Source organism: Hakea prostrata, chromosome 7 (genome assembly GCF_041222555.1).
Source record: "Hakea prostrata isolate BN-2017 chromosome 7, UWA_Hpros_2, whole genome shotgun sequence".
NCBI classification, from domain to species: domain Eukaryota; kingdom Viridiplantae; phylum Streptophyta; class Magnoliopsida; order Proteales; family Proteaceae; genus Hakea; species Hakea prostrata.
The window spans coordinates 57,759,013-57,831,101 of NC_142606.1; the positions used below are offsets into that span (position 1 = coordinate 57,759,013).

At 39.4% G+C, this 72,089-nt stretch overlaps 1 long non-coding RNA gene across 2 annotated transcripts; it reads right to left on the reverse strand.

The window, feature by feature from the left end:
• Nucleotides 1-30,448: 30,448 nt before the first annotated feature.
• Nucleotides 30,449-56,378, reverse strand: LOC149011472 (uncharacterized). 2 transcript variants are annotated; one of them, XR_016174536.1, is made up of 6 exons: nucleotides 56,033-56,378; nucleotides 35,854-36,024; nucleotides 32,208-32,288; nucleotides 31,955-32,115; nucleotides 31,799-31,852; nucleotides 30,449-30,857 (listed from the first exon to the last, which is right to left on the reverse strand). It is a non-coding gene; the product is annotated as an uncharacterized LOC149011472 (long non-coding RNA). The 2 variants fall into 2 exon arrangements; XR_016174535.1 differs by lacking the exon at nucleotides 31,799-31,852.
• Nucleotides 56,379-72,089: the final 15,711 nt, after the last annotated feature.

Genomic DNA, 72,089 nt, shown 5'->3' on the forward strand with positions numbered 1-72,089 from the left:
CTGATGCACCAACTCTCCTCCTATACTTGGACTTGAGACCGGTAGCAAAACACTGGTGGAGTTTTAGAAAATAAAAAACATTGAATATAATATAAAGAAATTGCAGCAAATGAAAGATAAATAGCCTTCCACTTGCTATTCAAGACTTTATCTCATTTAGTAAACACTTTCGGATGGAAATTTCTTGGCCCAAAAGCCGTGCAAGCCGAATGGCTAAGTTGAACGAAAAAGCACATAAAAGAGGGATTTTGCTTGGGTCATGTGCCATTAATGCGTAGGACCGTCAAGCCAGCCGTCCGATCTTGATCGGACGGCTAGAGTGATTTTAATATTAAAAAAATTCAAATCCGCTGGTTAAGCTCTGTTTTTGCTATTTCGGTTTAATGGGTTTTGTTGTTCGGTTCAGTCCAGCGCAGACCGTTTGGAGAACTAGCAGTTCGTAGCAATACCAATTATACGTTTATATGTTAAATCAAACGTAACTAAAAAATACACACGTTTACAAAAACCTGAATCGTGTGATACATATAAACGTTTTCAAAACTCTTCACTTCGATCAAAAAGTCACGAAAGCTGCTGCAAGCTACTTCTCTCTTCTTTGTTCTCTCTCTCTCTCTTCTTCGTTCTCTTGTTCAAGCTCTAGTTTTTCGTTATCTCTCTCTGTTCAAGCTCTGGTTTTTCGTTCTCTCACTTTCTTTTTCTTCGTTCAAGCAAAACGATTTGGTTTCAACACTTTTTAGTTTGGTATCGATTTGGATGAAACTTCGATGCAAATAAGTCTTTAATTTCTTATCTTTTTTGTGCTTCGACGTTTCTCCCTCACGATTCTTCAAGTACCCCTCCAATCGAATCATTATTCCATTTGAGCTTCAGATTTGAAGCAGCGCAGGAGTGCAACAATGGTCGATCAGTTGAGCTCCAATCAAGTGGTGCATTTGGTGAGTCTGATCCTTTATTTTCTGTTTTTTCCTCTAAGGAGTAGCTGCGTTGTGAAAACAGTAATTTTTTATTTTATTGAATCGATTTTATGTATGTGTGTATCAGTTTATCAAAGTTTGTTTTCCTGATTTGTTCCCTCTTTGCTTTGTTTGTGTTTATTATTTGGTATTTTTTTGTATTGTAATTGTTTTGAATCAATTCCATATAAATCTGCTCATTGATGTTGAAAACACATACGTTTGCAGATTCTATTTTTCACTAGATTATTTTTGGACCGTGTTAAATTATATTATTGTTTCCTGCAAATCCCCTTATCAACTACATTTTAAATCTAATTTGGAGAACACAAGTTCCATTTGCTTTGAATTATTTGTATGACTGTAATAACTATCAGTAGGAAGGTTTAAACATCTATTAGACTAAGAATGCTCATTATGATTTTCTTATATATTCCCAATTTCAAGAATGCTTATTGGAACTACTTTTTATGTTTTCAATTCCATGGGAAGGAAATTCTTCTTCAACAGAAAATTAATTCGTTCATCCAGGTATATCTTAAGAGAGCTTTTTCTCTTTCTCCATTGATTTTGTCTACTAATACAACTTGCTTGAATGGTTATCTTGCAGGTGAGCTACCATGCTAAAGAAAATCACTCTGAGGCTTTATTTCCTTGCATGCAATTGCCAGATTCAATCCATTTGATTTGAGCAACTACAATCCTTTTTATATATGTTAGTGAATACAAATATGTAGTTGAAATTTTAGAACTACTCACTATTATCTCTTTATATGGAAATTTGTCACCTTACATTATTTACTTTAGTTATACTTTGACAATTGATATTCTCATTCATTTCCATATGTATTATATATAATTTGATATCAAAGCAAATGACTTCTATGGTTTTGGGGTCCTTCTAACCAGGCCTAAATCCAATTTAACCCTACTTAACATGTCCTAGGTCTATCTAAGAGTAAATTGGACTTGATGCATGAGTGTGTGGATTTACACGTGTACATGGTGTCCCAAGTGCACTTGGTCCTCTTGATCTTGGTTTATTCTTGTTCTTGATTTTTAATGATTCATAATGTCTTCAAGCTTCAAGTCCACATGCTAATCTTGGGTTACACATTCTTCATCCGATTCATTCATTTGTTAATCCATTTTGCCTTGTTTCAATTTTCTTGAGTTGATTCACTAGGCTTGATCTAATTAACATAGGTTAAATTAGAACCTAGTGTTTGTTATTATGGGCTGATGTGGTAGTCCCCAACAAGAAATACAAGACTGTTCAAATGGGTTGATGTGCTTAATTCATTCATAAAGTATGTTAATTCATGTCCTAAGAAAGTATTACAATGTATGTTAATTCATGTCCTAAGAAAGTATTACAATGTATGTTAATTCATGTCCTAAGAAAGTATTACAATGTAATATATTGTTGCTTTCAGCTTCATGAAGAAAACTGAATTTACTTCTAAGATATACCGGGTAAACTTAGCTTCTTTTATGTCGAGATCATTCCGAACTACCTCGAATTAAAAAAAAGAATAATTGGGTTCCAAAGGCACTTAAGGTCTCCTCTGGGTCTCTTATCTAAGTTCTACTTAGAACTTAGCTTCTTTTATGTCGAGATCATGTCATGTTGATCTGTTTTTGATGATTCTCTTGTTTTTTGATAAGCACCCAATAAAGAGTCTGCCAATAAATTGTTCTCACTTGTGACTGCACATGGATTGCTGCACTCTATAGTCTCTCAAATAGATCATTCCTTCTAGAGATTTCAAGGTTATTCAATTTTCTATACAATCAAAGAGGCCTATTTGAGCCTGCTTCACTTTTTATATCTTGTTCCATTGAATCAGTTTTCCTCAGTTCCTCCAAATCTTCATCCAATTTAAAGCCCTTATTTGTTCCAGTGGATAAGAAAAATGTAGAGATTGGCACCAAGTTGGAGTTATAGGGGATTTGGAACAAATATGCTTTTAATGAGAAGTTTAGAGGTGCCACAAAGAAGTTTAGAGGAATTTAAAGTATTGAACAATTTGGTTAAGAATTTGTATTTAAGGGGATTTGGAAAAAAATATGCTTTTTATGCTTGACAATTTGTAGGTGATCTATTTGGTTGAATGACGAATCCGATGTCCTTTTCTCATACGACTGTACTTAAGTACTTGTAAAGTAGTACATTTGTTTTGTATTAATTGGATTTTATATGTTTCTAACGCATATTGTAGTAGTTGTCATTGGGTTTCATGCATTCTATAACTAAACTATGTGAAGTTTGAAAAGTATAGTACCACCCTTGGAAATGAAATCAAACTAATCTTTAGTTTGTTTTCATAATTTAAAGGTTCAACTGTAGTCAGAAATGATAAATTAGGTTGCTTAAGTTTTGTGCCAAAATATGGGCATTTGACCACTGAAGAAAGAAAAAGAAAAAAAAGGACAACGAAAACAACCAGGGTTTAGGACAGAGGGTGGATGAGAACAAATCAAGGGGGGGGCTCAAGAGACAAGGAGAGAGAGAAGGGCAAATAGAGAAGAAGGGTTGGAAAGACTAGGCTGAGAGGGGTGTGGGGAGAGATGATGGGTTGGCCTAAGATGAATGAAGGGGAAGTGACGTTGGTGGACTGGAGAGAAGGGCGGCCCAAAAAAGAAGGGCCAAGGGATGGATTTAGAGGAAGGGTAAATTGAGGTCCTTAAAAACTATAACCAAGGAGTTATAGTACTAGATCTCAAAGTATGTTAATTCATGTCCTAAGAAAGTATTACAATGTAATACATTGCTGCTTTCAACTTCATGAAGAAAACTGAATTTGCTTCCAAGATATACCTGGTAAACTTAGCTTCTTTTATGCCGGGATTGTTCCGAACTGCCTCGAATTAAAAAAAGAATAATTGGGTTCGAAAGGCACTTAAGCTCTCATCTGGGTCTCTTATGTGGGAGGCCAAAATGGTTAAACTAGTTAAACTTTGTGTTAAAGTGTTTGTCATCTCAATTAGCTTCACCCCCTTAGACATCCAACTCCCCTCTAGTAGTACCACACTTGGAAATGAAATCAAACTAATCTTTAGTTTGTTTTCATAATTTAATGGTTCAATTATAGTGAGAAATGATTAATTATGTTGCTTAAAGTTTTGTACCAAAATATCGCCATTTGACGACTGGAAAAAAAAAAAAAAAAAAAAAGGACAACCAAAACAACCAGGTATAGGACAGAGGGTGGATGAGAACAAATCCCCAAAATGCCGAGATCATTCCAAACTGCCTAGAATTAAAAACAGAATAATTGGGTTCCAAAGGCACTTAAGGTCTCCTCTGGGTCTCTTATGTGGGAGGCCAATATGGTTGAACTAGTTAAAGTGTTGTCATCTCATAATGTTTGTTCGCTTCATCTTTTTTGTTGAATAATCTTTACTGTTTTTCATACCTAACTTTATAAATGTGTCTTTGTAGTGAACTCTCAAAGTTGGTGGACATGGATGACAATGTGACACCTCGAACTAGCATGGAATTTAAATCATTTAAAGAAGCTTATGACTGTTATAACAAGTATGGGCGTATGTCTGGGTTCAGCATTAAGAAAAATTATTTGCATAGGAGCACGATAGATAAGAGTATCATCATGCAATGGTGTTACCTTTGTAGTAAAGAAGGACATCGAAGAGAAAAAGAAGTAGATGTCAAAGTACAATGTCCTGAGACTAGAACTGGTTGTTTAGCAAGGATGATTGTAAAAAGAGATAATGATGGATGATTAGAAGTTGATAAATTTTGTGATGAACACAACCATGATCTTCAGACTGAAGAAGTTGTACATTTGTTGCGCTCCCAGTGTGCAATATCAACTACCCAAGCCACAGAAATAAAAATGGCAGACAGAACTAGAATGGGGACAAGATTAACATATAATTTGATGGGTTTGCAAGCAGGGGGCAATGAAAATCTAGATTTCACAAAGAAAGATTTGCAGAATTATTTGAATAGCAAACGACAACGTGATTTGGCATATGGGGATGTCGGGAGCTTGATGTTTTATTTAGACAATCAACAGAACTTAAACCCTACTTTTGTGTATTTTGTACAGATGGACAGTGAGGATAAGTTGACAAATATATTTTGGGCTGATCCACAGATGCAATGTGATTATCAATTATTCGGTGATGTAGTAGTGTTTGATACTACTTTCTGCACAAACAAGGAAAATAGACCATTGGCTGTGTTTGTGGGATTTAAACATCATAGGAATGTAGTTATCTTTGGAGTTGTTTTGCTTTATGATGAGACAATTGAGTCATTTGAATGGTTATTTCGAACTTCCTTTTGAGTTAATGGTGAAAAGAAGCCAAAGACAATTTTTACTAACCAGGACGTTGCAATGGCAAGGGCACTAACTGAGGTTGCACCTAATACATGCCATGCATTGTGCACTTGGCATCTCTGGCAAAATGCAAAGAAACAACATGGATATTTGATGAGTGAGAAGTCACAATTCTCCAGAATTTTGTACAAATGCATTTACGATTATAAAAAAGTTGAGGAATTTGAATATGCATGGAGGAATTTAAGAGAAAATTATGGAGTTGTAAACAATGGTTTGCTAGATAGAACATATGAAATAAGGAAAAAATGGGCCTATTATTATATGAAGGACTGTTTCACAATAGGTGCAAGGAGCACACAATTGGCTAAAAGTTTGAATGCTGATTTGAAAGAATGTCTTGGACGCAAACTTGATCTTCTAAGGTTTATGAGATATTTCAAGGATGTTGTGGAGGCAAAACGTGCAAATGAATTGAAAAAGAATTTGATGCACGAAATGAGGTTCTTGGGCATTCACATTCAATGAAACCTATGTTGATTCAAGCTTACCAGTTATATACTCCAACTATATTCAAAGGATCTATGAAGAAGTTTGAGTTGGTGGATGGTTACGGTATCAATAGCCAGAATGTCTCAAATATTTATGTTGAATATATGATCTTGAAGGCAGATGTGAATGGTTTCTTTACAGGGAAGGCATATAGAGTATTGCGTAATACTGTAGAAGAAAGCCTAACATGTAGTTGTAATAAATTTGAGAGTTTTGGGGTCCTTTGTGTCCATATCTTAAGAGTGTTAAATTATCTCCAAATCATGTGCATTTCGATAAAATATGTTTTGATGAGATGGAGAAAATCAGTCCGAGAATTGTCAGTAGCTGACAGGACAGGAGAAGGGGATGCAAGGATTGAAGTTGATGGACAATTAAGTTGCTTACAGCGAAGTAGGATGATTACTCCAACATTTTTGAAAGTCATTAACCAAGAGTATAAAACGGGAGTTGGTTATAACATATTATGTAAGCATGTAAATGGGATTCTCAAAGAGCTCGAAAATGTACATGCTGTGCAACCTACTGAGCATCCCTCGGAAGAAAATGGTGAAACCTACCGAGATTTACAGTTAAAACTGAAAGAGTATCAGAAAAGGGGATCATGAAAAAGACAGAAGCCCTGGCAAAAACTAAAAAGAAGAGGTTTGTCAAGCTAGTGGAAGGACAGGGCTCCATTGAAGTAACCTTGCTAGAGTCTGATTATTTGTCAATGTTCGAGGGTTTTAATACATGGTCAAGTCAGGTAAATGCATTTATTATCCTTTTGTATTGTACATATATTTTACCTCATTTCACGATTAATCTTACCTGTGAAACCCAGCCCTAACCTTGACCCGGAAACCTTGTTGTTTGTAGGTCCGATGACCCGAAGTAAAGTAAGAAGTCAGCTTTGGGCCATCCCAGTAGAGGACTTGGTGTCTGGCTTTGAATCCATGAAAGTTGATGATGAGGTTCTATTTATGGAAACTGAATCCTGATGAAGATCTAATTAGTTGTTGGACTTGGAGTGCTCTCTATCTTGGTTTGAAGGCATTTCTACCTATTAGGTAAGTCACTTGACTTGTGTGCAAAACCCCTTTAGGTTTGGATTTGATCTGGACCTTCAATTCCCTGTTTTGGCCTTGTTGTCGCATATTGGTCGACTGATTGGTCGATCGGGCCAGTCGACCAATCCACTCGACCAATGAGTGCTGTCTTTAGCAATTAGGTTGATTCTTGCTCTATTTAAGTCCAACCTCGAGTCCACTTCGTATTTGCTGCCACCAAACCCTCTGGAACGAACCAAAGCCCTCTGCAAGTCATCTCTCTTGCATCCTTGGTGTTTTCTTGATGGATCTTCGTCGGAACTCTTCTTTTTGCATCAAAAGGTATGTCTACTCTCTCTTCTTCTCCTCCATCTTTGTTTTCTTTCCTTTTTGAGTTGAGACAGTAGAAGAGATGCTGCATCCTCTGTTGCAAACATCTCTGAACATGTTCTCATGATCATCCTAAGGATTTAAGGCTAGAACAATGATCTTAACCATGATCATTGCAAGCTTTTGAAGGATTCATGATCAAACCATGATTTAATCTCTGTTAATCTTCTAATCTGAATTCTGATCTCTTTGGATCTTCTTTCATTGATCATGTTAGTGGTTAATGGTTGTGTTTTCTTTCCATGATCCATAATCCATAGAATTCTAGTTGTTCTCTTCTACCCTACTATGTGTTCTTCATGATGCATGATAGTTACATATATGGTAGGTTTTATTTCCTTATTTAGATTTATGCTTCTAAGCCTTATTCCATGAAGACCTATGCATGTTTTCATGTTTTCATTACCGAAAGCAATGATCCATCCTCCTATAGTTCTTGTCCTTGTTTTCTATTTCAAATTCATCAAGATCCATGTTTGAGTTAATTATGGTAACTTTTTGTTTCCTAATTTGGATCTTGATACCTTGATTTGATTAGTGTTTTGAGGTCCCCTATATGCTAGAATACTACTGATGTAGTCTACCCCTTGATTAGTACCCTTTTGAACCACCAAATTCGGATTTCATATCTTAAAACTCTGATTTTATAGGCTACTGTCTGCATTGGTCGACTCGATTGGTCGACTAGACCACTCGACCAATCCACTCGACCAATGAGTACAAAGCAACTCCGCAATTGGTCTGTTTCGGATGTTTTGATATATTTTCTGTTAGGGATCTTTCCTAATATGTTGTATATACTTGTTTAGGACCTTCTTCTCAAGTTGCCAAGATCTTACTTGATTTCTTAGGATTTCTTGCGAGTTATAAAAGGTAAGGATGGTTATTTCCTTAATTACATAGATAGCATGAATCTAGTTTCTATATTTGAATATCACGAATATGTTTCCTAAATTAAATTCTTACAATGATATACTACTGTTGCATAACTTTGATTACAGTAGCATTACTTATTCATATTGAATTGATTCATGTATGATTTACTTACCAAAGTTATACAAGTGATTGTAATACTGATTTCTTTCCATATATGTAGTTACCATATATGTGATGATATGAATTGATGCATGTGTATGCTTACGTATGGTTTGGAAAGGAGAGGTGTCCTTTCGACACTTCTGTCCTTGGACTACTACGGGAATATTATGGGATGTTTCCGGAGATGCCCTCTGGACACCTTCCTAAACTGTTGGATGACATATCTAGGATTGTCTAGTAGTGTTTGGCTAGGATGTCCTGTTATGTCGACCCTAATCGGAGGGGTATTGAGACCGAACGACCCGTGGTAGCAATGGGGATTCATGGGCGCTCAAGACCGGTAACCAACCCGTGAGAGGACAGGAATCACATTGTGGGGGCCATTTATTGGTAGGGTTGCATATGGTTAGACTTGGGCTCACGGGCGCTTAAGACCGGTAACCAACCCGTGAGAGGACGTGAGAGCTTCCCGTTTACCATATGTGGATGATCAATAGGGTTGATGAGTCCGTAGTCCGAGTTGGTCGGTGCCATAGGATACGCCGACTCTAGTGTGAAGGATACCGGAAAGGATCGTCGGGACGAGGAATGGAAGTATCTCGGATCCGACTTGATGTAACCAAGTAGAAGACTTGCATTTGGCTAGGTTTTACCCCCGACATGCGCCAAGACTTTATACCAAATGGTTGTGAGAGAGTGTGTTGACTTAACCCCCCGCCAAGGTTTGTCCTGAGGGATGAAGGACCCATTACCAAACGGCTGCTCAAGACCGGTGAAATGATCCGTGAGAGAATCCAAGATATCTTAAATGGTTGAGGATGTGAGTGGACTTTCCTAAAGAAGTACGGTGCTATGACTTAAAGCATGTCTGCCAATAGAGACCAGCATCCATAGAGTTAGATTCATTCATTCATTGCTTGTCTCATATCATATTGCATTTATGTTTGTTCTGGAATCCTGCCATTTATGTTATTATGGATTTTAACTGCCTTACTGGGTTTCTTTGAAACTCATTCCTTTATTGTACAATGTTGTTAGACTATCCTGCAGGTACTGAGTATTATGACGGTCCCTATGAAGAAGCGCAAGGCGAAGAGACATATCTCCAGGAAGGTGATTGCGGTTACCACAATTACTCTGAAGATCCCGCGAGTGGTTATGCTCCGTACGATGCTTAGTCCGACCATTGAGTGGAAGCGTCCTTGTGCTATTTATGAGATCTATACATACAAGGATGTCGTCTATAAAGTGGAGAATAATTTAGTTACCCAATGTACTTGCTACTGGGATTAGATTTTGTCTAGTTTATTCCTTAGAGCTACTTTTCCGCTGGATGTAAAGTGGGATTTTTGCTTCACTTTACTTATCTCGTTGATACTCCGATTATATCTATTATTCCGATTCGTTTATGATTCATTCTTTCATTATTGGATCTATGATTTATCTTCCGCACTCTTGTTATGATTGTTCATGATTATGTTATTGTTTATGTGGGAGGTTGATCACTCGATACCCGATCTTCGGGCTGTGGATCACACTCTCGGGTATGCCGGATAGGGTACCGGCTGGGAGGGCGTGATGATTGGTATCGGAGCCCAAGGTTCGAGGAGATCCTAACCACAAAAGACAACAACTGAACATTCCCGAGTCATTGATCCGAAATGACTCTTCTACTCTTAGAAGTGAATAATAGAACACCGAATTAGAAACTTGACCTTTGAGGCATAACAGAACATTTCCGAATAACATACCATAATTATACTTGAACAAATGACACTAATGCAAGGAAAAGAAAAGTGCATAACATACAATAATTAAAGAGAAACAAAATGAACTTCATTAATTTCAAAAGTTTTTACAATGATTACATCTGAAATGCATAAATGGAAAATCCTAAAGTACAGTCTATCTAGGTGATCTACTCGATCTCTCGTATGCTCCGAACTCCTCTCGCTAGCCGAGTCACCCGATGCTCTATCCTATCCCGTCGTGACTCCATCCTCTCGTACATCTGCTCCCCGTCCGACCTCCATCCTCTCTAGCATGGAAGTCATCGATCTCATCTGTGCACCAAGATCCGAAGTCTCCGGAACCGCATGTGAAGGGCCGCCCGCCTCGAAGTGTGATGAAGGAAACTCGTGATGCACGGGCTCAGCCTCGCGCATATCTCAGATCATCTCCGGCCTGATCATCACTATCGGACCGATATCCTCTCCTCCATCCTCTGATCCCCGATCCTCATCCTCCGATTCATCATCATCCTCACCCTCTCGGACCAGGAGACCTCTCTAACCGATGTAGTCTCATCCGTCGAATGGTCCGAGTCCCAATGGGGTATCCCCGTGATCTAGTGTCCATCGGTGTATCCTCGAAACTCACCCCGAAATGCCCGAAGATCAAAGTCGAAGCCTCCCATAGCAAAGGTTCCGCATGCTAGGCCGCAGAACTAAGTCCAAGCATGACCCGCTGAATGATGTAGGAGAGATCGATCTCGAAGCCCATGTAGATGCGGTAGATGACCAAGGCCTCCATCACCGTGACCCGATGGTGATGTCCGGCTTTCGGCATGATGTTTCAGCCGACTATGCGACCGATAATACGTGCAGAGCCCGTCATCCGTCCGCTAGTCCACGGTGTGTAGCATCGACGGCTATCCCATAGCGTAGAGCATATCTCGCGAAGCTCGTACGGCATCGATGGCTGTCCGGATCTGCTCCCCGCAGTATCCACACACACCGCCGTGGATAGTAAGGGACCCGCAAGATCTCAGCCAGTGTCCGGTAGAGAAGCGAATCCGAGTCCGGAGGACCCCCGCTCCCGAGGACAAGTCCGAGTGGATGTCCCCGGCCTCGAGCCTCCTCCTCGTGTAAGTAAGGTTGCTGAAGAACAACCTCACTAGCTCCGGGTATACCGGCAAATCCTCGGTGAAGAGATGAGTCCACCGTAAAGTGTGTCGAACCTCCGCCGGATCCTAAAGGCTCCGAGCTGGCGTAAATGAAGTAGACGCCCCATCTCGATGTTACAATAGCTGAAGTAGGCCTCGGACGCAAACTCGGCCCCGAGGTGTGTCAAACATGTCCGGTCTCCCAACCTCCTCTCTAGGCTCGAAAGGAACCCGACCTCCGCCCCTAAGAGCACCTACGATGCGACCTCGACCTCGACCTCTACCTCCTCCTCCTCGTCCTCCCCTCTCGCATGGTGTATCCGTGGAAGAGACAAGAGACATTTCCAATTAGTGCTATTTTAAGATTTGAGCCAAAAGGGTATTTTCGTAATTTTTCGGAAAATTTCAAATTTGGGGGAAATTTGATTTGAACATACTAGCATGTGCGCAATACTTGGAATTTCATGTCTATGAAGTCGTTTTGATGAAAATCGATTGAAAACTTGGATTAAAGCGAAAAATTCAGCAAGAAGGAAATTTGGGGATTTTGCAATTTAGGTCAAAATTGGATTTTTGAAAAGTTGAAATTGGTTAAATCAAATTGTATGGACCTATCTACAATGTCATCTTGAGCATGTAGCATTTGATCTCGTGCGAAAATTTCAAGCGGTTTGAGAGAAAACGAAATTTTTCTAAAGATATCGATTTCGGTATAAAACTTTGCGAGATGAGCACCAAATGTGTTAAAACTTGTTGTCTATGCATGGTATTGTGTTTAAAACCTAGGGAATATGTTTCTAAGCATTCCTAAGCATGATTTCTAGCATTGGATACAAGTAAAGCATGGTTTTATTGAAATGCAAGCATGAGAAGATGATAATGGAAGGAAGAATGAGAGATTTACCTTGTTTGTGAAGATGGTGTGTTGTGGTGTTGTTGTTGAAGCACTAAATCACCTCAAGAACACTTGTGGGAACTCTTGGAGATTTTCCCTAGAGCTCTCTCACCTTTGGAAGAAGTTAGAATGAGGTTGGAATGTGGAAATGAGGCTTATAATGCGAATTTTCGCATTCTGTCTTCATTGGTCGACTGATTGGTCGACTGGGTCACTCGACCAACCACTCGACCAATGGTCACAAGTGACCTCATTTGCTGTTGAATTTTTGGAAAATGTGATTTTTGCCTTATGGAATATTGTTTGATGACTATATGGATATATTTGAGCATGATTTAAGTTTTCAAATCATTTGGACTTGTGGTTTATGTTGAATCTTCAAATTCGGTATTTTGATGTTCTCGGTTTTGCAGAATGGTTACTCCGAGAAGTGGGCGTGGTGAATCCAAGTGGTCATGGAGGTGGTGAAGTACCTCGGGGAGGTGGTGAAGTACCTCATGGAGGTGGTGAGATACCAAATGCTGATCGTGGTACTCATGAGATCCCCGGTGCCCCGAATGTTGGAAGTTTCAGAGATATTGCCAATATTATGGGCAATATGATGCAAAGCAACAAGCAGCTCGGTTCAACCAGATGTTGGTGGGTTTCATGACTCGCATAATGAGACCCGGGCTGGTGCTAATGTGAATCCTCATGCCGCAGTCCCGAATGCGGGAGGTTTAGCTGAACTCCTCATACTCGCCCGATGGAGAGTTTTCTCAAGATGCAAGTACCCACTTTTACCGGAGTTACCAAGGACCCCTTGTTTCCTAACAAGTGGCTTCGTGAGTTGGAGAAGGCTTTCCGACATCTGCAATGCTCGGAAGCTCGTAAGATTTTGTTTGCTTTGAGCGTGTTGCAACAAGAAGCCGATGCATGGTGGATTTCCACTCGTCCTGTTTTGGAAGGTTTGCATGCAGGAGTTGTAACTTGGGAGTTATTCAAAGAGGCTTTTTGTATGAACTACTTTCCCGAGGCGGTGAAGGATGCGAAGGAAGCTGAGTTCATGATTCCGACTCAAGGAACTTTGTCTCTGTTGGAGTACCAACAGAAGTTCGAGGAGCTTCATTTCTTTGCTCCAGCATTCTTTGAAGGAAGACCTCGCCAAAGCAAAGAAGTTCTTCAAAGGACTGCGCCCGCCATTAAAGCTTACCTCACAACCCAGCCTATAGTGAGCTATGCTCAAGTGGTGCAGAACTCGAAGAAGTTGGAAGAAACAGAGAAGGAAAGTGCTCGTGTGCAAAAGCCTTGGCAGTCAAGGAATTCTGGTTTGGTGGATCGCAATGACCGTCGTTATGTGGAGACCTACACCCTACCCCACTCCTACCTTTCGTGCTAAGAGTGTAGGTCGAACACGGGTTTTCAGCAGCCCGGCCAGCTTAAACAAGATGGCGGAAACCGACCACCAGCAAATGCAAGTGCAAGTGCAAGTGCAAGGCCTTTTGTTCGTAAGCCCTCTCGTTGCAGCCACCCCCGTTGGATCCAAAGCAATCCTGTTTGCTTCTACCGCAAGCAAGCTGGTCATTTCGCTCGTGCTCGTCCGGCGCGGCCGCCCAGCAAGAGCCGCCCAGCCCTGGTGAAGAGTGCTCCCGCTCCTCCCTCTCGTAGAGTTTTCAGTATTTCCAAGATCGAGCAGATCCAAGCCATGATGTGATTACAGGTACATTGTTAGTCGCTTCTATTTCGCATTTGTCTTATTTGATACGGGTGCATCTCATTCGTTCATGTCATCTCGCATTCATCAAGAAGACTAACCTAATCCCCGAGAAGTTGTCTAGTTGTTTATTGATTAGTACACCTACTGGTCCTCATGTGAAACTAGATAAGGGGTTATCTAAATGTCCCGTGTTGGTTGGTGAGAAGAACTTGGAAGCCAATTTTGTGATTCTTGACATGAAGGACTTCGATGTTATTTTGGGAATCGATTGGTTGACAGCCCACAAAGCCGTGTTCCTTTGTTCCTCAAAGAAGATTCAGTTCCATATTTGTGGAAGTCCGGTCTTTGAATTTCAGGGTGAAAAGAGAAGGGTTTGTAAGAAGGTGTCTCCAGACCGATGCAAGTCTATGCCCTAGTGGATGATGCTTCATCTCAAGGCAAGGGTATAGTGGAGAAAAGAGTCGATGAAGTCGAGTTGTCTCTGCGACTTTGTTGATGTCTTCCCGATGATCTATCAGAGTGCCCCCGGACAGAGATGTCGAATTCTCTATTGATCTCGTCCCCGGTGCTGCACCGGTATCTAAAGCTCCGTATAGGATGGCTCCTACCGAGTTGAAAGAGTTGCAAAATCAGTTGAAGGAGCTCATTGATAGAGGTTTCGTATAGCCTAGTGTGTCACCTTGGGGAGCTCCGGTCTTGTTTGTCAAGAAGAAAGACGGTAGTATGCGCTTGTGCATCGACTACCGTGAGTTGAATAAGTTGACTATCAAGAATAGATATCCGCTGCCCGTAATCGATGATCTCTTCGATCAGTTGAAGGGTGCAGTTGTGTTCTCAAAGATTGACTTAAGGTCCGGATATCACCAATTGAAAGTGAAGTCTAGTGATATCTTCAAGACAGCTTTCCGAACGCGGTATGGTCACTATGAGTTTAGAGTCATGCCCTTCGGATTGACCAATGCTCCTGCGGTGTTCATGGACCTCATGAACCGAGTATTTCATGATGTGCTTGATAAGTTTGTGATTGTTTTCATTGATGACATCTTGATCTATTCGAAGAGCGAAGAAGAGCATGTGAGTCATCTAAGTTTCACTTTGCAAAGGTTGCGGGAAAAGAAGTTGTTTGCTAAGTTTAGCAAGTGTGATTTCTGGCTTAAGAGAGTGGTTTTCCTTGGTCATGTAGTTTCAGCCGAAGGTATTCGTGTCGATCCCGAAAAAGTCCAAGTCGTGGCTGATTGGGAGAGACCGAAGTCAGAACGGAAATAAGAAGTTTTCTTGGATTGGCGGGTTACTACCGAAGGTTTATTGAGAACTTTTCTCGGTTGGCTGCTCCTATGACTAAGTTGACCAGGAAAGAAGAGAAGTTTGTTTGGTCCGACGCCCGTGAGAAGAATTTCCAAGAGTTGAAAGATAGATTGACAAGTGCCCCGGTTTTGACTATACCCGATAGTTCCGGTGGTATGACAGTTTATACCGATGCGCCAAAGATTGGTTTGGGTTGTGTACTGATGCAACATGGCAAGGTCGTAGCCTATGCTTCTCGGCAATTGAAGGATTATGAGCGGAATTACCCCACTCACGATCTAGAACTTGCCGCCGTTGTCTTTGCTTTGAAGATTTGGAGACATTATCTTTACGGTGAGAAGATTGCCATTTTCACGGATCATAAGAGTTTGAAATACTTCTTTACCCAAAAGGAGTTGAACATGAGACAAAGGAGATGGTTGGAACTAGTCTCCGATTATGATTGTGATATTCAAGATCATCCTGGGAAAGCAAATGTTGTTGCCGATGCTCTTAGTAGGAAGAACCAGAGAAGACTTTGGATTTGAATGCTTTGAGTTTACCATTGTGGTCTTCTATTGAGAGTTTTGGTTTGGAAATCGTCCCTGAGAATTCTGATTTTATTCTTTCTCGCCATGACGGCAAGATCTGGTCTTAGAGATAAGATTGTTGCTCGCAGAGTTCGATCAAGAGTTTTTGACCAAAGTTGAGAAGATTTCTTCGGATCCCGAGTCGGACCCCGACTTTGGTATATCCATGGATGGTGCTTTGTTGTTTAGAGGAAGACTGTGTGTGCCTCGCAAACGATGAAGTTAAGAAAGAAATATTGAAGGAAGCACACCAGTCGGTCTTTCTTATCAGACACCCGGAAGCACCAAGATGTACAAGGACTTGAAGGAACATTTTTGGTGGATTGGTCTAAAGGCGGATGTTGATGATTTTGTTGCCAAGTGTGAGACTTGCCAACGTGTGAAAGCCGTTCAACAACCTCCATCTGGATTACTTCAACCCCTTCCTATTCCTAGTTGGAAGTGGGAAGATATCTCCATGGACTTTGTGACTAGCTTGCCTCGGACAAGTAAAGGCAATGACACCGTGTGGGTGATTGTTGATAGGTTGACCAAATCAGCCCATTTCATTCCTATGAAGATCACTCATACTCCGGATAAGCTAGCCAGGCTTTATGTGGATAATGTGGTTCGTCCGCATGGTGTGCCATTGAGTATTGTTTCGGATCGTGATCCTAGGTTCACCTCAAGGTTTTGGAATAGTTTGCAGAAGGCCTTGGGAACCCAATTGAACTTGAGTACAGCTCATCATCCACAAGCCTGATGGACAATCCGAGCGGACAATCCAGACATTGGAAGACATGCTCAGATCTTGTGTGGTGGATATGGGTGGTAATTGGGATGAACACCTAGCTTTGGTTGAGTTTGCCTATAACAACAGTTATCAAGCAACAATAGGCATGGCCCCATTCAAGGCTTTGTATGGTAGTACTTGTAGGACACCTTTGTACTGGACTCGAGACAGGTGAAAGAAAAGTCTTAGGTCCCGAGATGATTGAAGCTACAAGTGCTATGGTTGATATGATAAGAGAAAGGATTAAGTCTCGCCTTCCGAGACAGTAAATCTTATGCCGATAAGAGAAGGACCGATTTGGAATTTCAAGTTGGAGAGAAAGTCTTTCTCAAGGTCTCACCAATGAAGGGTGTGATGAGATTCAATCTTAAGGGAAAGCTTAGCCCTCGTTACATTGGACCTTTCGAGATTTTGGAAAAGGTTGGACCTGTTGCGTATCGATTAGCATTACCTCCGTCTCTTGCTGGTGTGCACAATGTGTTTCATATTTCGATGCTCCGAAAATACATAGAGAATCCGGAACACATTTTGCAGCAAGCACCTGAAGGACTTAGTGCTGATTTGACCTATGATGAAGAACCGGCCGAAATCCTGGATAGGAAGGACAAGCAGCTGCGGAATCGCACCATTCCTTTGGTGAAGATTCGGTGGAAGAACCATACCCCTGAAGAAGCTTCTTGGGAGAAGGAAGAAGACATGAAGGAGAAGTTTCCTTACCTCTTTGGAAGCACAGTACGCTTTCAATTTCGGGGACGAAATTTCTTTAAGGGGGGAGAGAATGTGAAACCCAGCCCTAACCTTGACCCGGAAACCTTGTTGTTTGTAGGTCCGATGACCCGAAGTAAAGTAAGAAGTCAGCTTTGGGCCATCCCAAAGAGGACTTGGTGTCCGGCTTTGAATCCATGAAAGTTGATGATGAGGTTCTATTTATGGAAACCGAATCCCGATGAAGATCTAATTAGTTGATGGACTTGGAGTGCTCTCTATCTTGGTTTGAAGGCATTTCTACCTATTAGGTAAGTCACTTGACTTGTGTGCAAAACCCCTTTAGGTTTGGATTTGATCTCGACCTTCAATTCCCTCGTTTTGGCCTTGTTGCCAAAAGATTGGTCGACCGATTGGTCGATCGGGCTCCGACCAATCCACTCGACCAATGAGTGTCGTCTTTGGCAATTAGGTTGATTCTTGCTCTATTTAAGTCCAACCTCGAGTCCACTTCGTATTTGCTGCCTCCAAACCCTCCGGAACGAACCAAAGCCCTCTCGCAAGTCATCTCTCTTGCATCCTTGGTGTTTTCTTGACGGATCTTCGTCGAAACTCTTCTTTTTGCATCAAAAGGTATGTCTACTCTCTTCTTCTCCTCCATCTTTGTTTTTCTTTCCTTTTTGAGTTGAGACAGAGAAGAGATGCTGCATCCTCTCGTTGCAAACATCTCTCGAACATGTTCTCATGATCATCCTAAGGATTTAAGGCTAGAACAATGATCTTAACCATGATCATTGCAAGCTTTTGAAGGATTCATGATCAAACCATGATTTAATCTCTCGTTAATCTTCTAATCTGAATTCTGATCTCTTTGGATCTTCTTTCATTGATCATGTTAGTGGTTAATGGTTGTGTTTTCTTTCCATGATCCATAATCCATAGAATTCTAGTTGTTCTCTTCTACCCTACTATGTGTTCTTCATGATGCATGATAGTTACATATATGGTAGGTTTTATTTCCTTATTTAGATTTATGCTTCTAAGCCTTATTCCATGAAGACCTATGCATGTTTTCATGTTTTCATTACCGAAAGCAATGATCCATCCTCCTATAGTTCTTGTCCTTGTTTTCTATTTCAAATTCATCAAGATCCATGTTTGAGTTAATTATGGTAACTTTTTGTTTCCTAATTTGGATCTTGATACCTTGATTTGATTAGTGTTTTGAGGTCCCCTATATGCTAGAATACTACTGATGTAGTCTACCCCTTGATTAGTACCCTTTTGAACCACCAAATTCGGATTTCATATCTTAAAACTCTGATTTTATAGGCTATCGTCTCGCATTGGTCGACTGATTGGTCGATCGACCACTCGACCAATCCACTCGACCAATGAGTACAAAGCAACTCCTAATTGGTCTGCTTTCGGATGTTTTGATATATTTTCTGTTAGGGATCTTTCCTAATATGTTGTATATACTTGTTTAGGACCTTCTTCTCAAGTTGCCAAGATCTTACTTGATTTCTTAGGATCCTTCTTACGAGTTATAAAAGGTAAGGATGGTTATTTCCTTAATTACATAGATAGCATGAATCTAGTTTCTATATTTGAATATCACGAATATGTTTCCTAAATTAAATTCTTACAATGATATACTACTGTTGCATAACTTTGATTACAGTAGCATTACTTATTCATATTGAATTGATTCATGTATGATTTACTTACCAAAGTTATACAAGTGATTGTAATATCGATTTCTTTCCATATATGTAGTTACCATATATGTGATGATATGAATTGATGCATGTGTATGCTTACGTATGGTTTGGAAAGGAGAGGTGTCCTTTCGACACTTCTGTCCTTGGACTACTACGGGAATATTATGGGATGTTTCCGGAGATGCCCTCTGGACACCTTCCTAAACTGTTGGATGACATATCTAGGATTGTCTAGTAGTGTTTGGCTAGGATGTCCTGTTATGTCGACCCTAATCGGAGGGGTATTGAGACCGAACGACCCGTGGTAGCAATGGGGATTCATGGGCGCTCAAGACCGGTAACCAACCCGTGAGAGGACAGGAATCACATTGTGGGGGCCATTTATTGGTAGGGTTGCATATGGTTAGACTTGGGCTCACGGGCGCTTAAGACCGGTAACCAACCCGTGAGAGGACGTGAGAGCTTCCCGTTTACCATATGTGGATGATCAATAGGGTTGATGAGTCCGTAGTCCGAGTTGGTCGGTGCCATAGGATACGCCGACTCTAGTGTGAAGGATACCGGAAAGGATCGTCGTGGACGAGGAATGGAAGTATCTCGGATCCGACTTGATGTAACCAAGTAGAAGACTTGCATTTGGCTAGGTTTTACCCCGACATGCGCCAAGATTTATACCAAATGGTTGTGAGAGAGTGTGTTGACTTAACCCCCGCCAAGGTTTGTCCCGAGGGATGAAGGACCCATTACCAAACGGCTGCTCAAGACCGGTGAAATGATCCGTGAGAGAATCCAAGATATCTTAAATGGTTGAGGATGTGAGTGGACTTTCCTAAAGAAGTACGGTGCTATGACTTAAAGCATGTCCGCCAATAGAGACCAGCATCCATAGAGTTAGATTCATTCATTCATTGCTTGTCTCATATCATATTGCATTTATGTTTGTTCCGGAATCCCGCCATTTATGTTATTATGGATTTTAATCGCCTTACCGGGTTTCTTTGAAACTCATTCCTTTATTGTACAATGTTGTTAGACTATCCCGCAGTGCACCGAGTATTATGACGGTCCCTATGAAGAAGCGCAAGGCGAAGAGACATATCTCCAGGGAAGGTGATTGCGGTTACCACAATTACTCGAAGATCCCGCGAGTGGTTATGCTCCGTACGATGCTTAGTCCGACCATTGAGTGGAAGCGTCCTTGTGCTATTTATGAGATCTATACATACAAGGATGTCGTCTATAAAGTGGAGAATAATTTAGTTACCCAATGTACTTGCTACTGGGATTAGATTTTGTCTAGTTTATTCCTTAGAGCTACTTTTCCGCTGGATATAAAGTGGGATTTTTGCTTCACTTTACTTATCTGTTTGATACTCCGATTATATCTATTATTCTGATTCGTTTATGATTCATTTTTTTTTTTTTTTTTTTTTTTTTTTTTTTTTTTTTTTTTTTTTTTTTTTTTTTTTTTTTTTTTTTTTTTTTGGGGTGGGGGGGCGCCCCTCCCGCGCGGGGGGCGGGCGCCCCCCCCCCCCGGGGGGGCGGGGGGGCCGGCGGGGGGGGGGGGGGACTTTTTTTTTTTTTTTTTTGTTTAACCCACCCCCCCCCCCCCCCAAACTAAAGACATGGTTGGGGGGGTTTTTTTTTTTTTTTTATAAGGGAAGTAGGTGGGGGGGTTTTTTTTTTTTTTGCTTTTTTTTTTTTTTTTCAAAGTTATTTTTACATATTTGTTGTTGGATTATATAGGAAGTAGGTGGCTTACAAGGCTCACCGCTGTCTGGAATAGAATGTTGTCAGCGTTTTGAGCATGTGTACTTGTCACAGTCTTCAAGGGTGAACATTGAGGATGAGTAGATAATATGCACTGTTGCAGCTAGATGTCTCCACTTCCAACCATGTATTTTGCTCTATAGTGAATATCTTTTTTGCTTGATATCTTTGTTCAGCATTGTTTAAAAACTTTTTAAATTTTGTAAATAGTTTTGTTAAGTGTCTTTTATTGACAAGTGGGTTTTTAGTATAGTAGAGGTTATAAGATATGGGATATTTGGGATGTGTCATTCTGTCTTTGTACTAGTAGATTTGGTTGTTCTATTTAATGTCAATATTTATAAGAAAGTCTTAGTCTGAATAATAATGTAGGTTCATTATGTTTCATCAATTCTTCAGTTGGGGACTCATCAACTGTGTTAGGTGTAAGTATATGAAGAAAAGAAGGTATGAGAGCATTCATTGATGCGCTAACTTTCAAATCCATCTATTTCCCAAATCTGTCTCTTTTCGTGTCGTTTCATAGAAAGCTTGGTTACCTATTGCTGTCATCATGGTGGTGTTGCTGACAGAGAATTTAAAGTCTGAGGAGGCAGCACAAGTCTCTCAGTTTCAGTTTGCGGTCATACATGAGCTTCGTATTGAAACATTTTTTATTCCCCTTGAATTTGTATATGGATAGTGGTACTAGTTTGTATAAAATAATGAGGGACATATGTACCATTTCACAATTAATGTAACTCATTTTATAGTTTCAGTGAGCATAATAGTGGTTGGTTGCTCAAATTGACTGAGCATATCAGTGGATAGTTTTTTGTGGGACATATGTCTCATATATTGGTTAATTTATTACTTAATGGTCAATCTACATTTAAATGACATTACACCGAGTCATCTTGATTTGACTGTAGAACATATTTAAAGTTCTTTGTTAGTGTTCCTTAATTGGATGTAGGTAGAGCATGCTGACAACAAGGCATATTAGGTACTTTTGATTTCAATTATATTCAAAGGCTTATGATAAGCTCCACATGTTCGGGGTGGCTCACTTACTTTATCCAACAGGGACTGATATCCTGGTGACTAGGAATGTTGAGGTGGTAGTGTTGTACTGTTGTTAATTACCAGGGGAGATCATGTTTCCCTCTTTCACTTATATGGGCATTTTTTAGTAGGGATGGTTTTACTGGGTGGACATATGAACATTTAGATTTGCTTAGGGTGATGATAAGTTGACTAGCCTTTTGGATGATTTTTTGGTGGTTCATCTTTTAGTGTAGATGCCTCATCACCTTTGGCTTACTAACTTGTGACTGTATGTAAGAGGCTGAGTTGTTGGAATCCACGGTTTAGCATGGGTCGTCAGTGGGTAATCGAGTATAATATCAGCTGGAATAAGGGATGTTGTAGTCTGTTGCTCTATCTCCAAAAAGTTGCGAGCTTGCTTTATTATTGTTGTTATTATTTTCTTGTTTGGATAAAATTGACCTTATCTTGGATTGCTATTGTAAGTATGGCGTGAGCATGCATAAGAACATTTTTTTTCCTTCCTTATTAAGCTAATTCAAGCGTAACTGTAATTTCATTCATATTCATAAGGCCTATCCCTAATAGGATCTATTATAGAATCTTAGCCTAACCTTGCATTGTGTGACAACTTTGTGTTGTTCTAATTCCCATTTCAATGTGATCAATATGATGAAGTGGAACCATTCCATTTAAAGTACCTTCAGAAGGGAACCATTCCATTTTATCAGACTCAGCGATGAAACGGAATGGTTCCATTTTGCACATACTCAGAACGGAACCATTATGTTTCATCTTTGTGATAAGTCTGATGAAACGGAACCATTTCGTTTAAAGTAGCTCCAGAACGAAACTTTTGAAAAGGAACCATTCCATTTCATCACTGTGACAAGTCTGGTAAACCATTCTGTTTTGCTGGTACTTGAAAAGGAACCGTACTCGAAACGGAACCAATCCGTTTCATCGGAGTGGTCAAAAGGAACCATTCTGTTTCATCACTGTGACAAGTCTGATAAAACGGAATGGTTCCGTTCTAAATCTTATTTAAACGGAATAGTTCCGTTTCATCAGACTTATCAAATTGATGAAACGGAATGGTTCTATTTAAAAAGGAACCATTCTGTTTCATCAATGTGACCACTTTGATGAAACGGAGTGATTCCGTTCAGAAGCTACTTTAAACAGAGTGGTTCTGTTTCATCAGACTTATCACATTGATGAAACAGAATGGTTCTGTTTAAAAAGGAACCATTATGTTTCATCAATGTGACCACTCTGATGAAATGGAGTGGTTCCGTTCTTAAGCTACTTTAAACGGAAAGGTTCCGTTTCATCAGACTTATCACATTTCAGTCCAATTGCCCAACTCGAACCGATGGTTTGCGTAGGACCAAACCGGCATAAGGAACCAATGCTTTAACTTTGTTTTGACTATTTTATTAATATAATCAGCGCATATCATTTGGAAAACCAGCGGTTCAATTCAAAACCACAAAACAGTCTGATTGAAAAAACATAGGATACCATTCCATTTTCAAATATTAGGGCATACGATTTTGAATTCTCAAAACCTCTCTCTCTCTCTCTCTCTCTCTCTCTCTCTCTCTCTCTCTCTCTCTCTCTCTCTCTCTCTCTCTCTCTCTCTCTCTCTCTCTCTCTCTCTCTCTCTCTCTCTCTCTCTCTCGCATTTTGAGAAGCTCTGAACTTCAGAAGAACGATTGGAGAAGAAGCTTGAGGAATCGTGAACTGTTGTAGAAGAAGCTTGAAGAATCGTGATCGATTGAAGAAGAAGCTTGAAGAATCGTGATCGATTGAAGAAGAAGCTTGAAGAATCGTGATCGATTGAAGAAGACAAATCATTCAGGGACTGGTTGCTCTCATTTCGATTATTTCTTAACTAAAGCCAAATTGATTGTTGTGAAGAAGAAGCTCTGAGCAGCAGAAGAAAAAGAAGAATATCTAATATTGCACACGGAATAAGAAGAAGAAAAAGCCCGATTATTACGTTCAAGTAAGAGGCTGAGTTACTTTTTTGAGTTATCTGAGGGTAGCTGCTGCTCATCCATGATCATCTTCACTACTTTTAGTCCAGTATTAATTTCTATTGAATGCTTTTCTTCTGTGGTATGATATCATCTAGCTGAGTTTAAGATTCTTTTTACAATTACAGTGTGTATCAGTATATAATGTGATTGTTTCCTACATGACTGAAATTTTGTTGTTTCTTGTCCTTTGAAACTATCTTTTTGCTTCTGAGCCATGCAAGGTGTCTTGGCCACAAGATTTGATTTATATATCCCCTTAATTTCTCAAGATGTTGGTCTAATGACTAACTGAGATTAACTCGTCTATAAATTGTAGAGGCTGTTGAAAATGACCTAGAGCCAGCTTTATAAAGTTGATATAGACCTCCATTAATGATTTGCTAATAATTGTTGATATAAACGTGCAATTTTAGCTGAGATCAAATACATTGTTATATGGAGATGGTCGCACCATCGGTTTAATTGACCATACTCCAGCTCTCTGTTGTATTGGTTAAATCAGTTCTAAATGTATCTACTATGGAGATGATTCCGAATATAGCACACAAACAATTCATGTTTAAATTAAATGGTTTCATCTCCATTTGAGAGAATGTTCTTATAATCATTGGAGCTTTATGTTAAATCCAAAGTTGGTCAGGCCTAAGTGGTTGTAGGGGCCATTTCATATGATATATATAATCTGATTCTATGGTTTGTACAGACTTGTGGTGGGGAGTGATTTTTGAATTAAAAAGTACAAGTTCCTACTTAGTGTATGGATTAGTATTTTGTGACTTGTGGTGGGGAAGGGAGACATTATATTATCTGTATCATTTCACTGATTGAAGGATATTGGTTGAAGACTTTCAATGATTTTTGCTAGTTTGTATTGTTTGATCATATTTGTTTTGTTTTATTTTGACATACTTGATCATAAAACTTTGACTTAAGAAAGGGGTTAGAATTGTAGATTTCCCCATTTGACTCACTCTTGTGCTTGAGGAGTTGTGAATTTGGTGCAGTTGTGTTATCTTTTATCAATCATGGGCGGATGTTATTGTGAAGACCAGTCTTTCATATTAATGGAGCAACCCGCTCCAATATGCTACTGCGGGCAATGGAGGATGTTGCTACTAACTTCAAACACAACAAAAAATCCAGGTCGCAGATTTTATAGGTACCCAAATGGTGAAAAGCATCCACATTCTTTTATTTGGGTAGATAAGATGTGTGGCAGTGAAGCAGCAACGTACGTACATTCTAGAGCTTTAACTTCGTATGACAATTTGAATAGTAAGAAGGAGGTGAGATCGCCAAAAATATATGATGAACCACTAGGCAATAAGCTGAATTTGGGTGCTGCATGGCGAACCCCTACTCATCAAGTGCATAACCAATCAGTGTTGGACCGAATCACAATGTTGTATCATGTATTATTGTTCTTATATGTTTGGGTTTTTTTACTTTCTTGTTATGTACTTTATTCAAGAAACATGTAAAGGCCCTACTTTCAGTGTCAATATTGTAACCTAGACAAGAGGACAAGAGTAAAGTGGTTGGGTATTACATATTTATTGTTATGTACTGTATCTATGTCAAAGACTGATCACATTGTATTTCAAGGGTTGTTGTAAGTATTTTTCAAAACAATTTTACTTAATATATATGATATTCTAGACATTCAATTATTTAATTTGTCATATCAATCTTCCATATGACAATTACAGTCTGATGAAACAAATAATTGAAACATGAACTTCATATTGAAACATTTTTTACTCCCCTTAAATTTGTATATGGGTAGTGGTACTAATTTGTATAAAACAATGAGAGACATATGTACCATACACATTATTGTAACTCTTCATTTTAAAATTTCAGTGAGCATAATAGTGGTTGGTTGCTTAATTATGGGATAGTGTTTTGTAGGTTCCAATACAAAAGTACTTGACATAAAGAGTTGGTATGTATAGTGGTTATTCCAATTTACCAAAAAATTATGAAGATACGAAGATTTGGTATGTATGAATGCACTAACGTTTATGCAAACTTGGTAAAATGGAATGGTTCCATTCTGAAGCTACTTGAAACGGAATGGTTCCGTTTAAATAGGAACCATTTCGTTTCAACACTGTGATCACTCTGATAAAATGGAATGGTTCTGTTCTGAAGCTACTTGAAACGGAACTATTCCGTTTCATCACAGTGATGAAACAGAATAGTTCCGTTTCAAGAACCTATAAAAAGGAAGCATTCCGTTTTATCATAGTCATCAGTGTTGAAACGGAATGGTTCCATTCAAAAAAGACCCATTCCGTTTAAAAAGGAATCATTCCATTTTAGCATAGTCATGATAGTGTTGAAACGGAATGGTTCCGTTTCAAAAAGGAATCATTCCATATCATTCCATTTTAGCATAGTCATGATAGTGTTGAAACGGAATGGTTCCGTTTCTAAAAGGAACCATTCTCTTTTATCATAGTCATGACAGTGTTGAAACGAAATGGTTCTGTTTAAAAAAAGGATCCATTCCGTTTCATCAGACTGATCACAGTTATGAAACGGAATGGTTCCGTTTAAAAAGGAACCATTTCGTTTCATCAGCCTGAACACAGTGTTGAAATGGAAGGGTTCCGCATTCCGTTTCATCACTGTGATAGCTATGACAAAACGGAATGGTTCCTTTTAAAACGAAACCATTCCGTTTCATCACTGTGATCAGGCTGATGAAATGAAATGGCTCCATTTTACAAGTTCTTGAAACGGAACTATTCATCACTGTGATGACACTGATGAAACAGAATGGTTCCTTTTTAAACGGAACTATTCCGTTTCATCACTTTGATTAGGCTGATGAAATGGAATCATTTCGTTTCAAGTAACTTCAGAACGGAACCATTCTGTTTTACCAAGTTTCAAATTATTTCCATTTCCTCCAAAATGCGTTTGAAACAAAAAGACATCGTGTCACATCCCCCCACCCGGTACCCTAACTGGCATACTCGGGAGTGTGATCCACAGCCCTAAAGATCAAGTATCGAGGAAATCATCCTCCCACATAAGCAATAACATAATCATAAACAGGAATAATCAAGGTTTAAATATTATAAACAAAAGTTTAAAGTCAAAAAAATGAATAAACAATATAATCAGAGTGCGGAAAAATGATACCAGATATCCGAAGATATCAAAAGAAGTAGAGTGAGGCGGAAACTCACTCCACAGATACAACGGAACGTAGCATAAGTCTAAAAGAAATAACAACTGAAACAAAAGAAAAACAAGAAAGACAACTAAACTAAGAGTCTTTTATTCTATAAATAACATCTTCACAATAGTGGACTTCGTCAGTCCAACAGAGATGCTCCAACTCCACATTGCCTCTAATCGTAGTACGCAGCTTGATCACTTGAGGGATCATCAACATAATTTTGATTGTCACCAACACCTTGCGAGTAGTACGCTTCATCAGCTTGCGCTTCATAGAATTGTCCGTCATAGTAATCAATACCTGTAGAATAGTCTAACAAAAGATTGTACAAAAAGGAAAGAGTTTCGAAAGAAACTCAGTAAGGCAAGTTAACTCACAACAGCATAGATAACATATATCAGAACATAACAAAATGCAATGCAGTATGAAACAAATAATGTATGTATGCATCTAAACTCTATGTATGATGGTCTCTATTGGCAGACATGCTTTAAGTCATAGCACCATACTTCTTTGGGTAGGTCAGTCACTCGGCTCCGGTTGGTAGTGGGTCCTTCATCCCTCGGGACAATCCATGGCTGGGGGTTAAGTCACCACTCTCTCACATCACCATTTGGTCTAAGTACTGGCGCATGTCAGGGTAAAGCCTAGCCCAATGCAAGTCATCTACTCAATTACATCAACTCAGGTCCAGATACCTCCATTCTTCGCCCCGGGCGATCCTTTCCACTAGAGTCCTAATAGTCCCGGACTACGGACTCATCAACCCTATTGGTTATCCACATATGGTAAACGGGAAGCTCTCACGTCCCCTCACGGATCATTTCACCGGTCTTGAGCGCCCATGAACCCAAGTCTAGCCATATGCAACCCTCCAATAAATGGCCCCCACAATATGATTCCCGTCCTCTCACGGGTTGGTTACTGGTCTTGAGCGCCCGTGAATCACACTGCTACTATAGGTCGTTCGGTCTCAATACCCTTCCGATTTGGGTCTGATATAACGGGGACATCCTAGCCAAACACTGCTACACAGCCCTAGGTATGACAACCAATGATTCGGGAAAGCGTCAATGGGCATCTTCGGAGAACATCCCATACTATTCCCTCCGATGTCAAAGGACAGAAGCGTTAAAAGGACACTTCCCAATCCCGAACCAATACTTAATCAAACACATTCTCATATCAATCATGACATACACAACCAATAATTCATCGTACAAAAGAGAATGTAAAAGCATAATCCAATCAAGCAGTAATAAACATTTCATAATCTTGAATAATGAAAAAGAATACATAAACAAGTGCTACTGTACTTACAGTAGTATATCAGAAGTATAAAGTATAAGAACAGTAGTTAAACTCATATTTTCATAAAGTAGAAACCAGAGAGTATGCGATCTATATCATTATGAAATAATTGTCTTTACCTTGATTATCGTCGAAGATAATCCAAAAATCAAAGAGAGCAACTCCAAACTTAGCAAATAAACTCCTAACAATCATAGATACAACATTAGGAAAGATGCCTAAAAGATCAGAGAGCAAACGAATCAAATCGGGCGAAAAACGAAGCTACTGACTCCTATGGTCGAGTGCTTGGTCGAGTGATCCACTCGACCAATCAGTCGACCAAGCAAGTCGGTACAGAATTGTATAGACTGCTTTGGCCATAACTTCCTCGTTTGAAATCGGATTGATCCGAAATTCGAAGGGGAACTTCCTAGGATGTATTAGAATCATATGGGAAGATAAAATCCTCAAGTCATGGTAAAAATATGGGTTCTTGATTTAACCCAAGAATTTAGGGTTTCAACCTTTATGGCTCCCCAGGAAAAGTTATGATCACAGGATGAAAGGGAATGATTGCAATCAATAACATAATAAGAAAATCATAGCAAATCTAGTTTAGGTTAATAGAAACATTACCCATGAGGTTACCTTGCATGGGAGGTCACCAAAGTTTTCCAGAAATCAAGCAAGGGTTAGGGTTTTAAGAATTAATTCGGCTAAAGTTGAGATCATGACGATGATCATAGGTCTCAAGGAAACGAATGAGATCATGGAATAGATGGTTGCAAGAATGTAGCATCTTCTTCCTGATCTCAATCAAGAATAAGATCGAAGAAAAGAATTCGTAATGTTGAAGCGATTACTAACCTTGAATTGTCAGAACAGCGATGAGAGGCTTCAGATCTGTAGAGGAGTCTTCGAAATCACCAGAGAGAGTTTCGGAGAGGTGTTCTCACGTTCAAAAAGTATTTAGGAGGCAGCCGTAACAAAGAAACACGAAGTAGGGTTTAAATAAAAGTGAAAAACACTAAAATTACAAATTCTCGGATTTCACACTCCTTTGGTCGAGTGGTGCGCTCGACCAATCAGTCGACCAAGGCAGACAGTAAGGCCAAGAAAGGAAATTGAAGGATCAAATGGGCTTTAAACCTTATGGGCTTTTGCACACACATCAAGTGACATGTCAAGTGTATAGAAATACCTTCAAAACAAGTCAGATAATACTCCAAGTCCTTCAACCAATCTCATCTTCAGACAGCTGCAGCTTCCTTTCCAAATCTGTACAGACATCCAAGTATGGAACTCCATCATCAACATCCATGGGTTCAGAGGCAAACACCATGTCCTCTACTGAGATGGCCCATAGTTGGCTTCTTCCTTTTCTCCGGGTCTTCGGAAATAAAAACAACCGGGTCACCGGGTCAAGGTCAGGGTCAGGTTAGAGCTGGGTTTCACACATCGCTTCGTGAATTCCCTCTTGTACGCCCATCGACGGCTTTACTAACTTGGTTAAAAGACAGGTTAAATTTAAACTATATTTTCAAACCAAGTCTTTAAGATGTTCAAATATTTACGTGTGATTCACAAGTTTGGTGCTTTAACTGCCACCAAACAACATGGCCGTTCATAACCCAACTTTCTAATATTTTCTTTTAAGATTTATAGGATATGTGGATCACATAGAACATAGAAGGCATCTCTCACTTGGTACATTGTATTCTCATCCTCTAGACAACATCTTCCTCTACATCACCTTTCTCATGTACAACTGAGCCCAAACATCTGAAATGTTAGTTTTGTGGGATTTCATACTTGGTTATGTAAACTAAACCCAACCATATAAACCATTCTGTGTGGGGAACCTAGACCTAAGATTTTCATCCATATAAACCCCTCATGGAGATCATTAACTTCCATGTCATAGAGCAGCCAATGATGAGTAGCAGCAACTGAAATCAATATCGAACAAAAGTACATTAGCTAATGTGGGCATCCGTTTGTCATATCAAATATAATTTGTAATCTTAATGTGACAATTAAACTTGTCTTGAAGTTATCTGAACCTATATTTAAATAAAATTTGATTAAATTTGTAATGAAAATATGTGACCATTTACTTCCTTGATGGGAGGGCCATCTGAGTTACAATTAAAACCAAGTAAGTTGCATTGAAGTTATCTAAGCCTTTATTTAATGAATGTTTGATTAAACCCCCCCCCCCCCTTTGTCTCACTGAAAATACAAGATTGAGAGATAGAAAAAAGTAAAAGGAAAAAAAGTAAGAAGATTGAGTCAAACAAATGTTTAGATTATTCTCAGGTGACAACTAGGATCCAAATCGAATTAAGCATCTTACAAGATCAAGTTCTACCTTCACAGTGAAAAGGTAAACAAAGTGTATTTACACAAACATCAAATTTGAGGATCAAAGGAGAACAACCTTCTCTGATCATCTTTTGGATTCAATAACCATCGGCAAAATAGCCATGCTGCCCCAACCACTGATGATAAGGAGAGCATCGCTAGAAACCAAAAATGTGAAAAATCATTTGCAATTATTGCTACTCCCAACATTACAAACTCTGCAAGGCTTGCCACTGAAATCTCTATCGTCGCAATTAGGTTTGCCTTGGAAGTTTGGATTCCAGTTTGAAGAATTTGAGCTCCAACAACATCGTACGCCATATGACCCAATCTTGACAATGCCTGCACCAGGAAAAAGACAGGACAGTTACGATTGGAAATTAAATCCACTCATGCTGTACAAGAGAACGGTGTGACGCGCATGCAATTGTACTTGGTGACAACATCACCTTTCTCAACCATGACATAGAAAAACTCCTAAGGAACTATCCTCATATAGCTTCTTCTTAACCTTGCAATGAATGAAGAGATAACATACCTTTTTGAGCTAAACACATTAATTTATCATCTCTTGCATCCATTGGTGTCTCTGTTATATAAATATTTAGTATGCAACATTTCTACGTGTTCCCCTTCCCTAAAGAAAAAGGATGCCAAAGGTGTACTTCTTGAAATAATTTAAATATAATTCAAGTAGTTTACATATTATTACCCACTGGCATACTTCCCTTTACATACAATTATTAGTTATTCCAACTACCACATTTGAGAAGCCACAAAAATTTCAAGTTACAAAACAAACAAAGCATGTTAACCAAAAACATTCACTTCTGAGCACAAAGTGAATAACGAATGCAAGAAAAACGAATGCAAAGAATGGCTGCCAAAAGTACATAACGTATGTCAAGCGGGTGTACTACTAGGTATGTGAATGGGAAGTAAGAACTAACACCCCCCCCCCCCCTCACATGCAGAGGGGTTTTAAGCACTCTACATATGAACAAAGGGAGGGGACACACAGAGGCGAGCATTGTGACCCATTATTGGATAAGGACCTACTCCGAAATCATATTATATTTCCATTTCAAAAGATGAGACCACAAAGTGGAGGTACTACCAGGTATATGAAGGAAATGGGGGTCCCACTTACAGCCAATGTAGGACCTACATGTAACAGTATTCTTTAGGAAATAGAATGAAAGTCAAACTCACAGATCATGGAAGCAACCACCCATTCCTTACAATATTTGGAAATACAAATTTTAATTGGTTCTAGACATAACCTTTGAAGATAATTTTCCAAAAGCATTTCAATCTCTTCCTCTTCTTCTGCAAGTCTAGCGGGGAAAAGAACTATACCATTAAAAACTGGATTATTTAACCAATTGATCCTAACGGTCACAAACAAAGGACAGGGAAACCATAAGTTCTTGAGATACCTTCAGCAATCTCCTTGTCTATAGGAACAGAGCACTCAATATCACCATTTCCTTTCCTAAGAGAGCAGCTTCTTCCCATGATACAAACGTATTTCATCCGAATCTTCTAGAAAATCAAGCAACATCTGTCTCAAAGCTCCATCCTGTGAACCCAATTCAACCTTCGAAAAAAAAAAGAAACAAGATCCAATCTACTCAAAACTAAGAATTTTAAAAGCAAATAGGTCTTTCAAAAAGAATAAATATATCATACCAAGGTTTGTTTACTGAGATGAAGTTGCTCTAGTACATCAGCTGTCAAACGATTTGGTAAAACTTCTAGTAATGTGGCAACCTGAAATCCAGCAACTTCTAGTAAGAGACACCAGACTTGAGAAACAGACATTAGAAGTAGCTTTAATTTCCAATCCAATATCTAGATTCAATTCAAATATATCCATACAAGAAAAAACTGAGGTTATTGAAAAGGGCCTTTGTAAGAAGATGGATATAAATTAGCTCCTCCTCAATCCTCAGCTCCTGACAGTAGAGTTCCAAGTGAAACCCTCCCACTGCACGGCTATGAGAATGTCCTGTGTTGGAGTTCATATGGCTGAGGTACGTGATGCGTAAGCTCCACAAGGAGAAGATGAAGACAGGCCAAGGAAGGGATTACAATGGTTGTGGAGACACACTGGAGAAGAAATTCCATCTATGCAGTTTCCTTGGTGGGAGGAAGAAGGTTCACCCAAGCACCACTACTGCTTCGTCATCAGCTTTCTTTGGCAACAGAAGAGCTCCTTAGTTGCAATGTTTGTGTAGCTTCAAAATTTTTGTATGTTTGAGATCTTAGTTTCTTATTTTCCAGAAACGATAGTCACTTTCCATTTACTATATTTGGTTGGATGGGAAATTAAAAGCATACAAATTAAAGCATTCATACCATATATATTATACTAGGGTATGATTTGTATTTATTCCAATTTTGGTAAGAAACAAGAAACTACACAAGCAAAGATTATGCTACACAACAAGTGAGGGCTTTGAGCTTCTTCTGCCAATGGCCTGAGACTATCTACATAACTTAACTACATAACCTGCTCAGCTTCTCAGCGACCCATATGATCTAAGACACACGACAACCGCGAGTCTGTGATGAACTGTCGTCCTTAGCATTTTGAGTCAGAGGATTGAGCAGGAACATCTATTCTTCTTTGTGGAGTCAACCAGCTGTTTTTCTGTGCCAAAGGAGACACTATGTTAGTATAGAAGACTAACTAGCATTCTGCATCTAGCCTCGTACCATTTATTTGCACATCAATATAGATGTCTAACTACAATTTTTCTTTTTTGGGGTTCCTAGAAATTTTTCTAGGGAATGCAGTAGGGATGAGACATGCCCCAAGGAAATGTTGCAGCCTACATGGTTTGGATGATGAAGGATTTCCATATGATCAAGTGTTTTTCAGTTATTTGATATGGTGAAAGGATATTCATGCACTGGGAACCTTACACTATTATATGTGGCAGACAGTGGTGGAGGCCTAAGAGATACTCGTGTGGTAAAAATAAAATAACAGACCATCATCATTACGATCTTCGGATACTAACAGTTCAATACCATTCAAAAGGGAACCACGCTGCTTATCCTAATACCTCAAGCAGATTAAAACTACCTATATGTGGCAGAATACAGGGACATTAATGACAAATTCCGACAGACAGATAATGGCGAGGGGTTTCTATCTGATGAGCAGTAAAGATAGGGTTACTTAGTAGAGAACAACCATAAGCTATCAAGATTATCTTCAAGTGTACTAGATGTCAATGAAGGAGACACAAATTCAATTGAACTTTAATAAAAACTTGACCTGTAAGGATTCACAATGGGAATTACACCCCACCCCACCCCCAAAAAAAAATTATCATTACAATCTTTCATTCTTTCAACTCCCAAATGATAGGGATATGCCAGGAAGGAAGCATTCCAATTATACTCCTTAAAATCCTATTGACAAAAAGAAAACACTGTACAAGTTTATCGATTAGGGAGGAGAGTTAACCACATGAGCTTTCTTCACAACTGGAACACCATTCAGGTTGTTCACTAGTCCTATGACATTTACTTTGAACTCATCTCACAATGAAACACCTCCAAAAATAAATTATGAACCTTGTTCTTCAACTGGAGTATTTCTCCAAGTCTTATTGATACTATTTGTTGCGTCTAGAACTTCTTCGAGGGCCGGATATTGAGATGATCACCTTAAGAGCTCTCCAGCCAAGTTGGAATAACTGGGATGCCTGCACACACAAAGAAAGCAAGAACGGTCCGGCCTAGTTTTGGCTGGGGAACTGCCTCCGATGCTCAAGTCAACCTAGGCAACAATAATGGTTCTTGAGAGAGTTCTCAAGAACGTAATGAGTAAGTACTCAGATGAAAGTTCTCGTACCTTTCTCCATGTAGGAGGTGGGTTTATATAGAGGTTACCTGGAGGCGGCGATTCCTTAAGCTTCGGATCGATAGTTGAGGAGTGAGTGGAGTAGTGGAATAACGGCTCCTTCTTTGTCGCACCTGATAGTGCCGTTATGCTGACTCACCTCACCAATTCTTGGAATAGATATGCTGAGTGTTTATGTGTAACTAACTCTTCTTGACTTGGTCAAGAGAGTCTTCTGAGAAATGCTTGAGTTGGATATATACTCTTCCCGAGTGAGGCATTCGAGACCTTTCTCCAAAGAAGAGATCAGACAACCCAAATTGGCACATCTGTCCCGAATGAAGCACTCGGGACCCTTCTCCAAGGAAGAGATCAGACAACCCAAACTGGCACATCTGTCCCAAATGAGGCACTTGGGACCCTTCTCCAAGGAAGAGATCAGACAACCCAAAGGGGTGCATCTATCCCAAGTGAGGCACTCGGGACCCTTTATGAGGGAAGAAATGCACCAGCCCGACGGAGGTGTATCTCTCCCAAGGGGGGGGGGACTCGGGACCTTAGTTCCCCACAACACTATTATTTTTTATCCTGAATATTGTCTAGACCTAGGAAGCCCCAAAAAAACTTTATTAATTGAGAAAGGGGTAAGGAGAGAAAGACTAGAAGGATATGAACAGATATTGGAAAACAGGTACAGTATCAGATAATTCTGGAACAGGGAAATAAAAGTACTTATTGTCATAAGTGGCGCAAGGCTTGCAGGATTACAATGAATATCACAAGATCCTGCAACCCTTATTGTGCATGCCCTTAATCCCTTCTACTCATGAAACATTTCTTGTGTGACGACTAGGGTTACACCTAGCGAACCTGCACTAGAGTCTGATCATGGTAGGGACAGGAGAAAGGCTAGAATAGTATAATCAGATTTGGCAAGAACCGCACCTGAAAAATATTTAGGTCTCTTACCTCATCTGCAGGAGTCATCAGCAGATTTCGGTCGACTTTCTGAAAGCCTTATACAAGCACAGAAAATAGTTCATGTAGTAATTTACTTTACTTTCCCAATTTGTCCAGTATAAATAATTTTTCTTCGGTTGACCAGTTATCTCACTTTTAATGGCACAAAGATCAGTTGACCTAGCTTTCTTTGATCAACTGTCTTTGCCTGTACAGAAAATCATGTTAGTTTACTATCCACTTTCAGTTGCTAAAGAACTGTATTCATGAATTTATTTCAGTCACTATCAAAGCAAGAAGAGTTTCAGTTGGTATATATTTCAATCACCTATGGCTACCTGGAAATGAAAAAAAAATCAATTTAAGTCCAAAAGAAGTAATTATTAATGCACTTATTGAGATTAGTAGCTATGCTTATAGAATTCAATTCACAGAGACCTCACAGACCACAAGGTAGATCAGATGGCACTATAGATCACACTATGTCAAAATCAAAGATAATGTGTTTTGTGAAGTTACCACCATTCTTGTCAGCTAATGGAGGACGAACAACAACATGCATCGTGATTACTCCACCCGAAATTTCTCCAATTGGTACTCTGCACTATGAAAGGGTCCCGATGTTTTCCAGTATCTTACATGCATTTATGAGCTTCAGATCACTTATCGTCCTGGGTGAATTTTCTTTGTCTGCCAAACCAAAGACATATATAGATGTCAGAAAACTAAACAGCCACGGAGAGATTAGTGAAAGAGAAGTTGAAGATCATATATTTCAACAGCTATTCAATATCATCTTAGTTAATCCAATAAAACAGGGGGCAAAAAAAGAGAAAAGAAAAAGGGAGGGGGAGGGGGGTGTGAAGAACCCATTACTTGGAAAGCAAGCACAATATGACGATCACAGGGTGAAGTGAAATCAATTCTACTTTTGCTGCTTCAGTTACAGCATTCTGAAGCAGCATTCCTGAATATGTAATGAAATCCAACAAATTATCCAAGTAACTTGTCACATAGAAATTGTTCACCAAAGAAAACCAATTGCTGATATTCTAAATCTATTTCACACATACATAGTCAAATAAAAAAAGATTAAAAAAACATAGAAATTGTTCACCAAATTGTTCAAATCCCCTTAAATACACATTGTTCACCCAATTGTTCAAATCCCCTCTAGATAACATTCACATAACATTTAACAAATAACAACATCCTCAAGCTACTCAGAATTTGCTGCAGTTCTCTTAGAATCTGTTGAAGAGTTTGAGTGCTCCGAAAGCTCTGAAAGCTGCAACTTATCAGCAATTTGGTCTAACCGTTGACACATATACCGCACATCACTCCTGTTTCGTGCAATTTTTCCATCAATTTTTGACAATCTTTCACTGACCTGCTGTTGAAAACCCACAAATTGAGCTTGAGTAATGTATGAGTCAACATTTTCAGCAGCCTGTGCTCCTACATCTGCAGCCTCTGCTCCTACATCTGCCACTTCTTCTCCACAACGAAAATTAGTGCCAGAAATTTTAGCAACATTCTTCTTTTTCTTCTTCCCGGCTGAACAATCCTCCCCTATAAGATCAACTCCAAAAGAAGTAACGATGCGTGTTAGGAGTTTACCGTACAAGAGAACACGATTGTGTACCATTTTTGCATACTGCATCATTCTAAGAATGATGTAAGGTAGGTTCAGAGGCGTCCTTGTATGAACACAATAGGTCACGTAAGCTTCAAATGAAGTCAGGCTTTCACGGTGACCACTGCGAGGGACAATATTGCGTTGCACAATGTATGCAATGGCGCGGGGAACAGTTTCAGCTGCTTGAGCTTGATGTGGCTGGTGTCACCCGTATATTTTACCATTATATCCCTGTATGTCGCATCCACATCAATCAACTGCTTAAACTTCTTCCTAGGCTCCCAGAAAACACAATGTCCTGCACTTGAGAGTTGAAGAATCTGACCTAGGATAGGAATATCGAACACAATTTTGACCCCTTTAAGTTTGGAGATGGCTGCAAAGGTTTCCTCCTTCTCTCAGAAACACATATTTGAATAAAAAACCTTGACTAGGTGCTCATAACAGTTGGTATTTAACTCAAGTATGCTCTCCCACCCAATCTCTCTGAATCTTGGTGATACACCTAAACCCTCGAAGGAAGGAATGTCTACATCCCTTCCTTCTTCTATAGCTTGGTTCTTTATCCATTTATAAACTCATTGGGCATCTTTCACATCCTCCCAGCCGGTACCCTAACAGGCATACCCGAGAGTGTGATCCACAGCCCGAAGATCAGGTATCAAGTAATCAACCTCCCACATATACAATAACATAATCATGAACAATAATAATCGATGTGCAACAGATAAACCAAAGATCCAAATAAGGAAAGAATACACCATGTATATGATCAGAGTACGAAAGATAATCAGAATGTCTAAATCAAGAAGTAAAGTGAGGCGGAATCCCACTCTACAACCAGCGGAAAAGTAGTTCTAAAAGAAAAGGAACAAGAAAAAATCTAATCCCAATAGCAGGTACAATAGGTAACTAAATTGTTCTCAATCTTATAGACAACGTCTCTATAAGTATAAATCTCATAAATGGCACAAGGGCACTTCCATTCTATGGTCGGACTAAGCATCGTACGGAGCATAACCACCCGCGGAATCTTCAGTGTAATTATCGTAACCGCAATCACCTTCCTGGAGATATGCCTCTTCTCCTTGTGCTTCTTCATACGAGCAGTCATGATACTCGAACCCTGTAGAATAATCTAACAAAACATTGTACAAAAGGAATGAGTTTCAAAGAAACTCAGTAAGGCAGTTAAACCGTAATAACATAAATGGCAGGATTTCAAAGCAAACATAAATGCAATATGGTATGAGACAAACAATGAATGTATGAATCTAACTCTATGTATGCTGGTCTCTATTGGCAGACATGCTTTAAGTCATAGCACCATACTTCTTTGGGAAGGTCTCATCACACAACGCCTTTTGGTAGTGGGTCCGGCATCCCTCGGGACATTCCATGGCTGGGGGTATAGGTCACCGCTCTCTCACATCACCATTGGTCTATGTACTGGCGCATGTCAGGCTACTTAGTTATATCAAGTCAGATCCAGATACGTCCATTCCTCACCCCTGGCGATCCTTTCCGGTACCCTTCACACTAGAGTCCTCATAGTCCCTGACTACGGACTCATCAACCCTATTGGTTATCCACATATGGTAAACGGGAAGCTCTCACGTCCTCTCACAGGTTGGTTACCGGTCTTAAGTGCCCGTGAGCCCAAGTCTAACCATATGCAACCCTACCGATAAATGGTTCCCACAATATGATTCCTGTCCTCTCACGGGTTGGTTACCGGTCTTGAGTGCCCATGAATCCCCATTGCTACCACGGGTCGTTCGGTCTCAATACCCCTCCGATTAGAGTCTGACATAACGGGACATCCTAGCCAAACACTACTAAACGGTCCTAAATATGTCATCCAACAGTTTAGGAAGGTGTCCAAAGGGCATCTCCGGAAACATCCCATAATATTCCCGTAGTAGTCCTAGGACAGAAGTGTCAAAGAGGACACCTCCCCTTTCCAAACCATACTTAAGCATACACAAACATCAATCCATAACCTCACATATATGGTAACTTCATATATGGAAAGAAATCAACAATAACATTCAACTTGTATAAAACTGGTAAGTAAATCATACATCAGTCTATTTAATATAAACAAGTAATGCTACTGATATCAAGACAGTACAACAGTAGTATAACATTGTAAGAATCTAATTAAGGAAATAAACTAACAAGATTCAAATATAGAAACTAAGATATATAATTTATGTTGTTAAGGAAGTAACCATCCTTACCTTTTATAACTTGCAAAGGAATCTTAAGAATTCAAGTAAGACCTTGACAAACTTGAGAAGAAGGTCCTAGACAAGTGTATACAACATATTAGGAAAGATCCCTAAAAGAAAAGATATCAAAACATCCAAACAGACCAAATCTGGAATTGCTGTACTCATTGGTCGATTGGATTGGTCTCTTGTCCTAGTCGACCAATCAGTCGACCAACAGAGACAGTGACCTACAAAATCAGAGTTTTAAGAATAAAGAACCGAATTTGGTGGTTCAAAAGAGTACTAAACAAGGGGTAAACTACATTGGTAGTATCCTAACATAAAGAGGACTTCAAAACATCAATCGAATCAAGTTTTAGAGTTACAAATTAGGAAATAAAAGTTACCATAATTAGATTAATCATGGTTCTTGAAGAATTAAAAATACAAATCATAGACACGAACAATAGGAGAATGAATCATTGATTTTGATAAAGATATCATAGAAGGCATACATAGGTCTTCAAGAAATAGATCTAAGAACCTGAATCTAAATAAGGAAACAAAACTTACCATAGATGTATCAGTCATGATACTTGAAGAAAGCATGGTATGATAGAGGAGAAACAACTAGAGATTGATAGATCATGGATCATGTAAGGAAAACACAGCGATTGACTACTAATATGGTCGGTAAAATAGATCTAAGAAGATCAGAATTTAAATCGAAGACAAACGAAGACAAGATCATGATTTAGAACATGATTCCTTCAAAAGCTTGCAATGATCATGATTACGGACATTGCTTTAGCCATTAATCCTTAGGAAGATCATGAGAGATAAGTTCAGAGATGTTTGCAACAGAGAATGCAGCATCTCCTCTTCTGTCTCAACTCAAAAAGGAAAGAAAACAATGATGAAGAAGAAGAAGAGAGTGTAAACATACCTTTTTGTATAAGAACACGAGTTTTGACGAAGATCCGCCAAGATAAACACCAAGAGTGCAAGGGAGATGACTTGCAGAGGTCTTTGGTTCATTCCAAAGAGTTTGGAGGCAAAAAATCGATTGGACTTAAATAAAGCAAGCAAGACCTAATTACCAAAGACAGAACCCATTGGTCGAGTGGATTGGTCGATGGTCCAAGTCGACCAATGAGTCGACCAATTAGTTCAGCAAGTTCAAAACAAGGAATTGAAGGCTCAGAACAAATCCAAACATAAAGGGGTTTTGCACACGCACCAAGTGACTTACCTAATAGGTAGAAATGCCTTCAAACCATGATAGAGAACACTCCAAGTCCATCAACTAATCCGATCTTCATCAAGATTCAGTTTCCATAAATAGCACATTGTTATCAACACTCATGGATTCAAAGCTAGACACCAAGTCCTCCACTGGGATGGCCCAAAGCTGACTTCTTGCTTTACTTCGAGTTGTCGGTCCTACAAACAACAGGGTTTTTCCAGGTCAAGGTTAGGGCTGGGTTTCACAGCATCTCTAAACCATGAGCACTCATCTTCTACAACTTGTTTTATCTTTCCCTTTCCCTTAGCCTTTGCCTTTGCCTTTCCCTTTTCCTGGGCAGCTTTTGGAGCCATGCTAGTAGATAATTGTAATTGTTGCATAGATCACAAAACATATTAGCTAAACAACATATTATGACAATGAAACTAAAGTATAACAAAACAAATAAAATTCTAAGGATGAGACAACATTAAAGAGAGAAGACAAGCATTCTAAGCATGAAAAGATTCAGTCCAAATATTAGTTGTTCAAAATGAACAAGACCTTAGTTGCACAGAGTAAATTGTTTTCTCTAGAATTGTCACATATTACATTCAAAATTAATTGACGATCATATCTCTAGTACTAGAAGTCTACAACAACATCCATCCTCATTATTCTTTGGAGAGAATGGGCAAGAATTGGCGAGTGCAGAGACTTCCTAAATTTGCTTAAAAACTTGGACAAAAAAAACCAGCTAATTCTTTGTGATACAGGATTTCAATGAAATTACAATTAACACGATACTCATGAATTGTTGGTAATACTGCATATATATCAATTCAATTTAATTTTCAGAGGAAAGATCCTTACCTGGATTCGCTTTCCTAAATAATGAAGTATTCGCAGCGGAAGTAAATCTGGATCCACGTTCTCATTCCACCACCAAAGCTGTACTGGGGAGATTCCACAATCACTAGGAAAAAGAATAATTTCCACAACCCAAATGTCGTGTGGAAAGGATGGGATAGTGATCTAAAGAAAAGGAAGTAAACCTCCAAAGGGTTTCTCCTTCCTGCATTTCTTGGAGAAAGGGAGAGAGATGGGAGTCGCCGTTTCTTGAAAACTTACGTAATGCAATCACTCTCTATTATGCGGTGGTTACCAAAATATATAACCCTATTTTGTAACCGCCCTAATAGTGAGTTTCCAAATTTTCCCTTGGGCATTTAATTTATTAATTATATTAATAAATTCCAACAGCTCCCACTTGTACAAGGGCAAGTGTTAATCTTTTAATGTGTCCCAGACACACATGTATATACTAGATATACATATATATATATATATATATATATATATATATATATATATATATATATATATATATATATATATATATATTGATCTCTTCACTATGTATCCCAGATACATAGATCACCTATGTCCCAGACACTAATATCCACAAGTCATACTGGAAAAATGGGTTGTGCGACCGGTGATATACATGCACGCGTGAGCCCCAAACTAGAAACCTTCCCAGAAGGCCAGAATGGCACACCACTCAAAGAAACATATCAAATAAGCATTAGTATAACACATTGTCCTAGGTTTATTCAAACTCACCAGACTAAAGGTATCTCGATCCCTCTGAGAGATCACCTTCTTGTCCTTAAAATGTTCACTATTGTAACACATACAGTTGGCGCCAGCCAACACTTTTAGGGTGCAGTTGAATCAAACCTTTCATTTCGCCCCAGACCATCACTACACTTAGGATTGACTCCTTTCCCGGTAGTGCCCCTTTAGGTCAAATCTATCATGACCATAGGTAACACCCCAAAGTAGCCACATCAACCCTTCGTTTCATGATGTCGTCGAAAATCACTAAGAACACTAATGGACCATAAGGTCCAAAACTCACACAATGAGAGGAGTAGGGATCCATCCTCTCATTTCCAATGATAGCTAAGCATACATAGTATGATATACGTGCTATGGGAGCATTCTATATACAATAGAACGTATGTCCATCTCAACACCATACAGGTCTTGGTCTAGTCGCAACCCTCTTGCGCCTAACCCGAGTTTCTTTATTGTCGCCACCCTGGCGCCACATAAAGTACTCGCACCTGGCTCCTATAGGCAACATGAATAGTGGGAACATTCATGTCGATTCTCTTCACAATAGAGAAACTCATCTTGATTCCAAATCAAGGCGACATCATGATTATGAATTGACCTACACAAAGTCATTCACAATCCATCTCATCTCTGCTCGCCTCCAAGGCACCACAGGCGAATGCTCGTGTGAGTGAGCCATTCTCTTGCCTATTGACATATCTTGTTTTATGCTAGAAAAACACAATCACATAGAAAGTGAATAAATGAAATGCTGGAATAAACTCATATTACTCATTAATAAGAAAGTATCAGTACAAAAGTAAGTCACAATCTACGCAAGCCCAAGGATTTTACATGAGAAATAAAAACATCATTGGCTTAGGTTTGGTAAGAGGGTCAGCTACCATCTGACTAATAGATATGTGCTTAAGTACAACATTCTTCCTTGATGTAATGTCTCTAACAAAGTGAAATCTCAACTATATATATTTGGTCTTCCCATGATACTTAGGGTCCTTGACATAACTAGAGCTGCTGTACTATCACAGTAGACAAAGGCAGCCTCTTTGGATGTCATCACAATCCCAGTTTGTCGAAGGAATCTCCTCAACCAAACAGCCTCTTGAACAGCAGCTAAGCATGCCACATACTCTGCTTCCATGGTCGAGAGGGATATACAAGTCTGCTTCTTGCTACACCACGAAATGGCCCCGCCATTCAGCAAGAAAGCATATCCAGAGGTTGATTTGCGCTCATCAATGTCTCCAGCCCAGTCGGCATCACTATAGCCAACTAAGCGCAAATCCAATCCTTTGTAACACAACATGTAGTTACTCATTCCTCTGAGATATCTCAATATCGTCTTGACTGCTTTCCAATGCTATATGCCTGGGTTTGATTGGTACTGTAAAATCCAGCTTTTACCTAACCTTGACCCGACCCGGACATTGTTGTGTTTGTAGGTCCGAAGACCCGAAGTGGTGATAGAAGGGACTTATGGGCCCTACTAGTTGATGACGTGGTGTCAGAACTCTAGTCTATGGACATTGATGATGCTGCTCCTTCCTTAAGCACATTATCAGTGTTAAGTTAGAATCTGCGCAATGATGAAGAGTGAGACAGTTGAAATATCAAACGGACTCCTGTGCACAATCTGAAGGTACTCCCTAAAACTAGACCTCTTGAGTGAACTGTAGGAGAAATCCCCATGCAATTTGACCTTGTATAGCCCTCCAAGTCCACACCTAAAGTTGCTGAACTATTCTGAAAAATTCTGCAAAAACATGAATTGGTCGATACTATCGACCCAATGTATCGACCAACAGTGTTGCTGAACCCAGGTTTAAAGATTCTCTGGAATATTCTTCACTCTATTTATTTATTCCTCAAGACTGAAGCCCTATTCCAACGATTGCAACATCTGAGAATGTGGAAAGGCCTCTCAAGAACTCCTCCTTGGTAATGGTGAAGCATCTTCCCCATTAATCATTGCCAACCACTCACTTCCACTCTCTTGCTCTACTCTCAAGGTATGACTCTCTCTCCTAGTCACTTTCTCACTCATCTTTTCTCTTATTTTACTGTTGGGACCATAGCCAAGGTGTTGCAACCTTGTAAACACCTTGCCATGAGTCTTCTATACCTTATACATCGATGTTTTCCCCGATATTGCTATGATTTATTTACTTCATGATCATTAACTATGCATTTCCATGATTTATTGCTCACCAACTTGCTTTATTTACCAAAACTGAGATGAAGCCTATGATTAACCTAATCTATACCTTGTATATGATTTCAATCTTGCTCCTAAGTGATTCCCTACCTAATCCACTATGTTTTTCCCCAATTTGCATTAAGATGTAGCCAATGCCATGATTATCAACTCTTGACCTTGATATGCCAATTTGGGGATTTCTAAATGGACCATTGGATTATGTTAATTCCTTGATAATTAGTGTCTCTATATTGTGCTTAGACTGTTCCCCAAGTTTCGTATCGATCCGAGACCCGGAAGACCAAATTTGGGCCAAAACCCAAAAAGCCAGCTTGTTGTCCGAGATTCTTTTGGTCGATGCTTGTTGGTCGATACTATCGACCCAATGTATCGACCAACAGAATTGCTGTTAGCAACTTTTGCCTAGTTTTGATTCATTCAATCCCCAATTGTTCTGATTTCTTCACTAACCCTTCATATATGCTTGTTTAGGGTTTAAGACTATTTGGGCCACTTGCTTGTGATCTTGGACCATCATCTTCCCCAATTCAAGGTAAGGATAGTTATTGACATAATTACATAGGATGTGAAATTTTGACTTGGTGTTCCTAACCTAATGAACATAGTCTCTATCTCATATTCTTATCATGTTAGACTTGTTACATATGTCTTTCAACAGTAGCTTTGTGTTTAATTAGTTTTATTTCAATGTCTTATTATGTTTATCAATTTCAATATATGATGAATTATGTTAATGTCATGAATCGAATGTTTACTATGATGTTGTATCTTGTGAATTGATATGATAAACTTGGGCATGTGATTGCTTAAGTATAACTTGGGATTGAGGAGTACCCTACTGGTGCTTCTATCCTTGGACATCGGAGGGAATAGTATGGGATGTTCTCCGAAGATGTCCATCGACGCTTTCCCGGGTTATTGGATGACATACATAGGACTTGTCTAGTGGCGTTTGGCTAGGATGTCCCTATCATATCAGACCCGAATCAGAAGGGCATTGAGACCAAACAACCCGTGGTAGTAGTGTAGATTTGTGGGCACTCAAGACTGGTACCACCCCGTGAGAGGACATAAATTGCATTGCGGTTACCCGAAAGGGGCCATTTATTGGTAGGGTTGCAAATGGCTAGACTTGGGCTCACGGACACTCAAGACTGGTGAAATGATCCATGAGAGGGACGTGAGAGCTCCCCGTCTACTATTTGTGGATGACCAATAGGGTTGATGAGTCCAGTGAGTAATATCAGTGACTCTAGAGTGAAGGATACAGGAAAGGATCCCGAGAGGGGAGGAATGGACGTATCTGGAACTGACATGACATGATTAAGTAGATGACTTGCATTGGGCTAGGCTTTACCTTGACATGCACCAATACTTGGACCAAATGGTGATGTGAGAGAGTGGTGACCGAAACCCCAACCATGGATTTGTCCGAGAGGGATGCAAGACCCAATTTCCCCCGGTGTTGAGTGACTGAGACTACCTAAAGAATTATGGTGCTACGGCTTAAAGCATGTCTACCCTAGATGACCAGCATACATAGAGTTAGAATCATATCACATCATATGTCTCATATCATCTGCATCATTTTATGATTATCTTGTGGCTTATGAGTTGTGGAATAACTACCTTGCTGAGTTCTTTGAACTCATTCCTTTTCTGTTGCAATATTTGCTAGACTACTCTATAGGTGATTAATCTGATGGTATGTTCCCTGAGGCAGACCCAAATACCTCATACTACTATCCGGAGGCTAGCTACAATGAAGACTTCGGTGACGGTACCGAAGCAGATCCTTCGGGGTATCAGGGTTAGCCCTTGGATAGTTTGGGAGCAGCCATGTTGGATCTCTATGGTCTTCACTTTTGAAGACAATTTATTTATTGTGGAGGAGACTTATGCGTAGCTGTCCACCCCCTTCTTTTGTGACAGTTAAACTTGAAAGAATTGTAATAACTTTAAATTTATTTTCATAACTTGGGATTTGTAATTTACAAGTTTTGACCTCACTTTCCGCTTGATTGAAGGAGTGGATTCCGCCCACTGCCTTCTTAACTTATCTGATAAGATATTTACTTCAGCACTCTGATTATCTTTGGTATCTCATTTCCGAATTCTATTATTATCAATTGTTAGTTTAATATTGATTGTTCATAATTGTGTTATCGTCGATTTGGATGATGTGGTCCTTGGACTATGGATCTTCGGGGCTGTGGATCACATCCCGGGTATGCCAAATAGGGTACCAGCTAGGTGGATGTGACAAGTACCGACTAACCAAACCCACTGCATAACAAATATCCGGCCTAGTACACATCATAGCGTACATAAGGCTACCCACTGCACTGGAATATGGAACTCTTTCCTTCTTGGTTTTCTCCTCTAGAGTCTTAGGACCCATATCAAGGCTCAAATGCAAACCCTTCTCCACTGGAGTATCAATTGGTTTGCAGTTGTGCATCTGGTATCTTGTAAAGACATTGTCAATATAGGTCTCATGAGATAAACCCAGTAATCTCTTTTGCCTATTTCTGACAATCTTGACACCAAGCACATAGCTTGCTTCACCCATGTCCTTCATATCAAATACAAAGGACAACCATTTCTTAATGGTTTCCAATAGCTCCTTGCTATTGCTAGCCATAAGTATGTCATCTACGTACAGTGTCAGAAGACATAATTACCATCAAATCTCTTGGTGTAAACACGGTGGTCTTCCTCAAGCATGGAAAACCCTTTTTCCATCATAGCTTGGTGGAAGCACACATTCCACTATCTAGATGCTTGCTTTAAGCCGTATATGGACTTCTTAAGCTTGCACACTTTGCGCTCAAGTCCATTAGCTTCAAAGCCTTGAGGTTGATCCATATAGATTCTTCCTCAAGTTCTCCATTAAGAAAAGCATTTTTTACATCCATCTGATAAAGCTCCAAGTCCAACTGAGCAACAATGGCTAGAATGAGGCGAATTGAGGCAAACCTAACCACAAGGGAAAAAGTTTTCTCATAATCAACGCCTTCTCATTGGGTGTAGCCCTTAGCCACTAAACGAGCCTTGTATCTCTCAATAGATCCATCCGCCTTTCTCTTGATCTTGAGAACCCACTTGTTTCCAATTGCCTTTCGGCCCGGCGGCAAGTCAACCAAGTCCCATACATGATTAACTTTCATCGACTCCAACTCTTCCTCTATTGCTTTCAACCATTCCTTTGAGCTTGACCCCACAAGAGCTTCTTGCACGCTCTTCGGTTCATGCTCATCGACTGAAGTCATCTCACAGTCGATCTCTTCAGGAGTTACCATGTAGGCTTCATCCTCTATGTCGAGACGTCGACTAGGAACTTGCCCGCGCCCACTATGGCGCAAGTGCATGTCAGATTGCTCACCCTCTGAGGTAGCTATCACATATGTACTCCCACTCCCACTAGGATCTTTTGGATGAACCCCAGGTTCATTATCCAGAATCTGAATCCCTGGAGTGACAAGACCACTATCTTGTATTTCAAAGAATTCCGATGATTCTTTGTTAACTCCTGAAAGAGATGGAAAATCATTCTCCAAGAATGTTGCATCCCTAGACTCAAGTTCCGTTCTCCTCTCAATCTCATCTAGTCCAATGAAGACATGGCCCTTTGAGGGTTTAGAATATCTCACAAAGATACACTTTCTTCCTCTGGGTCCAAGCTTTCCATATTGGTGAGAAGTAGAGTGAACATATGCTACACATCCCCATGCGCGCAAGTAACTCAAATCTGGCTTCCTTCCGGTCCACAACTCATATGGTGTGGAAGGAACCGAATTGGTTGGAACTCTGTTGAGGATATAGGCCGCAGTCAGCAAAGCATCTCCCTAATAAGAGATGGGTAGATTTGCCTATGCCATCATGGATTTCACCATGTCTAGCAAGGTTCTATTCCTCCTCTCAATAACCCCATTTTGCTGTGGAGTCCCTAGAATAGTAAGTTGTCTAGATATCCCCTTTTCATCACATAACCCTTTGAACATATCGGAGAGATACTCTCTACCTCTATTTGTTCTAAGAGTTTTAATCCTTTTATCTAACTGATTCTCAACTAAGCTCATGAATTTCTTAAAACATTTCAGAGCTTCTGACTTATGAGAAATTAAATAAATGTGACCATACCGTGTATAGTCATCTATGAATTTGATGAAATAAGACTGTCATTTTCTAGTATGCACATTCATGGGTCCACACACATCTGAATGGATAAGTTCTAAAGGAATAGAGGCTCTCAAAGCCTTTTTAAATGGTTTTCTAGTTGCTTTTCCTGCTAGACATGACTCATAGGTTGGCAAATCAGATAGTGAACCTTGGCCTAAGAGACCTTCTCTTGCCAACCCGTTCATCCTATCTAAGCCAATATGTCCTAGTCTAGCATGCCACAAATTAGAATCAATACACACAATATTTTGGCAAACAAAAGCACTACTAGAATTAAATGAATAATCAATTGTATCCAATATAATGAAAACATTATTAAGAAAACCATAACCATAAACTGTATCATCTAGATACAAAACCAAAGAATTATTTTCAAATACAACTCTAAAACCATGTCTTAAAAGATAAATAACAGAAACAAGATTTCGCAGAATGTCTGGAGCATACAACACATCATGGAGTAACAGCGTCTGGCCACCTCACAAAACTAATTTGCATGTGCCTATGCCATGAACCTCCATGCTTGAGTTGTTCCCCATCGTTATTCTTTTGCTTCCTCTTGGAATACAATGGTATTCCACGAAACTCGAGCGTTCCCTTGTTATGTGTTCTGTCGCGCCTGAATCAACAATCCACAAAGGATTTAATTCAGTAAGCATAGTAGAACTTGTTACATAACAAGATGAGGTATAACACACAATACATACTTCTTGCTCAGTGCAATCACGAGCAAAATGACCAGGCTTTCGGCACTTGAAGCAAATCAAAGCTGATTTCTTCTTGCCAGCACTAGTGTCACATCCACCCTAAGGGTACCCTATCTGGATTACCCGGTGGAGTGATCCACAACCCAAAAGATCAAGTTTAGGAACGATCATCTCCATTTAGCACAATAATTTAATCAAAAGCAAGAACAAATCAAAATTTTCAAATAACTTAATAATAAAAGTCAAGGAAGAATCTCAGAAGAATCACAAAGAGCATCAGAGTGTGGAAAGATACTAATAAAATAATTAATCAAAATGTGAAATGAGGCGGAAACCCCTTTCTACAATAACAACGGAAGGTAGATCGAGATAAGGTGGAGGTTACAACCAGTTCTTAAAAGAAGGGAAAGGAAAGGTAAACAACTAAATTACAGTTTCTTCTAACTTATACATTGTTTCCTAAAATAACAAAATCATAAGAAACTAAGCCAGGCCGCATCTGCTCCTAACAAAATCAGTCTCGGACTGCTAATCTTTATCAACGTGTTCACCACCACCAGTGTGGTACGAGTCACCAACTTGGTCTTTAGAGTGTTGACCGTCACAATCAACAGTAGTAGTACCTGCAGGAAAGTCTAACAAAATATGTTGCAAAAAAGAGTGAGTTCAAAAGAACTTAGCAAGGCAGTCATTCCATAAAACATAAGCCATATGATACAAGCCATAACATGATGCAATATGATATGAAAGACATGATGCAAGTATGGTTCTAACTCTATGAATGCTGGTCTTTAGGGTAGACATGCTTTAAGTCATAGCACCATACTCCTTTGGGTAGGTCTCAATCACTCAAGCCGGTGGGAATTGGGTCCTGAAACCTTTCGGACAACGTTGGCTGGGGTTTCGGTCACCGCTCTCTCACATCACCATTTGGTCTAAGTATTGGTGCATGTCAAGGTAAAGCCTAGCCCAATGCAAGTCGTTTACTCAGTCATATCACGTCAGAGATACGTCCATTGCTCGCCCCCGGCGATCCTTTCCGGTATCCTTCACACTACAGTCAGCGTAATCCCGGATTATGGACTCATCAACCCTATTGGTCATCCACAAATAGTAAACGGGAAGCTCTCACGTCCTCTCACGGATTGGTTACCGGTCTCGAGCGCCCGTGAGCCCAAGTCTAGCTATTTGCAACCCTACCAATAAATGGCCTCTTTCAGGTATCCGCAGTATGGTTTATGTCCTCTCACGGGGTGGTTACCGGTCTTGAGCGCCCATCAAGCCATACCCTACCACGGGTCGTTCGGTCTCAATGCCCTTCATATTCGGGTCTGATACGACAGGGACATCCTAGCCAAACAACTAGACAATCCTATGTATGTCATCCAATAACCCGGGAAAGTGTCGATGGGCACCTTCGGAGAACATCCCATACTATTCCCTCCGATACCCAATGACAGAAGCGTCAATAGGACACTCCCCTATCCCAAGTTATACCTAGGCAACCACATACCCAAATCCATCATATCTTATACATTTGATACATCATAATGATAAAAGTTAAATCATAACATCAAACTGATTCATCATATGTACAAGTACAAGAATGATAACTCATTATAACAAGAGAGTATGAAATCGCATTACTACAGTTCTAAAACATGTATAGCAATCCTATAATATTCAAAAGCAATTAAGAGACTATGTTCACTAAGTATAAACACCAAAACATAAGTTCATAGCCTATGTGTTTATGGAGATAACCATCCTTACCTTAATCAAGTCGAAAACTAATCCCAAAGATCACTTAGAATAGCCCAAAAGTCAGTGTTGGTACCCTAGACAACATACAAGTAACATCAGAGAAGAAAACAATCGAATCAGAGGTCAAACGAAGCAATTCGGCCAAGTACAGGGATGTTACCATCTCTTGGTTGACTGTCAGTCGACCAGTCGACCAAGACTTGTTAACAATGGGCAGAATTGAAGATTTGGTCCAAAACTGACCTTCCGGTGCTCCGATCGACACGAAACTTGTAGAGCATGATTATAACAATATGAGGACACTACACACCAAATTTCATGACGATCCAACGGTCCAATTGAAAATCCCCAATTTGAAGCCCTATGTTCTATATGCTAAATATCAAGAATTGAATTGGAATTGATTGTATTTGCAAGGAATGATGGGGAATCAATTAAAGAAATGATAAGAACTAATTTAGAATCATGAATTCATAGTAAATCAGACCTAGCATACATCTACACATTAGTTTTGAGTCAAAGAATAGATTGAAATGAAAGGAATCATGGAATTGCAATGTAAGTAATCATAATGGAAGTATATCATAGCAAGAATGAAGTGAGATTGATGGAAATGAAAGGGAAGCTCATGGCCAAATGTTTGCAAGGTTGCAGCACTTCAGCCATGGTCCCAAGAGTAGTAATTAATAGGAGATTGAGTAGATTAGAAGAACAATAAGAGGAATCACACCTTGAGTTGATGATTGAGGTGGAAAACTAATGATTGGAGTCAAAGATCTTCACAAACACCAAGGGGAGCCCAAGAGAGTGTCACTTTTCGTTCTCTAGAGTGCCAATGATCAGGGTAGACCCTCATTCACGAGTTTCAAAAAGGTAGGGTCAAAATGGTAAAGATTTTTGTGATTTTCGAATTCCATTACTGCTGGTCGATTGGCTGGTTGACTGGCCACTCAACCAGGCAGTCGACCAAGACATGAACAGCAACTTCGGATAGGGATTCGGATGGCTATATTGGGTCAAATTGAGTGAGGTTTTCTCCTACAAGTCAATCAAGAAGTCTAGTTTCCAGAAATACTTTTGGATTGAGCATAGGAGTTTATTAGGTGCTTCAACTAATTCAATCTTCTTCGATGCGCAGACAGGATTGGCCAGACATAGTTCAGCAACTTCGGATAGGGATTCGGAAGGCTATACAAGGTCAAATTGAGTGGGGTTTTCTTCTACAAGTCCATCAAGAAGTATAGTTTCGGGAAATACTTTCGGATCGAGCGTGGTAGTTCATTATGTCCACCAAATAAGCTTGCCTTCTTCAGGCTGGAGATTCAAAACTAACACTAACAATGCTCTCAAGTGAGGGGCATCATCAACAATGTCCAAGGGCTTGGGCTCCAACACCAAATCATTAATCAAAAGGGTCCACAAGTCTCTATTTCCCCCACTTTGGGTCAAACACCATGTCTTCCATAAAGAGGGCCCACAAGGACAACTTCCATCATTTCGGGACATTTATCTACACTAAGGGAAAGATCGGACATGATTTCCTAAGGCTCTCAAGGTAATAACATTGAAATCAAGGTCCAACTTCAGGGTCTAACATCAAACAAGTCTTTCTTCACCCAAAACAAATAGGGTGCCCCGGGCTAGCTTTGGGCTAGATTTCACAACTAGTCCCCCTAGAACGCTTGGGGCCACTCTTGTTTTTGTTGCCACCCTTGTTACTTTGCTTGGACTGTTGAGGTTGAGCTTTCTCTCTCTTGCGCTTGAAGCCTGCACCCTTACTAGTGCTAGCTTCAGCAGCAAATACATCAGTTTGAGGGGCATCGGCCAACATCCAATCCTCATCAAGCTTAAGGTGCTTGGCAGCTTGACCAAAAGTCTTGACCTCATCAGCATGAGTCAAGAAGATCTTCATATGCTCCCAAGTCTTTGGCAATGACCTGATGACTGCAGAGACTTGCTCCTCATCAGTCTTCTGGCGCCCACATGCGCTCAACTCACTAATCATGTTAGACATGATGGTTATATGCTGCCTCATGGTGTGACCCTGACGCATCTTATAACCGTCAAAGGTGAGTCCGAGTCGGCGGCCTCTTGTGGTGGAAGTCCCTCCATACTGGAACTTCACAGCCTCCCACAAAGATTTTGCAGTCCTATGCTTCTCATAACGAAGCATCAGGTCATCCCTCATGGAGCTCAGGATTGTAATCCTGGCTACCCGATCTTTCCTCTTCCAAGCATTGTAGGTATTAAGGTCCCCGCAATGCTATGCAGTGGTACCTTCCTCAGGTGGGTTCATGGTCTGGTTTATGGTCTCCAGCATATCCTGCTCTTCCAGGAGATATTGCACCTTTCGGTGCCAGAGGTCATAATTCCTCTCATTTAGCTTATCTCCTTTAGTGAGGTCAGCAACTATGCTCTTTGTAGCAGTCATTTATTCTGGATTTATTACATACAAGAATGAATTCAATAAATCTAGCATAAAACACAACCCATGCAACAAGAAATCACACTAGCATAGTCAACCTATGGGATAAGCACTTAAACCAAAAGAGATGCTAAAAAACATTCAATCAAATTCTCATGCAAACGCACATAGACTATACACTAGTTTCATTCTGTGCAAGAAACATGATTGATAAACCCATAGATAAAAAACAGTTTTATTAAAATAAAACATGCAATCATGTTAATACTATGAGGTGATTCACACAGAACACTTCTACCTCATTAGCTCCCACTTGGCCCCCATTAGGCCCTCAATGCTCAAACATCACATAGATTGTGAGCCATTGATATCCAGTAAATAGAAACACATTCAAAATTGGACAAAAAAAACAATTTTTTTTTTTATTTTTTCATGAACGAATTTTTTTTTCAAAAAACGGTAAAAACACGTTTTTTCACCCAAAAAAAAATATCATCCAAAAACACAAAAAAAAATCCAAGAATAAATTTTAAACAAAATTAATTATCATGGATAATCAATTCATGCAAAAAATCATAAGGGAAATTTACAAAGATCCTCCCATTTGGATCCGAACCCAAAACATAAGGGTTTCCAAAAACCCTATCAATATGGATAATCAATTCATGCAAAAAATCATAAGGGAAATTTACAAGGATCCTCCCATTCGGATCCAAACCCAAAACATAAGGATTTCCAAAAACAACTTAACAATTCTCCCATGGGTTTCGTATTAAACCCTGGATTATCAATTCATGAAAAAAATCATAAGTGATTTACAAGGACCCTCCCATTCGGATCCGAACCCAAAACATATGGGTTTTCAAAAACCCTAACAATTCTCCCATGGGTTTCGTATTAAACCCTTGATCCTCCCATTGGATCCATACAATTAAATTAAACAATGGGGAGGAACAAAGAACCGTGGGAACCAATGGCTCTGATGCCAATGTTGGTAATACTGCATATATATCAATTCAATTTAATTGACAGGGGAAAGATCCTTACCTGGATTCGCTTTCCTAAATAATGAAGTATTCGCAGTGGAAGTAAATGTGGATCCACGTTCTCGTTCCACCACCAAAGCTTTACCGGGGAGATTCCACAATCACTAGGAAAAGGAATAATTTCCACAACCCAAATGCCGTGTGGAAAGGATGGGATAGTGATCTAAAGAAAAGGAAGTAAACCTCCAAAGGGTTTCTCCTTCCTGCGTTTCTTGGAGAAAGGGAGAGAGATGGGAGATGTCGTTTCTTGAAAACTTACGTAATGCAATCACTCTCAATTATGCGGTGATTACCAAAATATATAACCCTATTTTGTAACCGCCCTAATAGTGAGTTTCCAAATTTGCCCTTGGGCATTTAATTTATTAATTATATTAATAAATTCCAACAGAATAGAACAAGGAACCTCGATAAGACTGCTGATTCAGCAAGCCTAAGACCCAATAGACTACATATTTAGCAAGTGACAACAAGAAAAATGTTACAGAAATTAGTGATCATCAAGTTTTGGTCAGCTTTTCTTAAAATCCTGCAAAACACCTTCTCGGACTACAATAAGGTTGTAACAAACTGCAATAGACTGGGTCTCCAAGGAACAAATTGTTATGCTACTCATGCACAAGTGTTCTTCACATAGTTTTAGAAAGGAAATGTACCACTAACCAGACCTATCAAACAACTAAGCCAGGGGTAAACTTGTTCAAGAATTACAATAAATAGATAAGGAAATTGCACCCATTAAACCCACTTGAATAAAGAGACAAATGAAAACCCAGATACACAAGGTCACACTTCAATAAACACGGTCACCCTTCAAAATAGCAGTGAGCAAAAATTAAAACGAACCATTCTCTCTACAGGAGTTACCAATTGAAAGGAGAACCATTAAGCCACACATACCCAAATGCATAAATTTTATGCAGTACACGGAATCAACAAAATTAAACTCCTCCACAACCCCACAAAAAGGTAAAACAAGAAATACTAAAAGAAACTTGATCAGAGAACTGAATCAAAGATCAAAGAACTTGATCAGAGAACTGAATCAAAGATCAGAGAGGATCACGTACACCAAAACCAACAGAGCAAGAGTATAGCGAACTCAAGATCCAAGCAGCAAAAAGCTTGATTTTTAACAGAATATAATTTACACATCTTCAATCTCACAAGGAAATTCTTAGATCAACAATCTACCAAAGCAAACCCAGTTTCTCCCTGACATCAAATCCCCTAAAAACAATAAAAACGATGTAAAAATACCGCCAATCAACTGACCTGCTAATCCTAAAATCAAAACTACAATCATAAAACAAAACCCAGAAAAAGAAAAAGATGAAAACAAGAGCGACTACGCTAATTGAAAATGCATTATTGGATGAACAGAATGCAACAATTATCACATACCTAATGGTTAAGAACAGAACTCATCCAAACTCCAAAACCAGCGTGAGATGGAACAGAGATAGCAAATTTTACATAAAGTGATGCAGAACAATAACAAACAAACATCCAGAAGGCTAAGACGAAATGCTACCTCTTAACTGAACAAATTATCTGAAGAGAGATAGAGAAGAATAACGAAGTAAGAACCGCGAGGAAAGATGGAAGTGTTGTTGTGGGTTTATCACTTACCAGCGGTTAAGAATTTGAGGGATTTTGAGGGTTTCTTCTTTTTCAAAACCTTAAGAGTAGAACGTTGGAACCTTATCTCAAACTTGGGCTTCTTTCTTCTTCTTCTTCTTCTATTAGGCTTCAAGATACTTCTTCTGCTTCGATTAAAAACTGAGAAATGATCTGCGACTGAAGCTGCTACTTGTTGCTTCACAAGCTATACTTTTTCTGCTTCGTTCGAAAACTGGGAAATGATCTGCGACTGAAGCTGCTGCTTGTTGCTTCAAGGTACTTCATCTTCGTCTTCTCCTCTTCAAGCTTTTAGGTTTGGTGCTTTTGATTTTGAAATGAACTGCGAGCTTTTCAATTCGGCTCCATTTTGATTTTGAAAACGTATTTCAGATTTTGAAATCGTATATACAAAATGAATTGGAGTATCAATTGAAATGCCCAACTCGAACCGTTGGTTTATGCTGGACCGAACCGGCAGAAGGAACAGACACTTTATCACTTGTTTTGAGTTTTTTAATAATATAATCAATCCAGCTGTCCGATCTTGACGGTCCTGCGCCATTAACCCTAGCAAAATCCATAAAAGAGCCCTTAACCTTAACATTGTTTGTTCTCAAAATTCGATGTGGCACAATTTTACTTTTTTTTTTAGGGGGCGCCGGGGAAAGAGGGGGGGAGGGGGTGTTTGAATTGCACAATTGTATATCAATAATTGATTTTTTGGTTACCAAAAAACAAACGATGGTGATCTTCCTACTCTTTTAATCACATCCATCAGATCCTACAATCGATACATATCCCTTTCCAAACACAAAAATCCAGATGAAACTAATTATTCAGGTTTGGGTGGCCAAAATTTGAAAGTTCCTACAAGTCACATGCATCAGGCCAAAAGTGGTATGTTAAAGCGGTTAAAGATCCAACTTCCCTAGGGAGGTCTTGGGTTCGCACCCACTCGGCGGTATTAATATAAAAAAGCTCCCTTGAGGATGTAAATCGTGGTGCGTGCAAGCTGGCCCAGATGAACCTCATATCCAAAAAAAAAAAAAAAAGTCACATGCATCAATAGTTAATCGACAAAATATGCCAGCGCACCAATGAATAACGCTAAGAGACAAATTGCTTCCCCATTTAGGAGAGACAATGACCCCCACTTCCTTTTATTTTTGATTGCGTTACTTTCAATTGCATAAGGTTAGCTCTTTTTTATTGAAAAAAACAATGTCCCTTTCTTTCTTATCAATAAAATATACAAATCGATTTAGAGAAGACAATATTTCTCATGTTTGGTGTAAAATTTTTAATCTCTTAAAAAATTAAAAAAATTAAAAAACAAAAAATTTTAATCATCTCAAGTCTGTGTCATCGTCCTTTTGGTTTTTTTGTCTCCTCAATTCTATTGGTTTATCGTACAATATATTAAACTGGATTTGGAAAGAATAGAAAAATGTAAAATGAACCATTAATCTCTTTTATAGAACGTCTAATGAAACTTTATTTGCACGAATGTAAATGAAGTGTGATAACGTGCCTCGGTGATTAAGCTAAAGAGAAGGGGAGATTGCAAGAATTACAAACACAAGAGGGTTTGATGACAGAGTTCGATCTTTTCTGATCTACGTCTCCGGGGCTCAAGAACAAAGCCCCATGCACTATGAAATTATGACAGTTTTAGCCTTACAAATTACAACAATGAATGCCAACGAAGGTAGACCACAACCACACGATCTCAAACCACAGAAAATCCCTTCAAATCACGCATCAGCCGCTGCAATCATCACCGCAACAAAGCCTCCATAGGGTTCTCCAAAAACCCTAACCGTCGCACAGAGATGAAGAACACAAATGGAACATGACCAAAAATTCCTTACCATCAAACTAATCAAACCAAATACATTATATAGCCATGACTTGAACCAAGGAATTGGTGCCGATTCAAATGGGTTCAAGCCAAAGAAATAAAAAAAAATAGAATCCCCCCTCCCTAATCTGTAAAGCTAAGCACTCTCCAAAACATAGAACATCGGACTCCTTCCGTCATCGTACCTGCAAAAGGACGAGACACAAATGCAATAAATGTAGAAACAAAGCAAACTCACAAGAAAAACACCTAGACAACACTCTAGACCATGCAAACATAAACACAAATTGCAGGTACACAATGCAAACACATGAAACATAGGAGAGGTTCTATAAGGGGGCGTTTGGTTCTGCAATTCCCTAAAATCCGCTTCTGAGGGAATCATGAGTCTGTGGAATTAGGTTCTGTAGAATCATATTCGTAAAAAAAAACTGTTTGGTTACCCTGATTCTAGAAAGTAAATCTGTCTGAAAAACCATTTGGTTACCCTGATTCTGAAAGTGAATCTGTCTAAAAAACTGTTTGGTTACCCTGATTCTGAAAGTGAATCTGTTTGAAAAACTGTTTGGTTACTCTGATTCTGATTCTGTGAGTATATTCAATATGAATCACTTTGAACAACCATTTATTACTGGGTTGAGGGCTACTGAGATGACAATTTTTTCCTTTAATTTGGATTAATTTTTTCCCCTGTTAAGAGTAATATATAATTTTATATAAGTGTAACTACATAATATAAAACATGGCAAGACCAAAACTTTATGAGTACCAAATTAAACAAACCACCACCAACAACAACTTGACGTCATCGAGTCCAATGTTACATGGTCCTATAATTGAAGATATGAGGTCTAACGAATACCCAGTTTAATTAGGATCCCATTCATGCACCTGACTAATGTCAACCTCTTGAATCTCTTTCCATTTATAGGCAACCTGCCATTGGCTATAAATCTAGAGTCCATGCTTTGTTATTGGCATCGCAGCGAGTGTGCAGAGAAGTGAAGGAAGTGAAATTAAATGAAATCAAAGTCTAGGTAAAATAATCAAACACTTGATCATTTATTAGTGTTTAACTCATGTGAGTTTTGTATTATGCCTTTATTTTTCTTTAAATTCCATAGCTACCATTTAAGGGCCTATAGATGACCTAAATTCCCTTTTCATCAATCAAGCAAAACCCTTTAATTTATGATGATGTTTAAAACTTTAAATGTATGTCCTTATAACTTTCCTCATCCAACTGTATGCGATTGAACCATTGTACAAGGATGCCCATCTCTTCAACTGTTTCCAAGGTCAATCTCTATATCAATAGATCCATTTTTGCCTTGAATTTCATTTTCGTTTTTCCATTTGGGTTTTCAATTTCATTTAATGAGCATTGGGGATTAAATGAATTGGTGAAGAAGGTAACTTCATAGAAAGGGCACTAGAATTCACCGGAGAACGTGCATGCATAATTTGAGGCAGCCCCAAGTCACACAGGAGCACGAAGAAGATAAAAGACCAAGATGGAACCTGGACACTGGCTAAACATAACTCTTAACTTGATAAATTCAGAAAGTACAAAATTGATAACAAATGGATGGCTAGAATTCAAAAAAGATCCATAGAGTCAAAATTGGACCTTCTCTACCACTATGTTTTACAACAGCTCAAATTTTGATCCATCTACAGGCCAATGGTTGGATTTCTGATCAGATGATCTTATTAAAAAAAATGACAGAAGAAGAGCACCCCATGAATGAGGCTCTGGCTGCTGCAAGATCTGAGTGAAAGAGGCCCTCCAGCAAGGCCAACTGCTAGGCTACCCAACTATGAGCTCTGTAATCTGGAAAGAGCCAAATTATCTATTTTCAATCTTGAACTTGAATGGCAACTTACTTTCTGAAAGTGATGGAGATCCTGCAATGGGAAAACTAGTAAATAAAATAGCTAGATAGATGAGGTAACAACATTTCAAAATGTGGAGTTTTTATCACAATGTAGCATCCAAGGGGGGGGGGGGGGGGGGAGATCTCAAACACATAAACACTCTCTAATTAAAGAAGCGATATAAAAGCTTTCAGCACGTATGATTTAGAAATAACTTAACAGCCATTAAAGGTTCACAAATCATACAAATTAACAGCTCATGACAGAAATGGCAATCGTACACTTGCACATATTAAGCAATGAATACTAGGAGAATTTTAATGAACCCATGCAAAAATGGGAATGATCAGATAAAGCAGTTAAGGATCAAATTGGGTTAGAGTGATCTCACGGGTGGATCTAAGGAACGGTAAAGCTCAAATTAAATGCACCCAATAAATTTGTCTGGAATTTAGGACAGACCTCTAGGTCAATGATTTATATTACAGCACTAGGGTTCCAAAAACAAACCAAATTCTGGACTGGAAGTAATCCTGAAAACCCAAATTCTGTAATAGAGGAAACTGAGAAAAGAGAGAATCTTGAGTAACTCACAAACTGGAAACCAGAAAGCCCCAAACTGTGGATGAACAGAGGTCCTAGGTTGGGCTTATGCTCCCAATGTTTCATAGCGAACTGCCATAGGTTTTTCATTTAATCGAAGATCAGCTATATGCCAAGATTATACCAAAACAGTGGATGCACAGGAGGTATAAACTCAGAATTCTGATTACCATTTATCATGAATTTTTTGAGTCATGAAAGGACAATGTTTGTTGCTGAAATCAGGTACCAGATCTTGCCAATAAGTACTTGATATCGCTGTTGGCAGTAGAACATAAAAAAAAGAAGACCTATCTCAGGCTTAGGGTTTCCCACTTCCACTGTCTCATCAGACAGATTCTTAGGCTAAAGAGCACCTAATAACTTCAATTGATTCAATCATATGGAGCTCTGCAGCCTTACATTTGTTATATAGGCTGAAAAACCTTTCTGTCTCAGACAGATTCTTCAGGACAGATAGACTTCCACCCAACTGTTCATACAATTGAACAACTTAAGCTAACCAACTACAATGTGCAAGGCACGGGCACAATTTTGGTGAAAATGACGATATGACGATACGAAATTGGAGGATTCAGATCAGTCTATCCATTTCGAAAGCTGAGCTCTAATAGCACATATAAGAAATAAATGCAGAATACAGGTAAAGGGGAAGCTGAACTTGTATAACGAGCAACTTTCAGATCAATAGTTCAATGAAAAGAAAATCCACCAAAATGGAACTAAGAATGAGAAAGGAGAGGAGAATAATTTATTTGAAATTTGGTTGCATTCAGAGAGGGGAGTGACACATAAAACACAATGTCGTTGTATGTGTATGTTTGCCTGAAAGAGATGACTCATGGGTGTGAAGCCAAATCGAAACCCCCGCAACAGAAAACCAGAGGTCTCATACCTAGGCAAATGCTTCAGAAAACCAGAGGTCTCATACCATTGCAATGAAGGCATCGAATACAGATGTTACCTTTTTTTGCAGAAATGGGTGTGAAGCCAAATCAAAGCTCAATGAACCACCAAAACTCAGACGACGATGGTCTGCAAAATAGTTTCACCAAATCAAAGTTACTGGCTGAAAGAAGAAGACGGCCTGCAAAAAATCGAAGCTGCTGGAGCTCAACGAAGAAGACGACAACACTCTGCAGCCGTAGGAAGCCCAAATCGAAGTTGCAGGAGCTCAACGAAGACAGACGACGACGAACGGAAGAGTAGCAGAAGCTGGAGCTCAACAAAGACAACTACTGGAGCTCAACGAAGACAACAACTGATTATGCTCAAGGAAGACGACGACGGCAAGAGCTCAAGGAAAACGAAGACGACGACGAACAGGAGCTCAAGGAACCTTGGACGACGACGACGATAACTCAGGAAGACGACGAAACGGAAGAGTCGCAGAAAGCCCTAGAGAATTTTTTTCACGATTTGGATGACTCCGTAAGAATTATCCGTATTTATACCTAGCTACAGTAACGGTGAGTCTGTTTGGAGCCTCAAGAGGTGGTTTCCAGGTGATTCTAATTTTTGGCGTAAAATGAAGAATCCGGGTGATTCTTGGAATCCGACTCAATCCGACTCAATTTGTAACCAAACGATTAATTTGATTGGAGTCATGATTCCCTGGAAATTGCGGAACCAAACGCCCCCTAAAACACAACTCAAAGATCCTAAACATCCTACCAAAAAGCTGTGGGCAGCAATTCATAGACTATTACGGCACATTTCTCAAAAAAGTAGAGACAAATAATCATGGATAAGAGTTGTAAAAAATAGGCAGCACCTCTCCTAAAAATGCAACAAATGCAAACCTGATAAAGACAACAAAAAACTAGACATCCACCACAAACTAAAAGAAAAGAAAAGAGGCTAACAAGTAGCATCACTCACCCCTAACAACTCAAAACAATGCAAGAATTTAGAAAGAGATAAAACCTTAGTACCAGAATTTGCAGGATTATGTTCAATGCTAACTTTTTAATTAAGAGGACACCATTAGTTAATTTCTCTCTAAGGAAGAAGTAACGAATATCAATATATTTGGTTCTATCATGATAAACTGGATTTTTATTCAAAAATATAGCAATTTGGTTATCAACAAGCATAATAAGCTGATTCTTTAAGACATACAATTCACATAACAAACAATGTAACCAAATGCACTCCTTCACACACTCATATGCAACAAAAAGCTCAACCTCAATAGTAGACAAGGAAACTACAAACTGCTGCTGCACCTTCCAATTAATGCAATTCTCAGATAACATAAAGAAATATGCAGATAAAGATTTCCTACTATCTTTATTTTTAGCACCATCATAGTCAATATAACCTTCAAGAACATAGTCATTTGGTGAACATCTAAACACCAGACCTTTGTTGACAGTACCCCTTTATTACCTCAAAAACCACTTGAGATCAAGCTAATGCTCCTTACTAGGATTGGCCATAAATCTACTAAGTATGCTCACAACATGAGCTATATCAGGTCTAGTACATATCATAAGATATATAAGAGAATCCAAAAGACTAGAGTATGGAACTTTAGACATTTCATCCTTTTTAAAACTTGTTTTAGGACACTGATCATTAGAGAGTCTAAAATGTGCAGCTAAAGAGATTTTAATTTATTTAGAATTCAACATATAAACTTCTCAATGACCCTAAGCAAATAAGATTTCTGACAAACATGAATAGTCTCCTCCCCCCTCAATCTTGTAGAGCTCAATCCCTAAGACCTTCTTAGCAGGTCCAAGCACTTTCATTTCAAATTCAAATTCAACTTGCGCTTAATTCATGAATAAAATTAGGATCAATGCAAGCAACCAAGATACATCTACATTTAACAACAAATACAAAGGAATAGAATTTGAAACAATAAAATAGAGGCAATTGTCAAACACACGTGTCTTAAAACCAATACTCAAAAGAACTTAGTCGAAACTATTGTTCCATTGCCTAGGGGCTTGTTTAAGTCCATAGATGGATTTCTTTAGCAAGCAAGCCTTAGTCTCATCACCAGTTGTTAAAATGCTTAAAGGGGGCTGCATATAAATCCTCTTTTCTAAATAACCATGAAAAAGGGTTGTCTTAACATCCAATTGCTCTATTGTCATTTTTCTTGGGCAACCATGGATAGCCACACCCTTATAGTTTTATATTTAGCAACCAAGGAAGAGATCTCATCATAATTCACCCCTTCTTTCTAGACAACGCCCTTGGCCACCAATCTAGCCTTATATCTCTTGGAGTAATAACTTCATTATCTTTAATAAATTTTGAAGATCCACTTACAAGGTTTTGCTTTTGATTCTTTGGTTTATTCACCAATTCCCATACTTTATTATTATCTAGTGATTCCAATTCCGCATTTATAGCTTGAATCCACATATTCCTATCCTTGGAATCTAAGGCCTCTTCATAGGAATTGGGCTTAGAAAATCCCAAGCCAGAGATAGAATCATTGGCCTCCTGAACAACATTAGCCAAATACCTTTTAGGTGGTCTTATCTCTCTCTTCATTGTATCTATAGCCAATTGCTAACCACTCAAATGTGGAGCATCTGCCCCAACACTAGTGTGAGTCACAGGAGAAAGGGAAGGGTCACTCTCAATCTCATGCTCGTCAACCTCAAGCTCATTATTAGCAGAACTAGGTTGAAGGGAAGTCAAGGGTGCATCAAGCACATGATCAACTGTGGTCTAAACAGCATCCAAAGGGAATACCACATGTTCTAAGTCAAACTGAGTGAAATCAAACAATCTTTAGTCTAGTGGGTCAAGATTGGTATTTTCAATAGCTAAGAAAGGGAACACAAGGGTCTTCACACCTTGAGTGGACCTATCCCTTAACTAATAACCTTTCACTCCCTCAAGGTAATTCAAGAATATGCACTTCCTACTTCTAGGTTTTAACTTGCCAATGCTCTGGTGAACAAAAGCCTCACACCCAAACACCCTAAGGTTATCAAAATTTTGAGTTTCCCCCCTCCACATCTCCTCAGGAGTCTTGGAACCTATAGTCATTGAAGGACATCTATTAATCAAGTAGACAACTGTAGAGACAGCCTCACCCCAAAATCCCTTGGGAATCCCTTAACTAATAAGCATGCATATTGTTTTATTTAAAGTAGTTCTTTCATTATTTTGGCAATGCCATTCTGTTGTGGGGTAGCTCTAACAATCTTGTGTCTCTGAATTCCCTTGTCCTTACAATACAAATTAAATATGTCATTGACAAATTCCAACCCATTATTAGTTCTTAATGTTAATGCAGCCCATTCTTTAAACCTGGTAGAGGTCTCATCCTTGGTCTTCAATAAGAAAACCTAGGTCTTCCTAGAGTAGTCATCAACTATGGATAAAAAGGAGTTACCTCCATAAGACTTGACTGATGCAAGTCCCCACAAATCAACATGTATGTACTTTAATTAGCACTAGGAGTGTGGGACCCAACTTCAAAACTCAACCTATGTTGTTTGCCTAGGACACAAAACTCTAAATTTCCAGCCTTGCATTTACCAAATAGACCCTATTTCTTTAGAGTTTGCAGCCTTCTATTACTTATGTGCCCTAGTCTAGAATGCCAAACACTTATGCAGATAGACTCAATAGACAAACAACAAGTACTATAGACTTCCTCTAGATAGGTACTACCATCTAAAGCATACAAACCAGACTGAGACCTGCTTCTTAAATCTACATGTGACCCTTTATTTATAGTAAGAACACCCTTAACAATACTAATGTCAAACCCAACAGTATTTAAGGCAGCTTGTGGAAATTAAATTCCTTTTCAAACTAGGAATGTATCTAACATCATGCAAGATAAAGATAGAGTTTGTATGAGTAACCAATTTTGTGAAATCCCCTGGATTTCTAACCCTTTAACCCATAGTTTCAAGACCGCAAACTTGGAACTCGAGTAGACGACAACTGTGGTCCATTTGAGTTGAGCCCAAAGGTTTGGAAATGGAACCCATGGTAGTGGATGGCCCTATATATGACTTGGCCACTCTCTTAGAATTCAAGAGGAGAGAGAATGTCAGTCATGAAGACTTTAAGAGGAGATCTTGGCACGTCTGGAAACCAATGGAGGAAGGCTCAAATGTCAAGGTGAGTATACCAAAGTGTAGGCCCTAGAAAGACCTTTCTAACCAACTAGGAATCACCAGATTTGACCCCAGATGAGGGCATTCAAGGGTAGGTTGACCGGGCTGGATCGACCGCCCCTTGCCCTGTTCGGGGTAAAATTGAAAAAATGGGTTTTAAAAACCCAATTTTATGTTTCCACTCCTCGTCAACGCATTCTTTATGCTAGAGAGGTGTTGTGGACCTAGGAGAGGAGAAACCCAAGAGAGTTTGGTGATTCCTTCGTGTGTGGTGACTCATCGAAGTTCGGATCTGTGAAATCCCACCAAACCCTAACCTGGACACCCTGTTGTTTTGGATGAAGAAGTGACTTGAATGGTGTTTGACCTTGAAGTTGGACGTTACGTACAATATTGATATCTTTGGAAGGTCCTAGGAAGTCAGGTCAGACCTTTCCCTAAGTTGGTTGAAGGCCAAGTGTTGGTTTTGACCCTGGAGATCCAAAATTCAGCAAGTTGACAAAGGGAAACCCTTTGGTCAATCCTCCCTTGGTCAATACCATCGACCAAAGAAGCTCCGGAAACTGAACTGTCTAATTTTGAAAATTTTGGACTCTAGATCTCTATATATATGCAACCTCAGTCTAAACCTCAATATTTTGCCACTTAACTATTGGAGAATGTGTGAAGAACCCTAGAGCCTCCTCCTCAAGCCAAGGAAGATCCCCAAGCATTCAACCAAGGTTTCCTCTTTGATTACTCTTCTCCAAGGTTAGTATTCAATCTCTTTCTTCTCTGATATACTCTCTCTACTTTATTCTCTTGTTGTTTTTATTTTAAGGAAGGTATTACACTACTGTAATGACCCAACCTCTGATCTCCTTAGTCTTAGAGTGAATCCCCATTCATTCTATGTTCTCCCTTGAAGCCATATGGTGCTTCTCCATGTATTTTATCTAGTCTTGATAGCATGATCTACTCTTACTGTAGTTTTCTATTCTAATCTATGTTAGACTTGTTTCTAAGATGTTTTCAATGCTTAATCTACTATTTTCTATCCTTTTGAATGAATCTCCTTTCATTCTAGCCTTTCCGTGATGATTCGCAGTTTTAGCCTAATAGGTGTTTTATTAGAATTCTATTTTGATGACCTTGTTTGATGTTTAAACCTTCATAGATATTCTTAGCATGTTGTTTTAGAATTTTCCTGTTAATTTTGAAGTGTTCCGATCAAAATTAGAGATTTTGTCCGTACACTGTCTGCTTGGTTGATCCTCCTTGGTCGATGCATCAACCAAAGGACCATCGACCAAGCATGTTGCTGACAGCAGTTTTCCTTGTTTTGTCTCCATTTCGACTCCAATCTTTTGGATTTGTTTCTTATGATCTATACATGTTTGTTTAAGCTTGTTTAGGTGATTTTGGTCTTATTATTTGATCTCTCATTGAAGATTAAAAATTTGGAATTCAAGGTGAATACTTTAACTCACAATTTGCATATTTACACGCTTTGATGTGTTATGATTTGAATGCATGATTTAGCTACTATTTAGCATTCTTATATATATTGTTTCAATTTTGTAACTACAGTAGTATATTCATATTATGATTTACATGCTAGAATGGATCATGAATGGTATGAGTGGTGAATTTGATATGATTGTGTGATGTATGGAATCATGACATGATGTGAATGCCTAGGTTGTAGTTGTGGAATGCCCTTTTGGCGTTTCAGTCTTTGGACACCAGTGGAGGTGGTATGGGATGCTTGTCTATGGTGCCCTTTGACGCTTTCCCTGATCACTGGTTGACATACCTAGGTTTGGTCTAGAAGTGTTTGTGTGAAACCCAGCCCTAACCTGACCCTGGACCTTTACCTGTAACTCGATTGTTTTTAGGTCCGAAGACCCGGAGTAAAGGAAGAAGCCAACTATGGGCCATCTCAGTAGAAGACATGGTGTTTGACTCTGAACCCATGGATGTTGATGATGGAGTTCTATACTTGGATGTCTATGCAGATTTGGAAAGGAAGCTGCAGCTGTCTGAAGATGAGATTAGTTGAAGGACTTGGAGTATTATCTGACTTGGTTTGAAGGTATTTCTATACACTATACATGTCACTTGATGTGTGTGCAAAAGCCCATAAGGTTTAGAGCCCATTTGATCCTTCAATTCCCTATCTTGGCCTTCTTTCCTGCCTTGGTCGACTCCTTGGTCGAGTGGACCACTCGACCAAGCACTCGACCAAAGGAGCGTGAAATCCGAGAATTTGTGATTTTACGGTTTTTCACTTTTATTTAAACCCTACTTCGTGTTTCTTTGTTACAGCTGCTTCCTAAACACTTTTTGAACGTGAGAACACCTCTCCGAAACTCTCTCTGGTGATTTCGAAGACTCCTCTGCAAATCTGAAGCCTCTCATCGCTGTTCTGACAATTCAAAGTTAGTAATCGCTTCAACATTGCGAATTTCTTTTCTTCAATCTTGTTCTTGCTTGAGATCAGGAAGAAGATATTGCATCCTTGCAACCATCTATTCCATGATCTCATTCTATTCTTTGAGATCTATGATCATCGTCATGATCTCAACCCTAGCTGAATTATTTTCTTGAAACCCTAACCCTTGCTTGATTTCTGGAAAACTTTGGTGACCTCCCATGCAAGGGAAACCTCATGGGTAATGTTTCTATTAACCTAAACTAGATTTTCTATGATTTTCTTATTATGTTCTTGACTGCAATCATTCCCTTTCATCCTGTGATCATAACCTTTCCTGGGGAGCCATAAAGGTTGAAACCCTAATTTCTTGGGTTAAATCAAGAACCCATATTTTTACCATGACTTGATGATTTTATCTTCCCATATGATTCTAATACATCCTAGGAAGTTCCCCTTTGAATTTCGGATCAATCCGACTTCAAACGAGGAAGTTATGGCCAAAGCAGTCTGTACAATTCCATACTGACTTGCTTGGTCGACTGGGCATTCGACCAAGCACTCGACCAAAGGAGTCAGTAGCTTCGTTTTTTGCCCGATTTGATTAGTTTGTTCTCTGATCTTTTAGGCATCTTTCCTAATGTTGTATCTATGATTGTTAGGAGTTTATTTGCTAAGTTTGGAGTTGCTCTCTTTGATCTTTGGATTATCTTCGACGATAATCAAGGTAAGGACAGTTATTTCATAATGATATAGATCGCATACTCTCTGGTTTCTGCTTTTTGAAACTATGAGTTTGCTTACTGTTATTATACTTTATACTTCTGATGTACTACTGCAAGTACAGTAGCACTTGTTTATGTATTCTTTTCATTATTCAATTATATGAGATATTATTACTGCTTGATCGGATTATGCTTTTACATTCTCTTTTATATGATGAATTGTTGGTTGTGTATGTCATGACTGATCTGAGAATGTGTTTAATTAAGTATGGTTTGGGATTAGGAAGTGTCCTTTTGACGCTTTTGTCCTTGGACATCAGAGGGAATAGTATGGGATGTTCTCCGAAGATGCCCATCAACGCTTTCCAGAATCATTGGTTGTCATACCTAGGGCTGTCTAGCAGTGTTTGGCTAGGATGTCCCCATTATATCAGACCCAAATCGGAAGGGTATTGAGACCGAACGACCCGTGGTAGCAATGTGATTCACGGGCACTCAAGACCGGTAACCAACCCCTGAGAGGACGGGAATCATATTTTGGGGGCCATTTATTGGAGGGTTTTTGCATATGGCTAGACTTGGGCTCATGGGCGCTCAAGACCGGTGAAATGATCCGTGAGGGGACGTGAGAGCTTCCTGTTTACCATATGTGGATAACCAATAGGGTTGATGAGTCTGTAGTCCGGGACTATTAGGAATCTAGTGGAAAGGATACCGAAAAGGATCACCGGGGCGAAGAATGGAGGTATCTGGACCTGAGTTGATGTAATTGAGTAGAGGACTTGCATTGGGCTAGGCTTTACCTTGACATGCGCCAGTACTTAGACCAAATGGTGATGTGAGAGAGAGGTGACTTAACCCCCAGCCATGGATTGTCCCGAGGGATGCCGGACCCACTACCAACAGGAGCCGAGTGACTGACCTACCCAAAGAAGTATGGTGCTAGGACTTAAAGCATGTCCGCCAATAGAGACCAGCATACATAGAGTTTAGATGCATACATATATTATCTGTTTCATATTGCATTGCATCTTGTTATGTTCTGCCACATGTTATTTATGTTGTTATGGATTAACTACCTTACTGAGTTTCTTTCGAAACTCATTCCTTTTTGTACAATCTTTTGTTAGACTATTCTACAGGTACTGATTTCTATGATGGACAGTACGAAGAAGCGCAAGCCGATGAAGCGTACTACACACAAGGTGTTGGCGACAATCAAAATTACTTTGATGATCCTTCAAGTGATCAAGCTGCGTACTACGATTAGAGGCAACGTGGAGTTGGAGCATCTTTGTTGGACTGACGAATTCCATTATTTTGAAGATGTTATTTATAGAATAGAAGACTCTTAGTTTAGTTGTCTTTCATATTTTTTTTGTTTCAGTTGTTATTCCTTTTAGAATTATGCTACGTTCCGCTGTATCTGTGGAGTGAGTTTCCGCCTCGCTCTACTTCTTTTGATATCTTCGGATATCTGGTATCATTTTCCGCACTTTGATTATATTGTTTATTCATTTCTTGACTTTAATCTTTTGTTTATAATATTTAAACCTTGATTATTTCTTGTTTATGATTATGTTATTGTATATGTGGGAGGATGATTTTCTCGATACTTGATCTTCAGGGCTGTGGATCACACTCCCGGGTATGCCAGTTAGGGTACTGGCTGGGGGATGTGACAGTTTGGCTAATAAACCCTTGTCATATCTGACCCTATCGGAAGGGAAATTGAGACCAAGTGACCCGTGGCAACAATGGGGATTTGTGGGTGCTCAAGACTGGTAACCAACCCGTGAGAGGACATGCATCACATTGTGAGGGCCATTCATTGGTAGGGTTGCAGTAGTAGACTTGGGCTCATGTGAGCTCAAGACCGATAACCAACTCGTGAGATGACATAAGAGCTTCCCGTTTACTATTTGTGGATGACCAATAGTGTTAAGAGTCTATGTAGCCGAGAAGGAGACGGTGAATCTAGGGGGAAGGATACCGGAAAGGATTGCGGGAAACGAGGAATGGAAGTATCTAACTCTAAGTAGATGTGACTCAGTAGATGACTTGCATTGGGCTAAGATTAACCCTGAACACATGCCAATACTCAAACCAATGGTGATGTGAGAGAGTGGTGACTTAAACCCCAGCCATGGAATGTCCGGGAAGGATGTAGGACCCAATTACCAACAGAGAACCCAAGATATCGGGAAGGTTGAGGGAGAGTGATTTGAGACCTACCTAGAGGAGTATGGTGCTATGACTTAAAGTGTGTCTGCCAATAGAGACCAGCATATGTAGAGTTAGGCATACTTGCATTCATTGTCTCATATCATTGCGTTTATGTTTGCTATGGATTGTGTGAAGATGTTTATTGTGATTGAACTACTTGCTAAGTTCTTTTGAGCTTACCCTTCAGGGGACATGTTTTTAGATGCTTTTGCAGGAATGAAAGAGAACTCATGCTTCGGTTCAGAGGATCCTTCCTTACATGGTTCAACTACGAAAATCAATGGAGAAGATCATGACCAGTGGTGCGACCAGCACACAGGTTTGGACTACACTAACGGCTCCTATTGATGGTAGCCGGCATCTTCTTATTCGTCGATGGGAACGTGAGCTAGAAGCTGACCCAAAAATACAAGAGCACAATCCTAAGATGAAGAAGATGAAGACTGAAGAAGAAGAAGAAAAGCCTATGGAAGATGTTGATTAGTTTACTCTTGTTCTTGTAGACTTTTATTTTTATTGTAATAGCTTTAGACTTTGCTTTAGATTTTCAATCTATCTTCCGCGTTTGTTTGTGGGGCATATTTCCACTATACTCTACAGTTCTCTCTTTTGATTGGTATCTTGTTATTCGCACTCTGATATTTTTTTGTGATCATTCTGAGATCCTTTCTTGATTATTATTCTTAATTTATTTCAATACAGTAATTTGTTCTTGCTTTTGATCATATTATTGTGCTATGTGGGATATGATTGCCCTAAACTTGATCTTCGAGGCTATGGATCACACACTCGGGTATTCCAAATAAGGTACCGGATGGGTGGATGTGACAGGATCGTCGCAATAACATGTAGAAAAGTGAGTGTTCTTGAAAATCCTCTTCTATATAACCTAGTTTGATGGTATTTATTGTCAAGAATGCTAGGTTTTGGTTATTGGAGTTGTTAGGTTGTATTGAATGCTCCCCCTTTGTTTCTCTTTGTGTCTCCTAATGTTTTTGAGAGTAAGTTATGCAAATCTTTGCATTCAAAACTGATTTGAACCTTTCTGAGATGCCTTGGGCCAGACATGGAGAACCAAATTTGGGGATTTTCGTTTGATACCTAATTGGGATGTTTGGATGGAACTTTGGGGACCCTAGTACTATTAATTTGAAGACCCCAACGTCCCGCTTTGAATTTATTTTGAATCAAAGCCAAAATCTGAATTTTTGCTCATGACCAGTTTGGCGGGAGGTTGACTGGCTGGTCAACCGACCCT